At 42.4% G+C, this 72,089-nt stretch overlaps 1 long non-coding RNA gene across 1 annotated transcript; it reads right to left on the bottom strand.

Annotated features, from left to right (window-relative positions):
- Positions 1-23,062: 23,062 nt before the first annotated feature.
- Positions 23,063-48,944, bottom strand: LOC135230269 (uncharacterized). The gene is made up of 3 exons (XR_010320900.1): positions 48,158-48,944; positions 30,632-31,132; positions 23,063-23,874 (listed from the first exon to the last, which is right to left on the bottom strand). It is a non-coding gene; the product is annotated as an uncharacterized LOC135230269 (long non-coding RNA).
- Between the last annotated feature and the right edge of the window lie 23,145 nt (positions 48,945-72,089).

Raw genomic sequence — 72,089 nt, 5'->3', positions numbered from 1 at the left:
GGTCAGGTGCGCATATTTCACCAAGGTGCGCACGGTCAAGGGGGTGGCGGTCTCCCAGCAGACCAAAACCTCCTTTGCCCCCGTGGGCAAGATTCCCCAGGTCTTTGAAGCCGAGCTCTCTGAGGAGAGCACCATCGGCTCTGCCCCCAGTCTGGCCAACACTGAGTCCCTGGTCAGCAACCTGGAGCCCTGGCAGGAGGGGCCCCAGACCTGTACCCAGGAGCCCACTGACCAACGGGAGGAGCATGCTGAGAGACCCCGCGCAACCACCCCGGAGTGGCTGGTGACCCGTGAGCGCGGCTTCCGCTGCGTGGCCTACTGACGCGTGTTCGAGTCCCGGGAGGCCCTCGTGGCCCATGCGGAGCATGGTGTGAGCCAGGGCTTCAGCTGCCGGTCTTCTTTGAAGAGCTGCTGGAGAGGCGGCTGCCACGCTCAGTCCAGCGAAGGCCCAGACGCTGCCACCAGCTGGCCAGGCGTTGCCTGATGGCCGCCAAGAAGAGGGAGGTGAGGGAGAAGAAAGCGGTCTGCAGACGCCTGGAGGAGCAGCTGGAGAAGCAGAGAGAAGAACTGAAGAGGCTGAGGCACCAGCTGGACAAGCTGAAGAGGCAGGAGGCCAGGCTGCAGAAGGAGCAGGCGCACCACCGAGGCCAGAAGGGGAAGCGCCTGAAGACGTGCTAGAACCCCGGGACTAGGAGGAGCAGGGCCTTTGGGCTGGAAACGTGGGCCCTTCAGGAGAGACCTCCATTCAGGTTCGTTTAACCCAGCTCCCCTGGAAGATCATACCCTTCTTCCCCTGTGACCCCAACCCTCCCAACCCAAGCGCACAGAGAACTCCAGCCCTAAGGGGGATCTGGATGGAAGAAGCCCCAGATACCTGACCGCAGACACCAGGTCCCCTCAGAGGCTCCCCTGGCCCAGGAGAGGACAGGACAGGCCTCATCTGGATGGTGAGATCTTGGGACCCTAAGGATGAGCGCAACATAAATAGGGAAAGGGAAAGGGGATTTCAGTGGGACTTGGGAGGATTGGGGGGGGGACCCTGCTGAGGTGTGATGGTGAAGGGGGTGTCACTGAGTTCTTTGGAGGAGAAGGAATCAGAGAGATGGCAGGCTGTTGGGAAACATGCCTGCAGGTGAGCAGTGGACATAAAGCCCTAAACAAACAACTCTGGGTCCCTTCCCAGCAGTATAGAGGCAGAGAAAGAGGCAGGGCTTGGTAGGAGGAGAGGGGGGCAGGTGGAAGGAAAATGAACTCACCCAAGCCATGTCTTCTGGTCTCCTAGGGTGAATTTGGGTTTATGATTGGGATGCATCCTTTTTGCCACATTAGGGGAATGTAAGTGGGAGGTGGTGTAGAAAAATCCCCCTGGGTGTTAACCATTTCTGGATAAGAGTTGATCCAGGGCTTGCAGGATATTTCCTGTAGAGCATGTCCTAGGGTAAGGGGTAGAGCTTTGGAACTTTTTCTTCTCCTAAATCAAGCTGTACATTCCGGTTCTTGACATGTCAAACAAACTTGCTAATTTTTTTTTGTTTTCCTGTGGTCAAATCTGACCTGTCGCGAGGTCAAAGAACTGGAAGAAAAAGGCCCTCTGAGGTGAAAGAACCAAAAGAGAGGAAAGGCTTCAAACCCAGGGAGAACAGCGAGAACACAGGTGATCAGAGGTAATGGTGAGCAGGGGCAGATTCAGGCCCAGACTCAACAGTGGACAACAAAGCCCCAGTCTCAGTCACGACATCAAATCCCAAGTCTGGGGAATCTCTGGACATGACAGGGGTGTACCCATCTTTCCAGGAAATGAGACCACAAGTATCACAGGGAACCCCCAGGGGCAGAGGAATGGAGGGCAGGGCCTCTAGGATGGGCACCTCCATCCAGTCTGTCCTGTGTGTATTCCTCAGAGTGACAGAGACGGCTCCTGTGAGGCAGAGGGTCACAGGCAGAAAAGAACCAAGGTGTTCAGACCAGGTAAATTCTGCAGTCTCCTAAGGATCCAAACCGAAAAATCAGAGATTCTCAGAGGTATCAGGGTGGGAGGGGTTGGCATTCCCAGGCTGGGGAGAGGCTGGCTGGGGAGGTGCTGGTTTCTGAAATCTTTTCATCAACATCTTTCTTCTTAAAAGCTACCTTCCCAGTTGATGTCCTCTATGATCTATGCTCAGGCCTGAATGGGGCCTAGAATGCACAAAGGTGGGTTATCCAGTGGGGCTAGGCAGAGAGGAGGTGGAAGCAGCATATCCAGGAAAGAGAATCTTCTAGAGGCGCATGAGTTACCTAGTGAATTGCACATGGCGTCCAGCCTTCTACATTTAGCTGTAGACGTGTGCTTGCAAGATGTGTTTGAGGGGTAACTCTACTGACTTCCCAAAATTATTTTTGGTCATTTCCAGTTATAAAGACCAGAAGAACTCACTGGCTCCAAGAACAACAAGAAATCCACTGGATCTTATTATTACTTTCTGCGGTGTGCTCTCCTGCCAGTGATTCAAATCTTTTGTCTGTCATTCTGGAGAATTTTCACCTATTTTAAATATGTAACAAAACACGTTAAAATATACATGTATCTATGATGTTTATGAATTGCCAAAGCTCTGAAGTTGTTTTTTTATCACATTTGCAAGATCACAGATTTGTGTGGCAAAAAAATTTATGTCAGGGTCCCACCCTCATATGTAATTTGGTCCTGCTCCCCCAGGGTATCCAATGTTAATAGACACACGTGTATCCTTCCCTACGTTTCTCTGCAGGGACACATACACACAGTCACAGGTACACAAGTACATTTGCTGGGGTGTTTACTTTTATGGAAGCCCGGTCACACTCCACCCACATTGCTCTCGCCCCTTATTTCACTTGATATTCTACCTTGATTCTCTGTAAGTCATTAGATATGGCACTGACACTATATTTTTTGATCTTTTAACTTACATGAATAATTTAAATAGATGATCTCAATTCAGTACACTTTATCTATACTTCTACATGTTCTTGTCAGAAGCTATCAAGTCAGTTCTGACTCACAGTGGCCCTTTGCACCACAGAACAAAACACCACCTGGTCACGGGCAATCCTAATAATCGTTGCTCTATTTGAGCACACTGTTGCAGCCACTGTATCAATCTCATTGAGGGTCTTCCTCTTTTTCACTGGACCTCTGCTTTACCAAGCATGATGTCCTTTTCCAGGGACTGGTCCCTCCCTCTTGATAACATGGCCAAAGCCATCCTTGCTTCTAAGGAATATTCTGGCTTTCTCCCTTTAAGACAGATTTGTTCGGCCATACATAACACTACTAAAATGGAAACATTATCATCCATGCTTTTTAAGTCCACTCTTCCTGCGTGTTCTAGCTCTCCTCCCCCTGTTCTTTCCCGCAAGTGAATCCAAGATAATTCAGGTTAACAATGTGGTAAGTAGTCTCTCTTATCCTTGCTTAAACAAGCACATGGACTTATACACACTCATAAACATAAACAGGTATTCAAGCATATTCAAACAATTGATTTTGTTTAACCCAGATGTGCTCATTTTATATACACTTCTCTGCATGCACCTAGATTTTTTCAGTAATAAATAATACTTCACAGATATTTTTCCCACTCAACTACTACAACTCATTTATTGATGATGTAGCTTTACCATAAGTTATCTATCATTCAACTATCAATGTACAGTCAATGTTTGGTCAACATTAATATTAACTATCCGTTGTATACTACAGGATCTGTTTCTGTGGAATAGACTCCATAGAGTGAGATTTCCAGCTCAAAGTATGTTTTAAAAGTACAGAGCCATGGCCGTGTCTTTCCCCTATAGGCTGTCCTAAAGCACCTTTCCAGCCATGTCTCAGGGTATCTTCTCCCCACAGCCCAGCCAGCCACAGATGGTGTTGATTTTTAAATTGTGCCAGTTTCACTGGGACTTTGATATTTTCTTAACTACCAGTGTTTTTGAGCAACTTGGACTATGTTTATTGGGCATGTGGATTTGCTGTGAACGATCTGTTTGAATTCACTGCTCATTTTTCAAGTGCTTAACTTTTATCCTTCTGTGTAAAATGGAAATTGTTATTAAGTCTTATCATCTCCATTTCACATGATTTTCCAAATCTATCATTTGTGTATCACATTTTCTCAAGCTTTGTCCCCCAGAATGATCACTTGAGTCAGCACCGTTTATTAAATAAATATAATTTTCTCAAAATACCGCCTTTGTATCCATGGTTATTGTGACTTCTTAGCAGATTTTGTTTCATTGGTCGACTTGTCAGTTTCTATGCTATGTAATATCAATTTGTTCTGTTACCTGAGGAGGTAGACACCTGTCAGTATCCTGCTTTTTCATGTTTTTCTTCTCTATACCTTTTAAAGCAGCCATGGTGTTGCAGTGATTAAGTGCTCATCTGCTAATCCAAAGAAGGTTTGGCAGGTTGAACCCACCAGGGGGCACTGAGGGGAAAGACCTATTGTTCTCCTCCCATAATGATCACAGCCTAGAAAACCCTATGGGGCAGTGAAATGGGATCACTATGAGTCAGAAATGGACTCCAAGTCTCCTAACACCAGCAACATCCTCTGTTATCTACTGTACTATTTGTAGCATATGATTACTGTATACAATTCAAAAACAACTATCTTAATATTCTGACTGGAAATACATTCCACTTATATATTAGTTTTAGGGACCTCCATTTGATTGACAAGACTTCTCATTTGGAAATATGGCATATTTTTTGCATATATTCAGGTTTCATTTTATGTATTTTAGTACATTAGTTTTCGTCATAGAAGTCCTTTGCTGCTCTGGTCAAAACAATGTTTTCCTAAATATTTTACAGTTTTGAACACAGTTTGATCCAGTCAAGTAGTAGGGGAAAGAGAACGGTCTGCCCTTCTCACCCTTGCCAATTTGAGACCCTCGTGTCTATACTGGAGAGAAACCATTGATTTTGATGTATTTGTCTTTTATTCAGGTATGCAATTATATCATCATTATTTGAAAAATCTCTTATTATACTTATACTAGTTATTTAAATTTTCTAGTTTATTCCTTCACCTTAAAACTATGTTGATACCAAAATATTTGTCTAGTTCCAAATTTATCAGAATGAGTTGAATATTAATTTTCCATTTATCTCACACCTGCTAAGTTTGGGGAACTCTATTATGCCCCAATAGGTAACTACTACTCTGACCTGCTGACCACTATTGTAATCACACACAACTTGTTTCTGACAGTTAAGTACTTCCACCTGGCCTCTGTGGAGCTGGGATCCCATGATTTGCATTGCTACTAGGCAGCCCAGCTCCCACTAACAACCTGAGCCTATAGACGATTGTTGCTGTTAGTTGTCATCAAGTCATTTCTGACTCATGACCACCCCATGTGGGCATAGTAGAACTAACTGTTCAATAGTGTTTTTAAGGCTTTCATCCTTTAGTAGCAGATGGCCAGGACTGTCTTCCAAGGACCCTCTGAGTACGTTCAAACTGCCAAACTGCCAGACTTTCGGATAATAGTCAAGCACTTAACTGTTTGTGGTGTCCAGGGACTCCCTACAAAGTATACATATTGGTAAGCTCTGTGTTGCTAGTGCTCCCCTCATGTCCGCATTCCTTATTCTTCTGATGAAATGGGTATCCTTCAGGACTTCCAAGAAATGGTCTTATAGAAGACTAACTCAGACATGCCCACATATTGGAGGCTTTTAATCCTTCTTCCAACATCTGACACAGCAGGTCTGGCATTTCGATTTCAGAGAATGTGGGCCATTGCCTTTTCTAAGCTTCCAAAAGCAATCCCACAGCATATTAAACCCATTTCCAGAACCCTTGCTACGGCAATAAATCCTTGTCAACAAACACTCCTTGACCCAACTTTATATTAAACTCCCCTTGACTCAGCACCTTCAGCACCCACTCCTCAGCACACCCCCGTCCTGCTCACACAAGGCAGCCAGGTCTTGCAGCTCCTTCAGTGTACAGTCCCTCCCCCCCAACCACAACCAGCACTGCCCCCGGTGGCTATGCTGGTATCTGACAACTAAGTATCTGGACAAATGCATGGGTCACTATCTCAGGACTCCGCAAAGGAAAGTGTTGAAGGTGGATGGGGGCAGGGCGGAGCCAGAACATAAAGTATGAACATTCTAGAGGCTGAAATTAAATGACCCCAAATCTCACAGCTGCACACCCGTTGTGGACAGAAACAGCTCTGAGAGAAGCCCTCTCTCATATAAATGGGATAGAAGGTCCGCAAAGGAGAGAGACAGGCAGCTGGGTAGGTGGGCAGACACCTGAAACTCTGGCAGAGGAGAATCCTTCTCTCTGACCAGAGTATGGAAGAACCAAATATTGTAGAGAAAGCTCCATTACATTTTCTCTCTCTCTGCTGTTAACTGACACCTAGTCAATTCTACCTCAAAGGGTGAGACTTTTCAAAAGCTGATTGCCAGGCTTGTCTTCTGAGGTGCTTCTTGACACGTTCAAACTGCCAGCCTTTTGGCTGGTTGTCCAGTGCTTTGGCCCCATAGGCAGAACCAGTCACTGATGTGCACAACAGAATGAGGAAATTAAAGCCCCAGCATTCCCGCCAGTGGGCCAGGAAAGCACTCCTTCTGAACTCAGAGAGCAGAAGAGAAAGAGAGAGAGGAGGCTGTGCAAGAAAGAGATTCTGCAGACTTGCCATGAACTCCTGGTTCACCCCCCAGGTGCATATCCATTGCCCTGACCCAAAGAAGCATTATCAAATCCTTTAAGACCCGCACTATGGGTTAGAATGCCATCAAGGTTCCATACTGAGTGGCGCTCACATAGATTAGACTTTAATACAGCTGCAAAGCCTTCAAAAATTGAACTCACATTTGAACCATAGAATACAGAAGATGGGACAGAACTTGGAGCCTGAACATAACTGGGTCAATTGACTGCTAAAAACAAAAAAATTCTCCATAAAATTTAAGCAGGACTTGTACTCTCAAAATCATAAGAAACAGATTTTAAAATGCTATTCTAATCCAAGAAATAACAGGGACACTTTTTAAATAAATGGAAAGATAATAGGTGCTATTTGCAAATGAAAATTTTACATGTTAAAAGTACAATTGTAGAAATCAAAAATTCAGTTGATATTTTCACAATAGCAGAATGGTGATGACAGAGAAAAAAACTAAATACTTGAAATAAGATCAGTAGAAAATATCCATTCTGCAAACAGAGAGCAAAATATGGAAAAAAAATGGACAGTGCCTCAAGAACTAGACAAAAAGCTTATTTATTGGAACTCCAGAAGAAGTGGACAAAATGTGTGGTGAAGAAAATAGTATTTGAAAAAATACTGGCTGAACACTTTCCAAATGTGGTGAAAGACATAAACTTACAGATTCAAGAAGTTCAGCAAACCACAGCAAGTTAAAGAATTCCATGCCCCAATACTGTATTTGCACAAAAATATTCTGCGGGTTATAGGTTTTTTGCCAACCCAGTGGGCCTTACCCCACATCCCAAGTATATTTGTAAGTACATTACTCTAATTTTGTTTTTTTTTTTTTTTAAACAGCAGCGTGTAAAAAGAAAAAAACAGTATACTGTACTCACAGACACACCCGGGAGGGGAAAAACAGTTGACACATATATATATATATAGAACATGGGTTACTTGCATAAAAATACCATACATCATAATCAACTGCAGAATAACAAAGGTCAAGAAAATACTCAGGAAGGAGGTAGAGAGAAAACAACACATTTCACCTGAGAAAAATAATTTGAATGACTCTGTATTCACTATCAGAAGCCATGGAAGCCAAAAAAATAGATTGTGAAACATCATTTTTTCAACCCTGAAAGATGGAAATATTAACCCAGAATTCTATGTATCATGTATCTATGTATCATTACCTTCAGGAGTAAAGCACAAATAATGCCATTCTTAGGGGAAAGAAACCTGAGAGAATTCATCACCAGACTTCTAAGTGAAACACTAAAGGAAGTACTTCAGGTGGTAGACTTGGAATTTCAGTTGTATTTATGGAAAGCAGAAAACGTGGAAACTATGTGGTTAATATACTACGTCAACACTGTAGTTACTGCACAACATGGCGCTGGACAAGCCTCTTTGGAAAGTTTTTCCAGTCTCTTGGAAACGCTTGGAAATATGTCCTGGCAAATCATTATTAGAGAATGGAATTAATTTTGACAATACCTGAGAGATGTCTGCAGTCAAGTCTCGTGAATAAACTGGAAAATAAATTTACTGACTGAAACTAAGGTGTGGTAACAAAACATGAGCCTCAGTTCTCGTGTGGCCATGAGCTGGCTCTGAAGGCCAACCTTCCCCAGAGAGGCACTTCAAGCACATGGGGGGCAACGGCTTCCTGTTGTTATTGCTAGGTGCCATCGAGTGGGTTTCTGAGTCATTGTGGCCCAGTGTAAAAGGAGAACTGCCCCGATAGGGTTTCCTGGTTTGTAATCTTAACGGAAGCAGTTCGCCAGGTCTTTACTCCTTAGAGCCTTTTGGTGGGTTCAAAAAACTAACCTTCGGTTAACAGCCGAGTGCTCAAATTTGGCACCACCTGGGCTCCTTGGAGCAATGGCAGCACCACAGAATTTGGTAGAAACCTTCCCATAGGCCTTCTCTGAGAGGTAACCCCTTGCTTAAGGACCAAGTTTAGGTTTTATATATACTCATTCTACATAAAGTCTAGATAAGAACTACAGTGCTTCCTTGAGCGGACAATATGTATATGCCCTCCATAAACAAAATGTGTCAAGGGCAAAGTTTAATATTAAACCAAGGCATTTCCCGTCAGTCCTTACCTGAGAGGGTCTTCGTGAGAATATCCTGAGACTCTTGGAAAAGGACTTAGTAGACACTGCTTCTTTTTACCTCTTCGCTCCTGAACAGAAACCTCTGCTAAGAGGTCATGCGTAAAGCTCCAAACGCCTCTTCTTATCCTGAATGTAAGCCGTGTAATAAGACCAGGAACTAGGCATTCAGCTGGGTGAAGAAACCCAGGAGTACTTCCTGTCTTCAACACCTTCCAGTTCCAGCGAAATCCTGTTACAAGTCACTAGATCAGCCCAGGAGCTGGAAGACTGAAATTCCTGGTCCTCTGACAACTGGGAAGGGCAGGGTGGGGTTAGGCAGAGCCTCCTTGACCATCACTTGCCCCAAGAGGCTCTGGAGGCTGCTTCATGTTATAAGTCAAAGGCCCTTCCAGCCCAGGCACATAAGAGCAGGGGAAGACTTTGTCCATTGAAAGAAAAGATGGGTACAGGAGTGGCAGGTTTTAGGGCACTCAGCATTGGTCAGCTTTGCGACTTCAGGACATCCTGGCCCATGGTCGCCTTCACGACTGGGCCTTTATAGCCTCTTCACCTCTCCGTCCTTCCCAGTTCTCTCCCAGCACCATGAGCTGTGGCTTCTGCTAGTTTCAATGATTTCAGTATTTCACTAGCTCCTCACCCCACTCAGGGGAGGCAGTTTTGCAGACTGCAGGACACAAATCCACAGTGCTGTTTACGTGTCCTTCAGCAGAAACACTTCCGAGGGTACAAGTTGGCCTCAGAGATTCTGAGACCCAGGCAGAGAGAAGCCCAGGGAGAGGGTCACTGGCTTCAGGAAGTGTCAGCACTCTCAAGGGTCATGTCCCTGGGGTCGTGCCCAACTGCAGGAAAAACAAAGTGGGCTCTGAGGCTCCGTGTGCTGACCGTCCAGTACACAGGCCCTGGAAGCCTTGGAAGGATTCTGTCTTAGTCTAACCCAGCACTGGGGAAATCCTCACAGGGTAACAGCAGTGATATGCCTGGGGATCTTTATTCTAAAAGTCTCAAAGCAGTTGATACAGTCTTGTGAGGTGGGAGATGAGAAAGCTTGGGACCACCGAGAGAGGGTGGAAAAGAAGGAAGACTTTATCACTCCCCCTGTTCAAGTTTTTTTTTTTTTTTTAATTGCAACTGGGGCTCCAAACAGGTCTTTGTTGTTAAAGTTGTATTTCTCTGTGTTAATTTATGATCCTTAACTCAAATCTAGAGTTTCGAGCTCATTTTGATAATTCCTCTTTAGTCTGTAGAGACAGGAGTCTGCCTTCAGCCAGTGGTGAGAGTGGAAGAAATAAAGTCCCTAGTCCAGACTGGGGCAGGCTCTGCTGCTCCGCAAACTAGGGGTGCGGTCCCTGAAGAGCCCTTCTGAGGACAGCACAGGAGGAGCGTCCAGCCTGGAGAAAGGGCAGAGGGGGGTGGGGGATTGTTTGTGTGAGCAGTGTGGCCTCTGTGGCTTCGCCTTCTCCTCCTGGAAGTGCAACCTGGGGCCCTTCACGTGCGGAGCCAGAGTCCTAGGGTGACCACAACTCTCCCACCCTTTCTGGGTCACCCTCTGGACCCAAGTCCCCATACGCCTCCTCTGCCCTCCTATCCCAGCATAAGCACTGTGACTGGGCTCAGGGGTGTACCCTGGGACTTGACATCGGTAGCCTCAGGCTTCCCCTAGTTCTGGTGGGACCTGTGAGACTAGCGGGTCTGAGTTCAGGGCAAGGCTGGGTGGGCTGGGACTCTCGCGAAAGGCTCCTGCAGCCAGCTCCTTCCTGATGCACGTGAGATTGTGGTGGGGCAGCCTCCGACCTGGCACCTCCCCTAGGCGCCCCTCTCCACACAGCCCTGCCCAGTTCCCTCCCCCCCCCAACAGCCCAACCACCTCCTCCTGCCTCCTAGTTCTAGAGGAGTGCTCTTTTGATGCGCATTTGCAACTGGCACCCCATGGCCCTGCACAGAGTCAATCCAGCTAATGACCTCAACCTGAAGTGCACAACTTTGAAACTGCTAGATAGGTGGGAAATGAACAAAAAAAAAAAAAAGAGGAGAAACACTTAACAACAGTTACAAAAAAAGTTATATGGGACTGTATTCTCACATCATGGACTCAAAGATGCTGGGTTGTATTTTTGTTTGCAAAGAAGTCTTAGATAAGGGAATTGGTGCCAGGAAAAGATGTAGAGTCTGACTTTGGAAAAATGAGGGAAAATCTGGGATTGAGTAATTGACGTGGATGAGACTGAAAATCGTGATAACAACATAACATTTAAAGATGAAATCCTAGCAGCCTAGAACATGCAGTGGAAATTTTTCTAAGTAGCACCAGAAAAGACCTTTAATCACTACACAAAATGGGTCAGTAGTTCAAGATCTCCCTAAGAAAATAGGAGGCCGAGACCACTTTCATTCAGGTTGCAGCAAACAGGCAAGAAACAGAGCATTTTAATCTTGTGCAAAGTCAGAGAAGAAGAGAAAAAGATGAGATGCTCCTCTACTTCATCCTTAAGGCTAGTTTAATATTGACACCAAATTAGACAGGGATGGTAGAAGAAGAGTTACAGGGCAAGCACACCAAGTAACTGGGATGCAAAAACCTACATAAAATACTGGCAAAGGAAATCCAGCAAAGTATAAACCAGGTAATACGCCATCATCAAGGGGGTTTATCGTCAGCATGCAAGCTTGAGTGAACATTAAAGATTTAATAATTTAATTCACCATAAGCATAGATGGAAGAAGAAAAGACATGCTCACCTCAAGAGATGGGGACAAAGCAGTTGATAAAATCCAATCACACTGAGAGATAAGGACTCTGAGCAATCATGGACCAGAAAAGGAGTTCCTTAAGTTGGAAAGATACAACTGGCATGATAGTTCATGGTGAAATGTGGGACATTCTCTTTAAAATTAATTAGCATTAAAATAAGGATGCTTTCCCAATTTGAAGACTGGCGTCTGGCGTCTTAAACATTAGAAAGCAGCCATCTAAGGTGCATCCATTGGTCTCAACCCACCTGGATCAAAGGAGAATGAAGAACACCAAGGACACGAGGTGATTACGAGCCCAAGAGACAGAAAGGGCCACGTGAATCAGCTACTACATCATCCTGAGACCAGAAGAACTAGATGGTGCCCGACTACTACCAATGACTGCCCTGACAGGGAACACAACAGAGAAACCCTGAGGGAGCAGGAGAACAGTGGGATGCACACCCCAAATTCTCATAAATTCATACTTAATGGTCTTACTGAGACTGGAAGGGTCCCAGTGGTCATGGCCCCCAGACCTTCCGTTGCCCCAGGAAAGGAACCATTCCCGAAGCCAACTCTTCAGACATGGATTGGACTGGACAATGGGTTGGAGAGGGATGCTGGTGAGGAGTGAGCTTCTTGGATCAGGTGGACACTTGAGACTATGTTGGCATCTCCTGCCTGGAAGGGAGATGAGAGGGTGGAGGGGGTCTAGAAGCTGGCGAAAAGGACACGAAAAGAGAGAGTGCAGGGAGAGAGCAGGCTGCCTCATTAGGGGGAGAGTAATTGGGAGTGTGTAGCAAGGTGTATATGCGTTTTTGTGTGAGAGACTGACTTGATTTGAAAACTTTCACTTAAAGCACACAAAAAAATATTAAAAAAATAAGGATGCTTTCTATCATTATTTATATTAAATATTTAACACTGGAGGTCCAAGCTAGAACAAAATGACAACAAAAAGAAGGAAAAGCTGCAACTGCTATTATTCATAGATTACAGAAATGCCTCCACAGAAAAATTTACAAACCATTGAAATTAATGCCAGTCAATCGTAAATATAAACTAAAAAATAAACTGCATTTCTATGCATCAGCATCAAGCCGACTCTGTTGTAGCTCTTAGTGAAAGCAGAGGACACTGATAGGGAAATAGCAGGATTTGGGTGGGCTAGACAAGGAGGGGAGAACACTATTTTACACCAGGCTTCATGTATAACCATGGGTATTTGTTAGTCATCTAGTACTGCCATGAGAAAAAAATAACACAATTGGGTGGCTTTAAAGAACAGATATTTATTTTCTCACAGTTCGGGAGGCTAGAAGTAGGAATTCAGGGCATGGCTCGTGTCTACTTCAGCTTCTAGCAGCTTCCAGCCACCCTTTCCGTTCCTGGCCTTGTAGATTATCTTCCCCTTTGTCTGTCTCCCTCTTCCCCTGTTTGTGTCTGTGTCTATTCTGCTCTTTTTGTAACTCAGAAGGGATTAGGTTTAGGACCCACCCTACACTGGTATGGCCTCATTAAAATAATTTTAAAAATCCCCTATTTCCAAATCAGGTCACATTTATAGGTACAGTAGTTAGGATTTCAACGTACCTTTGGGGTTACACAATTCAGTCCATATAGTACCCTCACCAGATATTCTAGGCTGAGAGTACAAATATGAGCAGCTGAGAGTTCTATTTTTTGTCTCTATTAGTTGGCTATCACTTGTCTGAGTCCACCCATATAAACTTTGGAGCAACTTATTATGAAGGACCAGGCCAACCTTTATTAGCCATGTCCATTATGTGGAAAAACACACACATTCCCATCACTGAAGCCCTGAGAAATTCATCGATAAGGGTGGAACGGGGTTGGGACCAAGAATTGTTTCATGGCGTTGGTAACATGGCATAGCTGTCAGACATCTACGTAAAGATGTCAGGTAATAATACTGACAGCTAACACTTACTGGTGCCAGGACTCTTGTGAGGGCTTCTCCTTTCTTAAGATACTTGCTCTGCATGATACCCATGTGAGGAATGTATCATTATAAGGCACATTTTACAGATGAAGAACTCAGTACAGAGAGTTACGCTGACATTTGAATAGAAGTCATGAACCAGGAGGAGTTGAAATGGATGGAGGTGTAAACATCACATCCTCAGCTACAGACAGACAGCAACCGACTCCCTGAGGCATCCTAGAGAGAGGGTGTCAATAGAGAGAGAGGACTAAGCACTGAGCCTGGGGGCACTCTGACATCTAGAAGCCGGACAGATGAACGGCAGCCAACAAAGCTCTCTGAAGTCCAGTGTGGTTCCTGGAGCATGGTCTGTCCTTTCTCTGGACTGCATTTTACCAGTTCCCCTCCCACCCGCACTGGGTGTCCCCTTCACAATGGCAGGGACAATGGGTACTTTCACCATTGCGTCCACATGATGTAGACTATTCCTGGCACATGGAATCTTTATCTGAAATTCCACAGCAAATCTCTAGAGGCTCACGTTCTCATAGCTTCTGTCGCCTCTGCAGCCCTTGCTTCTGTCTGTCCATCTGCTGGGCTGCACCACACGGAACCAGTTATGAAATTCAAGCCCATCTTGCACTCGCCAAGGTCCTACTCACACAAAATTTGTATTAGCTTAAAAGAAAAGGTGTGTAGATAAGATACACAAGGGATTTAATTGCAGAAAACAAACCTTAAAATGAAATGGCTGGGAATGGTGGCCTCCCTTTATAAAAAGGCGTCTCTGTACGGACTACGGGAAAATGCAGTGAAGATATGGGTCATGGGAAAAGGAGCGTTTGTAGCAATCTGGTAATCACTCAGACCACCTGTAAAAATGTTTTCATCCTTTTTCTCATACCTTACACAAAACGAAATTCCAGATGGATAGAATATTTAAAATTAAAATATGCAACCATAAAAATTTTAGAAGTTTTTATTTTCTTTTTATTGATAAAAGAGAAAGACTTTTTAAAAATCCCAAAATATGAAGGCTAAAACTGTTAAGATCTATAGATCTTTGGCATATCAAAAAGTATATGAAGGGAGTAAAAATACAGGCAAAAAGCTGAAAAAAGGTTTGCAGGCTAAGGATTTGAATAGAGATTTCTCAAAAGCAGATACAGAAACTGTCAACAAGCACAGGAAAAGAAGCGTAACCTCATTAGTCATCAGGGAAATGCAAATCTAAACTAAAGTGCACTACTATTTCAAAAGCAGTAAGATGGCTAAACTCAACAGGATGGACAAGTGTCGGCGACGATGTGCAGAAGCTGGAATACCGCTGGTGGAAATGTAAAATGATCCAATTGTTTTGGAAAACGGTTTGGAAATTCTGCAGAAAGTTAAACATAGAATTACCACACAACACTGCAATTGCACTCCTAGGTCTGCACCCCGGAGAATCAAAAGCATATTCACATACAAACTCACACAGAGGATTCCTAGTAGTGTTATTCATAACAGCCAAAATGTGGAGAGAACCCAAATGTCATGACCTGATAGACAGGATGTGGTATATTCATAGACTGGAATATTACTCAGCCACAAAAAGGCACCAAGTACTGATACATGCCACAACATGGACGAACCTTGAGAACATTACGCTAAATGAAAGAAGCCAAACACAAATGACCGCAACGTGCATGATTCCATTTACATGAAATGTCCAGAACAAACCAACACAGACAGAAGTAGATTAGTCGTTGCTACGGCGTGGAGGAAAGGAGTAATGAGGATGACTGTTAATACGCCTTCATTAACAAGGGCCTTTATTTACTGGGCACTGAAAATATTCTGAAGCTAGACAGTGGTGACTGTTGTGCCAAGTCTGCCCATATACTAAAAGCCACGGTATTGTGCATATTTTCAAAGGCAGTGTTACGGCAGGTGAATTGTATCTCAATAGAAGTATTTGTGATTCCTAAAAGACTAACTTTTCAATTAACATATAGAACCTATAAATCAGTAGGGAAAAAACAATCCAATTTTAAAATGTCTCCCTCCAAAGCAAAGGGAAGGGGGTACATTCCATCCACACAGCTTATTTTTTTATCTCTTCATTATTCAACTTCTATTCTCATCTTATGTAACTCTAAATTATACAAATAATTGTCTCCATTTTCCTTATCCCTGTTTTCACTATTTAACTAAATAAAGACAGCAACACAGTGTTTTTTTATAAAAACCCACCCACATTCACTCAAATAATTTTTTAGCACTTCTTAGGCACCAGGTACCAGGATACTCTGACAAACACAACAGACAAGTTCCTGCCTGCATGGGCCTTCTATTTTTGTGAAGCAGGCAGATCATAAACCAGCCAACCAGCTCTTAATGTAACCTAACATTAAGGAGGGAAACGTAATTTTGGAGCTATCTCAAGCTGTTGTCTCTCTCACAAAGATTTCTCCGAATCTAGTGAAAAGTAAACACCTCGAAGGAACTCTGTGGGGCCAATAAATGTGAAAAAGCCATTACATTTCAGTTTTGTTTTGTTACTTTCACCTGGTACTTTGTCATCATTTTTTAATAACACGATTATGGAGCTGACATCAAACTCTCACCACTTGGCTGAAAGAAAAAACCAAACCCGTAGCCATCTAGTCAATTCTGACTCAGAGACCCTATACGACAGAGTAGAACTGCCCCATAGGGTTTCCAGGGAGCAGCTGGTGCTAGGACACAATTCCCTCTTATAAGAATCTGAAAGCTGTTCACTGTGGATGTGGGAGGGACTCAGTAACACTTGCAGAGATTTCCACGTGGGTGGGGTGCTCTAGTGTGAGCATCGGGGGAATGGACCCCATGTGCACTTTGCAGCCTTCTGCAGATTATGACACAACAAACATTCACTCTTCATCGTCCTACATCTTGGAAGAGAACAGAGGGAATTGTTAGGCAGGACCCTTCAAAAATGCAGGGCAAGAAATTTTATTGCAACATTAAATGGAAAATAAAGTCTTCCTACATTTTTCCTCTTTCCCTACCTCATTTCAAGGAGATAGCTGGACTCACAGTGTTGAAGTTCTGAAACTTCAAGACTCTGAAGAGTCTGTGGTAAAAGCCTCAGCTCACTGAGGTGATCACACTGAGTGAACTGGAGCCCAGGGGAAGAGTGACAGTCAGATAGTAGTGTCCTAGACATTGGGAGGAGTAGGAGCTCCTTCTTGATAGTGCCCTGGGGTAGGTTACAGCACCTCAAAGGCTGATGCAGGCACATAAGTAGACAAACCCTGTTATGCTGTTGACAGCCCCACCAAGGTTCTCATGCTCCAGCTGAGAATGGAAACAGCAGAACGAATGCTTCTAGAGAGATCACCCACATAGGCTGAGGCAATGGGTGTGTTGAAGGTCTTCTCCAAGCACTGGTCCTTCATTAGACCCTGGGAATTACTGCATATCTGGATGAGGGAGTACCCTATAAGTAAGTGAGGTTAAAAACTCCCCTCAATTTTGTAAGCAGGTAGTTCTGAACCTCAATTCATTTTAGTTTTTAAAAAATCATGCTTTTTTTCATACATGATTTTGTGCAGACTCGCACATAAAATTCGTATTACTAATTCATGCAGTAAGTCAACAAAGATTTCCTGTATAAACAGCTACATGTCAGACCCTAGGCCAGATGCTCTTGGTGATGAAATGACTTAGAGAAGTTGCCTCACTGCCTGGTAAGAGAAACGGCCAAGTCAACAGGTGTATCAGTCACGTATTGCTGTGTAACAAATGACTCCAAAAGGTAGTGTCTTAAAAAAACAACCATTTACTAAGCTCACAATTTTTCAGGTTGTCACTTTGGGGTTCTTCTGATCTGGGCCAGCCACAGTGGCTCACAGCAGGGCTTACTCATGTGTCTACAATTTGATTCCAGGTCACCTGCGAGCCAGTTTCATAAAATCAACTCAGTGAAACCGCTGGATCCTCTTTCCAATGGTCCCTCATCATTCAGCAGGCTGGCCTGGGGTCATTCCCACAGGTTCTCAGGGTTTAAGAGCAACAAAAGGGCAAGACTCAATGTAAAATCTTTTCAATTCTCTCCTTCTATCATCTCTGCTACTATTTCAATGGCTGAAGCAACCGTAAGGTCGGCCTTCAACAGGTAGAAGAAGACTCCTACTGCTAATGAAAGGTGTTCTGGAGTCTCATAGAAGGCATGGGCACAGAGAGGGGAAGAATGTGTAGTAAATGCAATTGTGTTTTATGCTGTGGTAAAGGGTTTCCTGGGTACAATGGAGTACAGAGCAAGAAGTGGACTCATCTACCAGGAGAAGATTCAGGGAAGACTACAACCAGGAAGTCATGCCTGAACCAAGTTGGGAATATGACTGAATAGTTAAGGGATGAAAAAAGGCCGAGCATCCAGGAAGCCCCAGGTATTTTCCACAGGCTTCAGTAAAAGGGGAAGGATGGCTTGATGAGAAAAGTCTGAGGAAACAGGGTAAAAGCACTGGGGGATTTGTTACATTTGTGAACAGGCACAGATTATCTTTTGTTCTATTGTTTCCCTACCATTCCTGCCTCTTCTGTCTTTTTCGGTCACACAAAACAAACCCCTACCATCCCCATGTTGGAATTTTTATTTTCCTTGGAGAAGTCTCCTCCTTCCTCATCACCACCCCAACCTTCTTAATTTCTTCCTCAAATGGTCTCCCCATTTGCTGGTTTCTCTTCTAAATGGCCTCCTAAACAAAAGCAGAGTCTGTCATGGGCTTTCCCCAAGTCAACTCCCAAACTTCCCATTCTGGCTGACCACAAAATTCCTGAGTCTTAGGGCTTTTTGGTAAGTCATAAACCTCATCTGTTCCAGTGGGGTCAGTTTTCTTCACCTCCACGCTTCACCAGGGAGAGTAGGCCAGCAGATGGGAAGGGAGAGAACATCTCCTAGTCAGAGAGCAGAGCCTGTGTGAAGACTCAGAGACTAAGGAGACCTAAGAGGGGCTCAGAGTGGACATTTTATAACCAGAGCTGGAGAGACATGATTCCAACAGAGTCAAATGAGAGGACTGGGAGAAAGCAGCTGCCCATGATACTGTTATCATTCCCTGTGCTCTCTTTACCCACCAAGGGATAGTAACCCCTTACACGGCACCGAAAAGTTTCAATTCATTTTTAGTATCTAATCTCCTTCTTCCCACATTGGCACTAGCACTTCTCAAGCGCCTACCTGACAGTTTCATGTTTTTCTGGTTGCCGTGTTTAGCTTCAAACTGGGCCCATGGAACTCAGCAGTGTCAGCAATGATGTCACACAGGATTACGGAAGCCTTGGTGCCTACTCAGATCTCAGCTGCTTTTTGAAATGGGTGCCAACCTCAGGTCTTGTGGGAGAGAAACTGTAGCTACTGAATCAAGGAAATTCAGGAGCAAGCCAGAGTCCCCAGGTTATTAAAGCTTCCTGCTGGGAGAAGGGATAAAGGTCCTTCAGACCATTATGTTTGGACATCTTCACCCAAGCAGGATGAAACAGTGATACACGAGGAAAAGGCCTTTCTCTAAGACTCCAGATAAAGGTGAGGAAAAGTTGTCCCCGATTGATGAGTGCTACAGAACAAAAGCTCTGACTTCCACCAGAAAAGAGAGCCATGGTAGGACAAGATGAAGGATTTGGGGTGAATGGATAAGGTCATAAGGAAGATTCTCCTGAGAAAGCACATTCTGTCATTTAGTGGATAATTAAACAAAGTTTATTTTGTCAATAAGAAATGTAGGAATAAATGAGGGATGAAATGAAAGAATTCAATTGTAAGTTTGAGAGCTTTCCAGAATAGCTGCAGAAAAGGCACTCTTTTGTTCTGGATCTGAACATGGTGGAAGGGAAGGAAGCCAGTGGGCAACTGGGGCAGAGAGTATAGGATGGTGGAAAGGGTGGGTTGCAAGAAGCGTACTTCATTATTATATTTTCTAATGAGATGGAATTAATATACCATGTGAAGAACTAAGGAAATTTCTCAGGAGGTTCTGGGAGTGGTAGGTTGAAGAGGCCAGAACCCACATCATTGAGGGCAGAAGAAGGGCTGTAGACTCCTTCCTAGATCCAGGAACTCCCCTTCCCCTCCTGTGTCTCCTGCCCACCTCCCTCAAGAGCCTAACAACCCCTAACCACAAACATGGCTACAGGATAGAATTTTTTATTTTCCTACTTTTCTCAACCTGAGCTTCATCTAGGATCAGTCATGTATCACTCTTTTCAGGCCAGTTTTGTTGCCCTCCCTACTACTATTACCTCTGCTGTCCTCCTCCACCCAGTGCTGCCCTCCACTGGCCCTGCTTCCTGCTGCTTCCTGCTTTTCTGACTGGCCTCTAATACCCTTTGAGAGATCCCCCACCCCATCTTCTGTCTGTCACTGGAGCTTACACTCCCCTCCCAAACTCCTTCTCTTTCTTCCTTAACTCGCCAATCCTTCCCTCAAACTCAGAAAAAAACTGACCCTTAAGCTGACATATACAAGCCCCGCTCGCCCACACAGGAGGCATGGTTGTGATTCAGCTACTAAGGTTTGTGCCATCAGACTCTCAAATACGGACATCTGTTTCTGCCTCACGCTGAAGGACATGGTAATGGGCTTCTGTTCAGAGAAAGGCAATCTTAATCTCCTGGTGTAGGCTAGTTAAGGGTACGAGGAGAAGTTTTAAATCACACATAAAAGTACAAATTACGCTGTCTCTTTAAGTATAATTCCTTCTGTGAAAATCCTTCCCTTAAAAGGAGTATGAAAACAAGTTACAAAGAGGAGACCGATTCTCCTGTTTCAATGTTTACACTCTAAATTTACTAAAAAAAATAACTTTCATAGAAAACAGTTTTTAGAGAAACCATGTATTATCATGAAGGTGCAGAGGATGAGGTAACTTCCATATTCCACAGGAGCAAATTCACTTCCATCCAACAAACGCAAAAAAAAAAAAAATTTTTTTTAATGTGGCGATCCTCTGTTTATATTATAAACTATCACAGGATAAACCTTCGGCTGCTAACTAAAAGGTCTGGCAGTTGGAATCCACCAGCTGCTCCTTGGAAACCCTAAGGGGAGTTCTACTCTGTCCTATAGGGTTGCTATGAATTGGAATCTACTAAAAGAAAACTGGGAGTTTTATTTTTAAATCAATGTATTATAATTTTTGGAAAAACGATAGACTTTTGCTATAAGGTAGTACCATCGCTGAAATTTTCTGGAGGAGACTTTATTGCCCAGAGTAAATTCCCTAAAGTATGGTCTGCGCCTGGGGAAGAAGAAAGAAACCATGGGGACTGTGGAAGTGGAGGATGGTGGTGATGGAAAGGCCTCCAGGGATCCCTAGACCAGAGACTTAGGTCACAGTTGAGACACCAGAGCCCAGAGGGCTCATGTAAATTAACTCTCCATTATTGCAAGTCTCAACCCAAGAGGAAAGTGTCACTCAGGGTAGAACATGAGAACAAAAAGCCCAAGTTCCAAGCCCAGGAGGATTCCCCAAGTATCAGCGAGGCCTTTTGCATCAGCTTCCACTAGGCAGAATTCCCACTCATCAAATTACTCCAGAGATCAATAGGTCAAGTATGGGTATTCTACCCAAGTGTGTAAGGTCAAGGGGTTAGCCATGGTCTGGCAGACCAGACCAAAACATCTCACACCCCTGTCGGCAAAAGGCCCCTGGTCTTGAGGCCGAGTTTTTGAAGAAAGTGAGTGCCATCAGGTCTGCCCTCAGTCTAACCAACACTGAGTCCCTGGTCAGCATCCTGGAGTCCTGGCAAGAAGAGCCAGGCACCTCCAGGAGCATCTGGAGGAGGAGACAGGGGCTGAAGAGGCTACCACACCTACTGGTGCTGCTACACATGTCGGAGACCTGGCTGCAGAGGGTGCAGGCATGGCCTCAAGGTCAAAGGAGAAAGCACCTGAAGACGTGCTAGGACACTTAGACTGAGAGGAGCAGGATGTCTGGACTGCAAAATATGCACCCTTCAGGGAAGAACTTCATTCAGGCTTCTTAAACCCACCTCACCTGGAAGATCCACTCTTTTAGCCTTGTGCCCCTTCCACGACCCCTCAAGTACATGGAGAGATCCAGCCCTAGAGCACCAGGGTGGAAGAAGCCCCAGGATAGCTGTCCAAAGACATGAGGTCCACTCCAAAGCTCCCCCCGCCAAGGAGAGAAGAGGACAAGACTCACCTGCAGATGAGGTCTCAGGGCCCTGAGAATGAGCACAATGTCTGTAAGGAAAGAGAAATGGGATTTCAGTGGGACATGGAAGTCTGAGAAAGAGCCTCTGCAAAGATAGCTCTAAGGGAGGTGTGATTGTGAAGGTGGGCTGGTCACTGAGTTCTTTGTAGTACAAGGTACCAGACAGAAGCCAGACTCTGGGGGGAACCTGCCTGCCGGTGAGCAGTGGGCTTAAAACCCTAAACCAATGAGAATCGAATCCCTTCCCAGCAGCTTCTGCACAGATCAGTGATGTTTGCTTGGTCTTTCTCTTTTCTGTGGTCTAACCTGATGTGTCCTGAGATCAGAGAGTTGGAATAGAAAAGCCTGACTGAAATGAAATGAGCAAAGAGAAGACAAGGCCTCCTAAATCTGGTGAAGACAGAACACAGATAACCAAAGGTGAGGATGGGAAGAAACAGATTGAGTTCCAAGTCCCATCCACAGTATCCCAGGGCCTGGGAATCCCTGGAAGTGCCAGAGGTGTGTACTCCCTGGGAGATGTGACCCCAAGTGTCGGAGGAAGCCCTACGGAGCAAGGAAGGGAGGGCAGGGACTCTAGGATGGGCACTTCCATACAGGCTGCCCATGTGAATTTCTCAGAGTGACCGTGACAGATCCTGAGAGGGACAGTTTGAGGCAAAGGAAAGTAAGTTTTCTGAAGAGGGGTGAATTCCACAGTCTCCTGATAATGAAACAGAAATCCCGTCCTGCTCAGAGGTACTGAGTAGGAGGGATTGTGAATTCCCATCCTGCACAGAGGCTGGCTGGGAAGTTCGACTGTCTAAAGACAATGTGGCCAAAGTCTTCTTTATCTTTCAAAGATGTATCTTCAACTTCCTGCAAATTCAATCCTGGAAAAAAGCCTAGAATATACAAGTGTGGGTTTTTCAGGAGAGCAACAAGGGGAGAAGGTGATAGTGGCATATCAGAGAAGGAGAACAACAGTCTAATAGTCCCTGTGTTACTTAATGAATCACACATGGTGTCCAGCATTATTCCTTATCTGTAGACATGTAAATGCAGTAGATGTTTTAGCAATAACTGAATTAATCCTCACAGAATTCTTTTTGGCCATTTCCAGGTACAGAGACCAGAAGAAGTCATTAGTTACAAGAGCAAGCAATAATTCGCTGGTCTGAATTTTGTTCAGTTTCTGTGTTTGCCCTTCATAGATTGATAAAAGTCTCTGAATCTGGCATTGAAGACAGTGTTTTCTCTGTTGTTATGGATTGAATAGTGTCCCCCAAAATGTGTGCCAACCTGGCCAGACCATGATTCCCAGTATTGTGTGGTTGTCCTGCATTTTGTGATCTGATTACTTATGTGTTGTAAATTCTAACCTCTGTGATGTAAATAAGGCGGGATTAGAGGCAGTTAGGTTAATGAGGGAGGACACAATCTACAGGATTAGGGTGAGTCTTGAGTCAGTCTCTTTTGAGATACAAAGAGAAGAGTGAGCGGAAATGAGAGGGACCTCATACCACCAAGGAAGAAGTGCCTGGAGTGGAGCACGTCTTTTTGACCCAGTGTCCACGCGCTGAGAATTTCCTAGGCCAGGGGAAGATAGATGACAAGGACCTTCCCCCAGAGCCACAAAGAGAGAGAGCTTTCTCCTAGACCTGGTGCCCTGACTTCAAACTTGTTGCTTCTTAAACTGTGAGAGAATAAGTTTCTGTTTGTTAAAGCCATCCACTTTTGGTATCTCTGCTATAGCCACACTAAAAAAAAAACTAGATAACTAAAAAACACATATATAAAATAGTCAAAAGAAAAAAAGTTTCAAATACACACACATACACGTATGATGTTATTAAACTTTAAAAGCTTTTACATTCTTATAACACATTTAACAATAGAGATTTGTATATAGAAGTTATAATAAGAGCCATCCCCACATAAGTATATTGTACCTGCTCCCCTGAAGTGTCCAGTGTCCAAAGATACATATGTACCCTTTTACACACTTCTTTTTGCCGGGACACATGTAAGTACATTCATTTGTTTGTTTTTATGGAAATTAGGTCACACTCTATCCATGTTTTTCTCTGAATCACTCTTCACTTGGTCAATATCATGAGTCAGAATCAGGGCAGGGGCTGACTGCAGAACAGATGATCAGTTGCTCATATTCACGTTCAAGTTGAAGCTGAAGAAAATTAAAACAAGTCCATGAGTCAAAGTATGCCCTTGAGTATATCAAACCTGAATTTAGAGACCATCTCAAGAAGAGATTTGATGCACTGCACACTAATGATCGAAGACCAGATTAGTTGTGGGATGATAGCAAGGACATCATATATGAAAAAAACAAAAAGTCATTAGAAAGACAGGAAAGAAAGCAAAGACCAAAGAGGATGTCACAAGAGACTCTGAATCTTGCTCTTGAATGTACAGTAGCTAAAGAGAATGGAAGGAAAAATAATGTAAAAGAGCTCAACAGAATACCTGAAAGGGAAGCTGGAGAAGACAAAGTATGATAATATAATGTGAACAGATCTGGAGTTAGAAAACCAAAAGGGAAGAAAACACCTGGCATTTCTCAAGCTGAAAGAACTGAAGGAAATATTCAAGCCTCTAGGCGCAATACTGAAGGATTCTATGGGCAAAATATCGAACAACACAGGAAACATCAAAAGTAGATGGAAGGAATACAAAGACTCAATACACCAAAAACAATTGGTCGACGTTCAACCATATCAGGAGGTAGCATAGGATCAAGAGCTGATGGTACTGAAGGAAGAACTCCAAGCTGCACTGAAGGCATTGGCAAAAAACATGGCTCCAGGAATTGATGGCGTACCAAATGAGATGTTTCAACACAGGGACGCAGTGCTGGAGGCACTCACTTGACTATTCCAATATATTTGGAAGACAGCTACCTGACCAAATGACTGAAAGAGATCTATATGTGTGCCCATTCCAAAGAGAGGTGGTCCAACGCAATGCGGAAATTATCGAGCAATGTCATTAACATTACATGCAAGAAAAATTTTGCTGAATTTAATTTAAAAACAGTTGCAGCAGTACACAGACAGGAAACTACCAAAAATTCAAGCTGGATTCAGAGGAAGACATGGAACATGGGATATCATTTCTGATGTCTGATGGATCTTGGCTGAAAGTAGAGACTATCACTAAGATGTTTACCTATTTTTGTTTACTATACAAGCACACTCAACTGTGTGGCTCATGACAAATTATGGATAGCTTACCAAAGAATGGGAATTCCAGAACACTTAACTGTAGTCATGCGGAATATCTATGTAGACCAAGAGGCAGTCATTTGAGTAGGGCAAGGGGATACCGTGTGGTTTAAAATCAGAAAGTTATGTGTCATGGTGGTATCCTTTCACCATACTTACTCAATCTGTATGCTGAGCAAATAATCTGAGAAGCTGGTCTGTAAGAAGAAGAACATGGCATCAGTTTTGGAGAAAGATTCACTAACAACCTATGATATGCAGCTGATACGACCTTGCTTGCTGAAAGTAAAGAGGACTTGAAGCAGTTGCTGATGAAGAGCAACCACTACAGCCTTCAGTATGGATTACACCTCAACATAAAGAAAACAAAAATTCTCACAACTGGACCAGTAAGCAACACCATGATAAACAGAGAAAATACTGAAGTCATCAAGCATTTCATTTAACTTGAATCCATAATCAATGCCCACAGAAGCAGCAGTCAAGAATTCAAACAATGTATTGCATTGGGCAAATCTATTGCAAAAGACCTCCTTAAAGTGTTGTGAAGGAAAGATGTCACTTTGAGGACTAAGGTGTGCCTGAGCAAAGCCATGATATTTTCTATCACCTCACATGCTTGAGCAAGTTAGACAATGAATACGGAAAACCAAAGAACTGATTCATTTAAAATATGGTGTTGGCAAAGAATACTGAATATACCATGGACTGCCAGAAGAATAAACAAATCCATCTGGGAAGAAGTACACCAAGAATGCACCTTAGAAGCAAGGATGGCGAGACTTCGTCTCACGTGCCTTGGACATATTTTCAGGAGGGACCTGTCCCAGGAAAGGCTCATCATGCTTGGAAAAGCTGAGGGTCAGAAAAAAAGAGGAAGGCGCTCAACAACATGAACTGACACAATGGCTGCAAGAATGGGCTCAAACATAGCAATGATTGTGAGGATGGTTCAGGATCAGGCAGTGTTTCATTCTGTTTTACACAGGATCGATGGCCTCTAACAGCCACAACTAACATATGTAAGCATATATGGGTGGGTGGGTGTGTGTGTGTGTGTGTACCCATTGCCGTCGAGTCGGTTCCAACTCATAGTGACCCTACAGGACAGAGCAGAACTGCCCCACAGAGTTCCCAAGGAGCGCCTGGTGGATTCGAAATGCTAACCTTTTGGTTAGCAGCTATAGCTATTAACCATTATGCGACTAGGGTTTCCATATAAAAAAAAAAATTTTTTTATATATATATATATATATATACACACACATACACACACGTATATATACACACACTCTTTTTTTTTTTATATATATGTGTGTATATATATATTCTGTTCACCAGTTTTGCATCTCTAGAGATCCCAGGCTAAGACATTTGGTACCTACACTGGTTCCAGAGGAACCAAATCTTAAGGATGAGTTTTCTGAATTGATTCTCAAGTCTGGCTAATCTTAAAGGCACTGATGACTGTCTCCAGTAGTAAATAGGCTATTGCTAATCCATGGTGGGAGGTGACAATAGAAATACGCAAAATACTACTACAACTGGATTAAATATTTGTGAGAGACAAGGCTCTGCCTGATTACATATTTGATACTTTTCTATAATTTTGTCAGAATAAGAATAATAAGGAAGCTGCTTGGTTGGTCCTGCTTTTGCTAGCCACACTGGTGAATGAAAGAAATGGACTCAAAGCTCAAGCACCACATACAAGATCTGAAAGCTGCCACTTGTGCCCAGAAAGAAAACCATATTTCTTATACTAACAAGGCTAATGCTGCCAAAAATAAACTCAGATTCTTATCATAAGAGTGACTGAATTAAAGCGCCAGTTGAATATCCAACCTCAAATGGTTTCTGAAGTTAAAGTAAGGGCACTGATTGGGAAGAAATGGGATCCTGAAACTTGGGATGAGGACATATGGGCAGATAGTCAGGAAGCGGGGGACAATGAACCTCCAATTTCTGTTGAATCGCTCTTCCTAACAGAACCAGACCTCTTACTCCCATCTAAAGAGATTCTCTAACTTTGCCGGCTAAGCCACCCTTCCCAGTAAAACAATTATCCCTTCCACCTCCATCTGATGAGATTACCCCAGCTGTGCCTGAAGTGTCTTGTTTGAGTTGTCTCCTGGGGTGGTGTCTGGGGCATTGCCTGGGGCATCACCTTAGGCAGATGCCTTATAAGACACGGCTGAACATCCCACTGCCACTGCCCATTTTTGCTTCTAGACCTATACCTAGACTTCAGTCCCAACAAGCCCCAAAAGGTGAGCTATGAAGTGTGACCCAGGATAAGCTATGCTAAACTCCAAAAGAACTGCTTGATTTTTCTAATATATACATACAGAAACCTGGTGAATATGTGTGGGAATGGCTATTTTGGGTGTGGGATAACGGTGCAAGCAACATAAAGGTGGATTAGTCTGAGTTTATTGATATAGGCCCAGGAAGCATAGATTCTTCATTCAGTGTTTCAGCTTGAGAGGTTAGAAAAGGATCTCATAGTTTATTTGGCTGGTTTACTGAAGCATGGATTAAGTGGTGGCCTAAAATAAATCAAGTGGAAATGGCAGATCTGCCATTGTATACTGTAAGAGAAGGTATCCAAAGGCTGAGGGAAATTGGAATGTTAGAATGGATTTATTAGGCTGGACCCACAGACCCACACACGGAGTGCCCAGAGGGCTCTCTTTTTACCATAGCAGTGAGGTACAAATTTGGGAAGCAAGCCCCAGCATTATTGAAGACTTCTGTGGTTGCTATTTTATGTAAGTAAGAGTCCACAGTGAGAACTGCCCTAACTGAATGAAGACACCTGACTACAATGCAGTTGACTGGACCCCATGGTGGTAGCATCCAAGTGGTGGCACTCAATCAACAAAGACAAGGTGGGTGTGGTTACCATAACAGACAGTAGAGTCAAAGCAGTAATCAGAACAGTCTGCTCGCATGGATTTATGGCATTGGCTACTTAGTCACAGTGTCCCTGGGAGTGAAAGAGCTGGGAAATGTACATCTCCTGGTACCTAGCGTCTTAGATATCTAGTGCTCCTGTAACAGAAATACCACAAATGGATGACTTTAACAAAGAAAATTATTCCCTCACAGTCTAGGAGGCTATAAGTCCAAATTCAGGGTGCCAACTCCAGGGGAAGGCTTTTTCTCTCTGTCACTCCTACGAGAAGGTCTTTGTCACCAATCTTCCCCTGGACAAGAAGGTTCTCAGCACAGGGATCCTAGGTCCAAAGGATGCAGTGCTCCTGACACTTCTTTCTTGGTGGTACTGAGGTCCCCCTGTCTCTCTGCTCTTTTCTCTTTTATATCTTAAAAGAGATTGACTTAAAACACAACTTAATCTTGTAGACTGAGCCCTGCCTCCTTAACATAACTGCTTCAAATCCTCGATCATTAACATCATAGAGGTATGATTTACAATACATTGGAAAATCACATCAGCTGACAAAATGGTGGATAATCGCACAATACTGAGAAGCATGGCCTAGTCAAGCTGATATATACATTTTGGGAAGACAGAATTTAATCCGTAACACCTAGTATGCAGCTATCGACCTGTTAATGCCTTTTTCTCCATACCTGTTTCGAAGTATCACCCGAAACAGTGTGCCTTCTCTCTGACCTAAGTATATAAGGACCAAATAATGTACAGGAATCTCTGTTACATTTTCTCCATCTTACCATTATTTGGCCTCATACGCAGACCCAGTCACTTAATTGTGCAGCAGAATGAAGAGATTAAAGCCCCAACATTCTTGCCAGTGGACCAGGAAGGTAGCTGCTCAGACATCAGAGAGCCTCAGAGAGACAGAGACCAGGCGGCTCAAGAGGGGGATACCATAAAGTTGTTTTTCATACCCCTCCCCACTCCCACAGTTGCATATGCTTTGCTCTGACCCTAAGAAGTAGATCAATCCTTTGAGAACTGCATTATGGGTTAGAACACCAACAAGGTCCCAGACTGAGTGACACTCCCATAGATTACATCCAAATATCACTGCAAAGTCTTCAAAATCTGAACTGACATCTGAGCCACAACACACAGAAGTTGGGAAAGAACCTGCAGCCTGAACATAACTGGGTCAAGTGATTCCTAAAACAAACAACATCGACATTTTCTGTAAGATTGAAGTAAGACACAGTCTTGGAATCACAGACAAAAACTTTAAAAAGCTACTTTAACCATGCTCAAAGAAGTAACAGGCACAACTTAGAAAAATAGAAAAATACATAGAAACCATTCACAAATGAAAATTTTAGACAGGAAAAACAGAAAAATAGAGATAAAAAATTCACTTGATCAGCTCTACAGCGGAATGCTGTTGACAGACAAAAGGATCAATGAGATGAAAACAGTTCAATTGAAAATATCCAATCTGAAAACAGAGAACAAATATTGAAAAAAATGAACAGAGCCTCAAAAAAATTCAAAAATATCTAACATTTATTTATTGGAATTCCATACGGTGTAGAAAAAATATGTGGTGTAGAAAAAAGTATCTGAAGAAATACTGGCTCAACACTTTCCCAGTTTGTTGAAAGACACAAACTTACAGATTCAAGAAGCTATGCAAACTCCAACAAGTTAAACTCACATAATTTTATGCCCAAATGCCTCATTGTCAATTGTGGAATAACAAGGACCAAGAAAATATCTTCAAAGAAGCTAGAGAGAAAACAACTCATCTCACACAGGAGAAACAATTGGAATGACTCTGTATTCATCATCAGAAGACATGGAGGCCAAAAGGCTGTGAAAACAACATTTTTTCAACACTGAAAGAAAAGAAACATTAACCCGGTGTTCTATAGGCTGTTATTTCCTTCATGAGTAAAGGAAAAATATTGACATTCTCAGGTGAAAGACGCTTAAGAGAATTCATCGCCACCAGACTTGCTCTAAATGAAACACTAAAGGAAGTTCTTCAGGTGGCAGGCTTGGAATTTCAGGAATTATGGAAAGCAACAAAGTGGAAAGTATCTTCGGAAGTTCGCCCTCCACCAAAGATTAGACAGGTCTATAAAACAAACAACAACACACGTGAAGAAAGTGTTTCTTAGTTCAATCATGTGTATGAGACCAAAAGTACAAAACCAGCCCAAAAGCACTGAAAAGAGGGCAGGACGGAACAGGAATCATGGCGGATGGAAACGGGGAACTGGAGCATAGGAGAGGACAATATTGACACATCATGAATATTGCAACCAATGTCACAAAACAATTGTGTATAAATGGTTGAACAAGAAAGTAATTTGCTCTGTAAAGTTTCAAATAAAGCACAATAAAAAATTTAAAAAAGTGGTAGGTATCTCGGTAAACATATTATGCCAACCCTGCTGTCACTGCACAACATGGCGCAGGACTCCCCTCTTTGCAAAGACTTTCTAGCCTATTGGAAAAACTTTGGAATATACTCTTGGTGGCACATTAGAGAGAATGGGGTTAATTTTGAAAATATGAGATGTCTGTACTCATGCCTGGTGGATAAACTGGATAATAATATTTTCAGAGCAAAATGAGATGTTCTAACAGAAAAATAGGCCTGAATTCCCACGTGGGCCATGAGCCTACTACTCTGAAGGCCTTTCCCAGAGAGGCATTTCAGGCACTTCTAGAGCAGCAGGAGCGCTGGGGAATGCAGGTGTCAACCTCCCCCAGGGCCTTCTCTGAGGGGTAAGTACCTGCTTTAGTACTGAGCTTAGTGGTTCATAAATTGTCATTCTGCATAAGGTCTTCAGGTTCAAGTCTGTAATCCAGCTGGGATTCTGTGTGTGCTGCATCTCTGCATCAAAAGAACATGCTTCTAGAAGCAGAATGCCAGGAGAGAGGCGGTTGGGCAGTTGGCGTTGGGGGGTGCTGCGCAGACAGGGGTGCCCGAGGGAGGCACAATATAGTCATTCTGCAGGAGGTCTAGTCCTTCTGCACAAGAATTAGAATGCTTCTCAATGCACAACAGTTTACATGCAGGACATAAACAAAGTTACTGAAGGACAAAGTTGAATAGTAAACCAAGCCACTCCCTGTCAATCCTTACCTGAGAGGGTCTTCATCAGGACTTCCGGGGATGGAGAAGGAAACAGCAAACGCTGATTTATTTTACCTCTTCCTTCCTCAAGAAACAGGAACTGGTGTTAAGATGTCAGGTGTCAAGCCCCAAACTCCTCTTCTGGTCTGTATTTAAGCTGTATAATAAAACTGGGAATCAGGCAATCAGCCATGAGCAGACAGACCCAGAGTATTCCCAGTGCCCCACATCTTTGAGCTCCAGTGAGATCCTGTTCTTAGTCCCTAGATTAGCAGAGGAGCTGAAAGACTGAAATTCCGTGTTTTCAGGCAACTTGGGCTTCAAGCAGGCACTTATTGCTAAAGTCGTATTTCTCTGTGTTAATTTATGATCCTTAACTCAAATCCGGAGTTTGGAGCTCATTTTGATAACTCCTCATTAGTCTGCCTAGACAAGAGTCTGCTCACAGTCAGTGATGACAATGGAGGAAACAAAGTCCCTAGCCCAGAGGAGGGACTGTTCCCCAAATTTAGGGAAATGCCCCTGGGGAGCATCAGCGAGGTGCACTGTGGCCTCTGTGGCTTTGCCTTCTGCTCCTGGAATTGCACCCTGGGGGCGTCCATATGCAGACGCAGAGTCCGTGGGTGACTACAACTCCTGCCCTTCTGGGTCATCGTCCGGACGCACGTTGCGATATGCTTCCTGCCCCCCTTCCCAGCATAAGTGCTGCGATCACACGTGGCAGAACCAGTTCCCAGGTCCAGACCCTAGGTCTTGCCCTCCTTGGCCTCAGGCTTCCCCTAGTCCTGGGGGAACCCGCAAGCCTGGCGGGTGCGAGGTTAGCACCTGGCTGGGCGGGCTTGGGCCTGTCTCAAAAGGCTCATGGTGCACGCAGGTTCCGCCTCCTTGGAGTCTGCGGGCTTGCGGTGGGCAGCCCGGCATCTCCTGCCTCCCTCGGGCGCCCTCTCTGGGCAGCAGCTCCCCTCCCCCCGCCCCGCCAACCACCGAACAGTCGCACTGCCTGCTTTCTGCTTCTAGAAGCGTGTTCTTTTGATGCACACATGCAGCACACACAGAATCCCAGCTGGATTACAGACTTGAACCTGAAACGCACAACTTTAAAACTACTAGACTGGGGTGGGGGGCGGTATTGGCAGTGAAAAAAGGAAAAAAAAAAAAAAAAGAAAGAGAACAATTACAAAAAAAGTATTAGAAGACTGTAACCTCACGTTATGGACTCAAGAAGGCTGCGGATACACAACCGCGTAGATAGCATACTGTTGTATCTTTCTTTGCAAATAAGTCTTAGATGAGGGAATTTGGTACCGGGAATAGTTGCAGAGCCTGACTTTGGGGAAATCTGGGATTGATTAATTGGCTTGCATGAGGCTACAAGCCCTGATAATCAATATTTAAAGATGAGATTCGAGCAATCTAGAACATGCATCAGAATTTTTTACAAGTAAATTAGCACCAGAAGAGGCCTTTAACCACTAAATAAAATGGGTCAGTAGTTCAAGATCTCCCTACAAAGAAAATGGCAGACCTAGATCGTTTCCAGTCAGGTTCCAGCAAACATGCAAGAAACAGTCATTTTAATCTTGTACGCAGTCAACAGAGATTAGAAAACCATGAGACACTCCCCTAACTTGATCCTTATGGCTAGTTTAAAAATGATAACAAATTAGAGAAGGAAGGTAGAAGAAGAGTTAGAGGACAAGCACACTCAGTAACTGAGATGCAAAACCCTACATAAGATGCCAGCAAAGGAAATCCAGCAAAGGGTAAACCACGTAACATGCCATGATCAAGGCGGTTTATTGTAGGCATACAAATTTGAGTGAACATTAAAGATTTAGTAATTTCATTCACCACATGCATAGGTGAAAGAAGAGAAGACATATGCTCACCTCAAGAGATGGGGGCAAAGCAGGTTGATAAAATCCAATCACACGGACAGATAAGGACTAGGTGCAAACATGGAACAGAAAAGGAGTTCCCGAACGTGGAAAACTACAACTAGCATGATAGTTCATGGTGACGGGTGGGACATTCTCTTTAAAATTAATAAAAAATAAAATAAGGATGCTTCTATCATTATTTTTATTAAACATTTAACACTGGAAGTGTAAGCTAGTACAAAAAAAGTATAACTGCTATTCATAGATTATAGGACTGTCTCCATTGAAAACCGTAGAAAATATTGGAATTAATAGTAATCATAAATAAAAAATAAATTGAAATTTCAATGCGTCAGCATCAAGCGGACTCTGTCATAGCTCTTAGGTGAAAGCAAAGGACACTGATAGGGAAAGAGGAGGTTCGGGTGGGCTAGACCAAGGAGGGAAGAAAATTATTCTGCACTGGGCTGAACTTATAAGCACGGGTATGTGTGTTAGTTACCTAGTCCCTCCATAACAAAAAATAACACAACTGGATGGCTTTTAAAGGACAGAAATTTATTTTCTCACAGTTTAGCAGGTAGTAGTTCGAATTCAGGGCATGGCTGTAGTGGGAGGTCCTTCCTTGTCTACCTCAGCTTCTAGTAGATGCCAGCAATCATTTGTGTTCCTGGCCTTCTAGAAGCATCTGTCTTCTTTGTCTGTCTTCCTTTTCACCTGTTTGTGTCTGTGTGTATTCTGCTCCTTTTATAACTAAGAAGAGTTACGCTTAGGACCCACCCTACATTGGTATGACCTCATTCACATAATAAAAGCAGGCCCCTTATTTCCAAACAAGGTCAGAATTACAGGTACAGGGGTTAGGATTTCCACATACATTTTGGAGGGACACAATTCAATCCCTAACAGTTGATTTACCAGATATTCTGGATTGAGAGTACTCACATGAACAGCTGAGAGTAGTTCCAATTCTTTGCTACATTCAGTGGCTGAAACTTGTCTCAATGGTCACCCATAGGAATGTTGGAGCAATTTATTGTGCAGGACCTGGCCTACCATTCCTAATCATGTCCATTGTGTGGAAAAACACACACTCCCATCACCGAAGTCTTGAGAAATTCATCGATAAGAACGGAATGGTGGTTGGAACCAAGAATTGTTTCATAGCCTAGATAACATGGTGCAGCTGTTAGATATCCACATGGAGATGTCCGGTAATAAAACTTCACCACACACGGAGATGTCAAGAATAATACCAACAGCTAATGTTCATTGAGTACCTACACTGGTGCCAGGCACTCCTGTGCTTTTCCTTTCATGTTTGCTTTTCATGATGGCCATATGAGGAATGTATCATTATAATACATAAAGAGGTCAATACAGAGAGTTAGGCTGACATTTGAATATATGAGTCTGGACCCAGGAGGAGTTTGAATGGATGGAGGTATAAACCTCACGTCCTCAGCTACAAATAGACAGCAGTAAACTCACTGAGGCATCCTAGAGGGAGGGTGTCAATAGAGAGAGGAGCAGGCACCAAGCCCAAGGGTACTCTGGTATCTAGAAGCCTGCCAGGTGAACAGCAGCCAACAAGCCTCTCTGAAGTCCAGTGTGGTTCCTGGAGGGTTGTCTGTCCTTTCTCTCAGCTGCATTTCCCCAGTGCTCCTCCCACCTGCACTGGGTTGTCCCCTTCATGAGGACAGGGACAGTGTGTACCTTTCACCACTGTATCTGCATAACATAGACTACTTCTGGCCCATGGAATATACTGACTGAATGAAAAATAAACAAAGGATAAGTACGTAAAATCCTTCGTAGTTGATACCTTGAAATACATTAAGGGGCTTCATGAGTAAGAGGGAGAAAAATTGATCAGGGCTGCTTCTGAGACCATCCCTTAGGCGTAATGAGCGTTAAACAACACTTAAACAAAGAGATTTAATGGCAGAGATGTATGTTAAAAAGAGGTAAGTATAGGTTGAAGATTACTAGAAACATGCACATTATTGCAACTATAGTCAAATCGCTAAAAACCATATACTACATGCACACAGAATATTACAAAGTAATTTAATGCCCTCATTAAAAAAAAACAAAAAAAAATTACCATGAAAAGACTAATGTTGAATGAAAATATCAGGATGTAATATCTGTGTTAATATACATAAATGTGTGTGCTAATACACACATAAAACCAGTTGCCACTGAGTCAGTTCTGATTCATGATGACACCAGTGTGCCAGAGTAGAACTGTACCCCATAGGGGTTCCAATGGCTGAGTTTTCGGAAGTAGGCTGCCAGACCTCTCTTTCACAGCAATTCTGGGTGGACCTGAACTCCAACTTTCTGTCAGCAGCTCAAGATATTAACCATTTGCATCAACCAGAGACTCTAATACACATATATGCCAATATAAGCAAGAAAATAGACATATCGGAACGTTAATAATTTATTCTATGCATTACGTATGTTTTCTTGTTTTTTTTTTTGCATACTTTCCCATTGCTTCCAAGTTTTTGAGGAATAGAATGTACTTCTGGAAAAATTCATGAGAGATTTTTAAGTAATGAAATAATTAACAGAAACAGAATGAGTAAATCTGTGGCAAGGCAGCCCATGAACCCAAGATTACAGTAACACTGGTATGAAAAGCAGAATTGTGGAGTCCTGAAGCTCAGTGGTTCCATGCATCCATCAGGAAAGAGGGAAGAGCAAATAAACAAGGAGAAAATACAGTGAGCCAGAGGAGTGGGAGCCCTCTGTTGTGGGCACAGTTTTCTCATGAAACTTTAGATGGACACAGTGGGTGGGATTATCCACTTCCATCATACAAACATTTTTATTACCCTTGATTTTAACAGAACTATGTTATAAAAACAAATAATAAAATAAAGTATAATAAAAGAATAAATCTCATCAGTGGACTACTATCATTTTCCCCAGCCACTGAGGAGGGCAGGAGACACACAAGGGAAAGAAGATGGACCAGTGTGAAAACTCATGCTAAGTGGGGAGGAGAGTGTTTCTGAGACAGGCCTTAGCTGCTACCACCTAGGGAATTAGGCAGCCATGCACAACCAACTGGAGGAAATGGTACATTATTTCTGAGACCTACTCCAGCTCATAACAAATTATGGATAACATGGGGAAGAATGAGATTTCCAGGACACTTAACTGTTTTTATGAGAAACCTGTACATAGAACAAGAGGCAGTCATCTAAACAGAACAAGGAATACAGCATGGTTTAAAGTCAAGAAAGGTGTGCATCACCGTTGTATCCTTTCACCATATGTATTCAACCTGTATGCTGAGCAAATAATCTGAGAAGCTGGTCTGAAGAAGAATAAGGCATCAGGATTGGAGCAAGACTCATTAATAACCTGAGATATGCAGATGATACAATCTTGCTTGCTGAAAGTGAAGAGGCCTTAAAGCATTTACTGCTGAAGATCAAAGACTACAGACTAACAGCCTAACAACTGGACCAATAAGCAACATCATGATAAACGGAGAAAATGTTCACGTCATTAAGGGCTTCATTTTTACTTGGATCCACAATAAACACCCACGGAAGCAGCAGTCAAGAAATCAAACGACACATTGCATTGGGCAAATCTGCTGCCAGAGGCCTCTTAAAGTGTTCAAAAGAACAGATGTCACCTTGAAAACTAATGTGCGCCTGACTCAAGCCATGGTGCTTTCAGTCGCCTCATATGCACACGAAAGGTGGGCAATGAATAAGGAAGACCACAGAAAAATTGAAGGCATTGAATTACGGTGTTTGCAAAGAATATTGAATATACCATGGACTGCCAAAAGAATGAACAAATCTGTCTTGAAAGAAGTACAGCCAGAATATTCCTTAGAAGCAAGAATGGCGAGGCTTCATCTCACATATTTTGGACATGTTGTCAGGAGAGATCAGTCCCTGGAGAAGCAGGTCATACTTGGTAACAAGTGGCCACAACAATTGGCTCAAACATAACGACGACTGTGAAGGTGACGATAGGTAGTTTAACATACATTTTGACCCATATGAATTAAAATTTAAACAATTATTTCATGCCTTTTTGTAGGGGTTTTAGAATATATACAATTAAAATAAATGTAAACAATTAATAGAAAAAATCTCTGAAAATAAAATTTATTTTTTTTAAATCACTGCTCCATACCCCAGATCTAAATGGCTTGATATAAAGCACTGGTCTTTGTGATTCACAAAAAGGAGGTGCCAATTCCTGGAGGGGGGATGGGAGGATAGAGAGAGTTGGAAGCTGGCAAAATTGTCACAAAAGGAGAGACTGGAAGGGCTGACTCATTAGGGGGAGAGCAAGTGGGAGTACGGAGTAAGGTGTATACAAACTTATATGTGACAGACTGACTTCATTTGTAAACGTTCACTTGAAGCTCAATAAAAGTTAATATAAAAAAAAAGCCCAGCCCTGACCAATGTTTGCTTAAAAACTTTGAAAGTTTGTTCCTCTCTAAAATAAAGCAGGGTCTAACTTTAAAAATAAATAAATAAATGTAAACAATTATTAGAAAAAATCTCTGAAAATAAAATTTAATTTTTTTAAATCACTGCTCCATACCCCAAATCTAAATGGCTTGATATACAGCACTGGTCTTTGTGATTCACAAAAAGCAGGTACCAATTCCTGAACAAGAACTGAAGTGACAGGAGAAACCCCCCATGCTGTTAGAGCCCTGAGTATGGGCCCTAATCCAATGATCTGTCTTCATTAATTCCTTTTTATTTCATCTCTGTGAAAGAGGGGAGGGAGAAGGTGAGAGAGGGTTACATGTGCCTATTCTGTTCTTTAGCATCCAGTTCACTGCCAGGAACAAGTATTCGTAAGAGTCTAAAAAACGTTAAAGTACAAATAACGAGGAAAACCTCCTAGTATATATATGTATTAGGTGGCACAAAGAGTTAAGTGCTCAGCTACTAACTGAAAGGTTGGCAGTTTAAATACACTCAGAGTTGCCTTGGAAGAAAGGCCTGGCAATCTACCTCCAAATAGTCACAGCTATTGAAAACCGTATGGAGGGCAGTCCTACTCTGAAAACTCACGGGGTCGTCATGAGTGAAAATCTACTCAATGGCAACTGGATTGGTAATCTATATATGGCATAAATGTTGGGAAAATTAGTTTCTGAACATATACACGGCATACAGAATACACTGCACATTAGTATTATGTGCCAAAACCCACTGTCATCAAGTCGATTCTAACTCACAGTGACCCCAAAGGACAGAGTAAAACTGCCCCATAGGGTTTTCACTGAAGCAGACTGCCACATCTGTCTCCTACAGAGAGGCTGGTGGGTTCGAACCACTGACCTTTCAGTTAGCAGCCAAGTTCTTTAACCACAGAGCCACTAGGGCTCACTGCTGTCATGTACAGTGATTACATAAGCAAATTCTGAAACAAACTGCCTGGGTTTAAATCCTAACTCAATTTATCAGCTGGGTGATCTGGGCACGTTACTTTACCTCTCACTGCCTCAGTTTCCCATTTCTAAAATGGGTCTTATTCAAAAGGTTGTTACGCAGGTTAAAGAAAACACACAAGGCACTTAGAAAAAGGCCTTACACACAGAATGAACACAATAATTGTTAGCTTTCATAATTATTAAGGGAATACAAACAAACAGCTAGGTTGAAGGAACTTCCATTGAGAAAGAGTTGAGTTCCAAAATTCATGTGTAAAGTCATTTACATCAACTGTTAAAGTTGTATGTTTAGATTCAAGTGATTACTGAGGTGTGTTACGATCTTGAACAGAGTTCTGGGGACTATACAGGCAGACTCTGCATGCCCTTCTCCTGCACATCCATTCCATCTCCCTTGGAGCCCAGACATCATGTTATCAATTAAACCCCTCCCACGCTGGTGGTGTACTGTTTAAGAGCTATGGCTGCTAACCAAAAGGTCATCAGTTCAAATCCACCAGGCGCTCCTTGGAAAGTCTATGGCACAGTTCTGCTCTGCCCTATTGGGCCGCTATGAGTTGGAATAGACTCAGTGGCAATGGGTTTTTAACGGGTATGAGGTAACTGTTCAGTGCTTAAAGACGTACCAAAAGCAACCACTAACACAAAAGTATAGTAAAAGGTTCTTATTTCAGAGTAGCAAAACCTTAGTTTCTAACACAGTGGTGAATTAGGGTGGACTGTGGATCAAGAGGAGCCCTGGTGGCACAGTGGTTAAGAGCTCAGCTGCTAACCAAAAGGTCAGCAGTTCGAATCCACCAACTAGTCCTTGGAAACTCTATGGAATAGTTCTATTCTATGCTATAGGGTCTCTATGAGTTCGAATCAACTAGGGTCTCTATGAGTTGGAATCAACTTGATGGTGACAAGTTTGGTTTGGTGGGTGTCATGGATTGAATTATGACCCTAAAAAATGTGTGTCTCAACTTGGTTAGGCCATGATTCCCACTATTGTGTAGTTGTCCTCCATTTTGTGATTGTAATTTTACTTTAAGAGGATTAGGGTGGGATTGATTGTAACACTACCCTCACTCAGGTCACCTTTCCCTGGGGTGTGGCCTGCACCACCTTTTATCTCTCCAGAGATAAAACAAAAGGGAAGCAAGCAGAGAGTTGGGGGCCTCAGACTATCAAGAAAGCAGCACCAGGAGCAGAGCATGTCCTCTGGACCCAAGGTCCCTGCACCTGAGAAGCTCCTTGACCATGGGAAGGCTAAGGACAAGGACCTTCTTCCAGAGCCAAAAGAGAGAGAAAGCTTTCCCCTAGAGCTGATGCCTTGAATTTGGGCTATTAGCCTACTTCAATGTGAGGTATTAAATTTCTCTTGGTTAAAGCCATCCACTCATGGTATTTCTGTTATGGCAGCACTAGATGATGAAGACAGTGGGTCAAGGTGGAAGGGGTGGATGAAGGACAAAAAAAGAAAAATGGACAACAGGAGAAATATAAGAATTCAGAGAACTGTGAAAATTTAATTCCTGAATATACTTTCTTTCTCCTCCCTATAACTGGAAGGACTTTTCTCATATACAGCGTATATAAGTAAATCCTGGCAATATTTAAAACACTTAGATTTTTGTAAAACTCATTCTCTGAAAATTCATGGTGGCCCCATTAATTTATGGCTTAAAAACAACTCAGAACTAAAAAGAAGCATAAATAAATAAATAAAGGCACTGCTGTCATTTGCGGGTGATGTTCTTTTCCTGCTATCCACAACCCACACACTCGGGAGTTAATTTTCCAGGGTCAGTGTTCATAGACCATCCTCTTTCTCTTACCACCACCCACCACCCTTAATTATTTAGAAAGGGCAGGGCCAGTCAGTGCTCCAAACATCAAGTTTTCTCTCCAAAATGCCAACTCGCACTTGGGGAGCAGGCTACATTCTCAGCTATCAGCACTTCCACTAGCCCCTGCAGATAAGGAATGTGTCTCCACTGAACTGTTCATTGTAATTAAAAAAAAAAAAAGTAAAAAACTGTTTCTTAAAAAAAAAAAAAAAAACCAGGCATTTCCCTATTACCCACCCACCCCACTCTCCCACACCCAGTGCTCTCCCACCACACACACACTCAAATATTTCCTACCAAGGGTGTGTCCCAAGCACGGGGTCTGGCTCTGCTCTTCTTTTACACCCCTTGGAGGCCTCTGGAGAAACCATACCTTTGGTTGGCAATTCCCTGAACCCTGCCTATTCAAGCTGGCACTTATTCAAAAAGGCAGGTGAGTCTTCAAGTCAGGTTTTTATAAGGAGTTTAAGAGGTGCCAGGTGATATGCCTACTCACCCTCAAATTTCTCAAAGGTAATAATTTCTTGAGATGTTTACAATGTCTCAACTATGGGTTAATTAAATCCCTTAGGATGGTGGGCATAGGAAAATCCTCCATCTCAATGCCCCCCATTTCGAAAAAAAAAGAGAGGAATCTCCAAAATTACAAATTTCAATTTCTACATACTTGATTGAACTAAGGAGTAAGTTCCTCACATGTGTTATTCTTGGTCTGAGTCCTGGTGGTGCAGTGGGTAAGAGCTAAGCTGCTAACCAAAAGGTCTGCTGTTTGAATTCACCAGCTGCTCCTTAGAAACCCTATGGGGTAGTTCTACTCAGTCCTATAGGGTTGATAAGAGTTAGAATTCACTGGATGACAATTGGTTTGTTTGCTTTTCAATCTTTGGCTGAAAGGTGGACTTTGTTATCAATTTATTAAATCAACTGGTAATTTGCTGGATATTTCTCATACAGGAACTTATGATGTCTTCAAATCCAGCTAATCAGGTTTAGGGAGAGAGAAACTTCTCTACCTTAGCTTCCCTGCCACTCCCACACCTTTTTCATTGATTTCCATGCCCTGTTTAAGTAACATCACTCATCACTTCTCACTGTCTAGGTTATCTGAGCCAATTCATGGCAGTCAATTCCACCTGAGCCCTAGGATACCCTCATTTACATACTCTGCCCTGTTCCTTCACCAATGGCTGACCTCACATCTCCACTGGAATGTCTACTAGGCATCTCAAACTTAATGTGGTTCAAATAAAATTCTTCGTCCAAGTGTCTTATCTACCTCCCAGTCTTCCTTATCTCAGCAAATGTTCTCACTATCCTCTGGGTTGTTCAGGACAAAAACCTAGAAATCATCCTTCATTTCTCTCCTTTATTCAAATCTTGCATCCAATCCATTGACATATTCTGGACTCTTGGCACTACCTTAACATAAATCCTGACTCTATCCACTTCTCACTACCTCCACCTTACATCCACCATCATCTCTTGGTTAAAACTGGACTCCATGCACCGATCTTCCCTCTTACAATCTACATAACAGCATCATTTCAGTGGCTTCTCATAGCAATTAGGAAAAATTCCCAAATCCTTCCCATGGTCTTTCATGATGCGGGGCTTGCTCACCATACTAACCTCATTTCCTAACAGTCTTCCCTCGGTTCACTCCACACTAGCCATGACTTATTTCCTGAGCTTCCTCAAATGTGCCAAAACACTTGGTTATTTAAGGGCCTCAGAAACAACTCTTTCCTTTATTGGCAATATCCCTCCCTTCAGAACTTCATACAGCTATTCTCTCCTTTGATATAGGTCAGTTATCTCCTCAAATATCCTGCTCCCATAAGCCTTTACTATTAATCTAAAACAGCTCACCCCACTCATTCCCTCACACGCAACTCTGTCTTATTTTCAAAATATTTAGCTCTCCTTGACATTTTTTGTTAATTATTACCTGTATTTTTTCTGGTTGAGAATATATGCAGCAAAACATACACCAACTCAACAGTTTCTACCTGTACAATTTAATAACACTGGCTACATTCTTGAAGTTGTGCAACCATTCTTACCCTCCTTTTCTGAGTTGTTCCTCTGTCATTAACATAAACCCACTGCTCCTTAAAGTTCCTATCTAATCTTTTCAGTAGCTGTTGTCAATCTGATGCCATGTAGACAGTTCTTAAAAGAGCATATGCTCAAGGTAGACCATTTTTATTGGTTAAGTAAGCTAATGTTCTGGAGCCCTCATGGCACAGTGGTTAAGTGATACGGTAGCCAAGCAAAAGAAGAGCAGTTTGAATCCACCACCTGCACCTTTGAAACTCTATGGGGCAGTGCTATTCTGTCTTACAGAGTCTCTGAGTTGGAATCAACAGCAACAGTTTGGTTTTTTCTTTTTCATACTTCGGTTTTAAGATGATTCAAGGGAATGCTTTTGGTGTAATGTTTAAAGATTATCTCACGGCAATAGTTTCAGGAGTTCATTCACCCTCAGTGGCTCCAAAAAGTCTAGGGTTCATTTGAAATTCTGTTCTGCATTTTCCCCCTTTTGATCAGGGCTTTTCTATGGACTCTTTGATCAAAATGTTCAGCGACAGCAGCTGGGAACCTTCTGGTTCTTCTGGTCTCATGGCATGCTAGATGTTCTTTTAAAAAACATGAGTGGATGCTGAAGGTTATCAAATACTTATTTTATTACACCTACTAATATAATCACATTTATTTTTCCTGTACATATGGCAAATTATACTGATTCATTTTTGAATGTTAAACTAACCTTGAATTCTTGGGATAGACCCAACTTGGTCATAATATATTCTTCTTTAGAGTATTGCTGCATTTGTTTTGCCTATTTATTTTTATATTTTGCATCTATGTTCATCAGTGACATTGGCCTGTAATTTTCCCATCTTCTGCTGCTCTTGTCAGGTTTTGGTATCAATATTCATTCTACAAGCTTTATAAAATGAGTTTGGGTATATATTTCCTTTTATATTGAAGAATTTGTGAAATATTTCTTGAATATTTGGCAGAATTTGCAGGAAAAGCCATCTGATATGAAGTTTTCTTTTTGAGAATAGTTTGAGCTCTAATTCAATTGTATTAACAGTTGTGGAATTACTTTTGCTTCCTGTTTCTTCCTGAATCGTTGTTATTAACTTACATGGTATGATACGTTTGCCTACTTTACCTAAATTTGCAAATTTATTGGCTAATACGGTTCATAACATTCTCACATTATCTTTATGTTCTGCAAGATCTGTAGTCATTTTCTTTCTAATTCCTGATATTCGTTTTTTATATCTTCATTCTTTTTCACTTGATCAATCTTGCCTAAAGTTTGTCAATTTTACTAGCATTTTCTAAGAATCAACTTTAGTCTTTGTTGATCATCTGTTGCATGTATTCAATCATTAATAGAAACAAAAATTCCTATGAATGTTTGTTTCTGGTTTTTTCCCAACATTTTGAATGGATGTTTAACTCACTTATTTTTCAAGATTTGTTCTTTCCAATTATATTTTTAAGGCTATAAGTTTCCTATATTATATTGTCTGTACTGCACAAATTTTTGTATGCACTATCTCCATAATTGTTTACTTCAAAATGTATTCTAATTTTCATTATGATGTCTTTTTTGACTCATAGTATTTTAAAATATCCAAGCACATGGAGATTTTGTATTTTCATTTTCTAAGATGGTTTTTTTTTTTTAATTATGGTGTACTTACATAGTATCCTCTATATTATTACAGACTCTTGAAATTTGTTGAGACTTGCTTTATAACACAGTATACAGTTAATTTTTATACACACTATGTTATGTATGTGCATGAGATGAATGTATATTCTTTCATGGTTAGATAATACACACAAATACACATATAGCAATTTGGTATTTTTTTACATGTTAAATCTTCTGTATCCTTGATAATTTATGGACTTCTATGTTTCTGAGGGGTGTGTTAAAAATCTATTATGATGCATGATGTCAAAAGGAGCCCCAGTAGTGCAGTGGTTAAGCACTCAGCTGTTAAACGGTTTGATTTGATCCACCAACTACTCCACAGGAGAAAGATATGACCGTTCCCTTCCATAAAGATTACAGCCTTAGAAACCCTTTGGAGAAGTTCTACTCCATCCTATATTCACTATGAGTCAGAATTGACTCAACAGCACACAAGAAAAAATGTATGATGTGATGGAAACTCAGAAGTACGAAGCTAAAAAGAATTGGTCCTACCTCCAGGGTCAAAGGATGAAGGACAGAGAAAACAGCAGAGACATCCAAAAGCTTGGAAAAAGGGCTGAGAGGACAATGGTTGGTGGTTTAAGGGCTTTGAAGGGCTACCATATATACTGAGGAATCTGAAGTGCAATGTTCTTGCCTAAGGATGAAGACATGCTCATAAAGATCCTGACAAAGCTTTAGGCTTGCATCTCTGGCTGATCTTTGGGCTCCATGGGGGCAGGAAGTGAAGGCTAGGGCAGAGTTTTAGGCACTCTTGCTTAGCATTGAAAGAACGTGCCAGTTCAGAGCCAATCTGCAAAGACTGGGATAATGTTACTTTTTCTTTTTGGCTACAAGCATTTAAAGAAAGCACTGTCAGGTCATGAACTGACTGCTGAGATAACAGAACAGAACTTCAGTGTCCACACATGAGAAGACATACAATCTTTGCAGAAATAGTTTGGAAACATCACTAAGCAAATGGATGACTGGCCCTCAACAATTAAAAAAAAAAAAAAAAAGCAAACCCTAATGACAGGAGGGAATCTTATTTCCAGAGTCACATTATAATATCTAAGATATCCAGTTTGCAACACACTATTCTAAGTCATAAAAAGAAAAAAGAAAAGGATGGTTCATTTGTTAAGAAGAAAGAAAGAAGAGAAATGAACAGAAAGCATCCCTAAGGAAACACAGATATTGGGATTACTAGACAAAGATTTTAAACCAACTGTCTTAAATTTCCTCAAAGAGCTAAACAAACCATAGACACACACACAAAAAAAGGAAACCAAGAGAAGAATGTATGAACAAGTAGAAAACATTAATAAAGAAATATTATACAAAAGAACCAAATAGAAATTATAGAGCTGAAAAGTTGAATAGCTGAAATAAAAATTTCATTAGAGGAGCTCAACAGCAGATTTGAGCAAGAAAGCAGGAAAATGTAAGCTTGAAAAAGCACAACTGAAATTGTTCTAACTGAGGAGCATAAAGGAAAAAGAATGAAGAAAATGAATAGAGCCTAAGGGACCTGCGGGACAACATCAAGCATACCAATATACTCATTAAGGGAGTCCCAGAAAGGAAAGAAAGATGAAAGGACAGAAAGAATATTTAAAAACGTAATGACTGGAAGTTTCCCAAATGTCATCTAGATATCCAAGAAGCTCAATAAACTCAAAGGACAGTAAATACATAGATATCCACAGACAGACATAATCAAAATGTCAAAAGACGAAGACAGAAACTTGAAAGCAGCAACAGATAAGTGACCCCTAATGTACAAGAGAGTCTCAACAAGTTTAACTGTTGATTTTTCATCAGAAACCATTGAGACAAGAAAATAGTCGGATGATGTATTTAAGGTACTGGAAAAAAAATACAGAAACAAAACTATGAACCAAGATGTCAGTATCTAGCAAAACTATCTTTCAAAAATGAAGGTGAAATTAAGACATGCCCAGATACACAAAACCTGAGGGAGTATGTTAGCAGCAGAACTGCCTTATGAGAAATGCTACAGGGAATCATCCTGGCTGGCACGGAAGGACACTAGACAGTAACTTGAAGCCATAAAAAGAAACGAAGACTCCGTAAAGGTAACTACTTAGATAAAACAAAGTCAGTAATATTTTTATATCACGACTCTTTTTTTCATATATGATTTAAAGCACAAATGCATAAAAATACTTACACATCTCTCTTAATGGACACACAATGTATAAAGATGCAATTTTTGTAACAGCAACGTAAGTAGGGGAGGTAACTGAGCTGAATAAAAGCAGAATGTTGTATACTGTTGAAGCTAAATTTGTATTCATTAAAAGAAGATTGTTATAAACATAAGATATTAATTGTAATCCTCATGGTCACCACTAAGAAGTTAAAAAATATAAGGAAAGGAAATAAGGAGAGGATCAAAATTGTACACTTGAAAAAAATCAGTCAAACACAAAAGTGGACGGTAGTGAAGAAAATGAGAAACAAAATACATATATGACCTACTACAAAGTAGAAGACATAAGTCCTTCCTTATCATTAATTGCTTTAAATTTAAATAGATTAAATTCACAATTGGGATCATTAAAGTTGTGTGTCAACTTTGTTGGACCATGATTCTCAGTGCTTTGGCAGTTATGATGTAGTTTAGCAGTCGAATAACGATGCAATCATTTCCATGATGAGATGTGATATAATGTGATTACCTCCATGATGGGATCTGCTGTGAGTAGCCAATCAGATCTAAGGGAGTTTCCTCGGAGGTGTGGACTGCATCCAATATAGGTGGACTTTCTGGCAAGGCTCTTGAGCTTTTGCTCACTCTGAATCCTGCAGCTGGCTCCTCTTCATCTGATCTCAAGTTTTTGGGACTTGAACTCTCAGCTTACCTTCCAATTTGGGGATTCACCAGCCTCCGCAGTCTGTGAGCCGCAGCCTGCCAGCTTACCTGCCGATCTTGAGATCTGTCAGCCTTTGCAGCCTGTGAGCCACAGACCTGTTGTATGACCTGCAGATCTTCAGTTCTGCAGTCCCTGCATCTATGTGAGTCAGGAGAAGCCACAAGCCTGACCCATGGACTTGAGACTTACCAGCCTCTACAGCCTCGTGAGCCATTTTCTTGATATAAAGCTATTTATATATAAATATATATATATACACCTCACTGGTTTTGTTTCTCTAGAGAACCCAGCCTAAGATACCAATTAAAAGACAAACATTGGCAGAATGCATAAAAAAATCATTCGATTGCTATTAAGCTGATGTGACTCATGGTGACCCCTCCCCTCATGTGTGTCAGAGTAGTACTGACACACAAGTGTGTCAGTTCAATGGCTAATTTTTCAAAAGTAGATCACCAAGCCTTTCTTCCAAAGTGCCTCTGGGTGGACTCAAACCTCCAACATTTTGGTTAGCAGCTGAATGCATTAACCGTTTGTACCTCCCAAGGACTACAACATGTATCTATGTTTATTTCTGTATTACTTCTCTTTATACTATATACATACATACACACATACACACACATACATACACACACACATAGACATCCATGAGTGGTTCATACAGATGCTTTGGACTTCAACTAGCAGGGCTCTATTAATTATTGATAGAAAAGTACTGATACCAGTTATAAATGCGTATTTGTCCATTTCCCCTTTCAGATTTATTAGTTTTTGTATTTTGGAGCGCTGTTGTTAGACACGTACACATTTAGGAGTGTTGTATCTTTTTGGAGAATTGAACCTTTATTATGTTATGTCCCTACTTATTCCCAATAATACTCCTTTTTCTGAAGTATAATTTGTCTGATATTAATACAGCCACTGCAGTAGAACTGGATAATTTTCAACCATTTCAATAGGTAGCATAAGATCAAGAACTGATGGTATAAAAGGAAGGAATCGAAGCTGCATTGAAGGCATTGGTGAAAAAACTACCCTCTCTCCACCATCTTCACTAACTCTGACACCAACTGTCCCTCACACAGCACTCCCTACTTCTCTGCCGGGTTCAATAACTCATTGCAATGGCCACACAGAACTCATAGTCCATATTCACGATTATGGGGTTTATTAGGGAAGTAACAGTTATAGCTCAGGCTCAACGACACTCAGAATACAGTTTTTCTATCAGGACAGCCTCTTCCCTCCTGTGCTCATAGGCGTGCCTCTGCCTGGCCTTGGGCCGGCCTCTCTCCAAAGGCACTCAGCTTTCCTTCTCCCTGGGCCAGCATCTCCTATAGCCAGGTCCCTGTTGCTCGGTCTCTCCTGCCATGGCATCTTACCATCTTCAGGGTTACAGCTTCCTCTCTCTATCTCAGTCTCCTGCTTCTAGGAGCTTCTCAGTGCAGGGATCTCAGGTCCATAATATATGCTCGGCTCTTGGCTGTTCTTCCTTGATGGGAGTTGAATCCTCCTCTTTGCTCTGGAACTGGTTCTCTTTGAAGGCAAAATAAACAATCCCCTTGGTGAGCCACAATTACCCTATCACACAGTCCTGCCCAAGCACCAGGGTGGATGTTATAAGATCATGGCTAGAAAGGCCACACAAAGTAAACAATCACATCACAGTACCTTGGACTCATTTTTCAAGTGAAGTACCAAAAATCCCATACAAACAGATTGGTAAAGAATATAATCAACAGCAAGAACATTTTCATACTTATGTTTTCTGTATTTGGAAGAAATCTATAGCACTATTCTTATTTTGCCAATTCAAAGGGATCACAGACATTAGTGGTAGATGTTGCAGTACCAGAAAACTCTCTGGTAAAACAGTCTGTGAGCAGTCTTACAAACATGGATATTCCACCAGAGTCAAAAGAATGACGTTACATATCATCAAAGAGAACATTTCAAGATCTAGCCTGAAGTACAATGTTGTCACTGATAGGCTAAAATCCATACACTTACAAGGAAGACTAGTTTATATGACTATTCAAATTTATGCACCAACCACTAATGCCAAAGATAAAGAAATTGAAGATTTTAAACAACTTCTGCAGCCTGAAATTGATCAAAGATGCAATCAAGATGCATTGATAATTACTGGTCATTAGAATGTTAAAGTTGGAAACACAGAAGGAAAAGTAGTTGGAAAATACAGCATCGCTGAAATAAATGACGCCAGAAATCTCATGAAAGAATTTTGCAAGACCAGTGACTCATCCACTGCAAATATTTTTTTTCACCAACATAAACGGCAGCTATACACGTGGACTTTACCAGATGGAATACACAGGAATCAAACTGACTACATCTGTGGAAAGAGAAGATGGGAAAACTCATATCATCAGTCAGAACAAGGCCAGGGATCGATTGTGAAACAGACTGTCAATTGCTCATATGGGAGTTCAAGTTGAAACGGAAGAAAATTAGAATAAGTCAAAAGGGGCCAAAATATGACCTTGAGTATATCTCACCTGTATTTAGAGACCACCTCAAGAACACATTTTACGTGTTGAACACTAACGACTGAAGACCAGACGAGTTGTGGAATGACATCAAGGACATCACACATGAGGAAAGCAAGAGATCCTTTAAAAGACAGGAAAGAAAGAAAAGACCAAAACGGATGTCGGAAGAGACTCTGAACGTTGCTCTTGAATGTTGAGTAGCTAAAGTGAAAGGAAGAAATGATGAAGTTTTGAGTATTGAGACGCCACCAGTGATCCCTCTTACAAAAAAGACCAGAAAAAACAAGTGAAGCGATTATATTTATGACAAGCTAGGAGCCCTGAACATCAAAGGTAAAGTTAGAAAATGGACTCAGCGGCAGGGGGAGGGAGAGACTATTCAGAAGTGGAGAGGAGTTACTGGACCTGAACAGCCAGGAACCCTCAGGCACCGTTCCCTGGAGCGACTGCAGCGGGGCTGGCAGTAGTGTTCCAGAGGCGTTTAGCTCAGGGAAGGACAGCAAGTTGCACAGACTACTCACACCTCCAGAACAAGAGAAGAACGGCACTCTCAGCAAAAGCTAATTACTTGTGTTTATTTTACCACGCCCCCAGCCCCCAAGCTGGCTTCAGTGGCTGTCAACTTCCCTGGGCCTGAGATAGGCCCTGGTACCACTCTGAGCCATTTTTCCATCCTTGAAGAAGGTATAAGTTCACAACTGGGGGAAAGATAATCTGCCAGCTCAATTAAGCTGGGGAGCTCAGGACAGAAGCAGCTCTTGTTCAGGCACAAACAGTCCATGGGCTTTGAATACCTTTCACCCCAGCATGGACCTGTGTGGGCCCATTTCAGGAGAATAGGCCCTTGTCGCCAGACTGCAACTGTTTCAGCTGAACGGTGGAAAGATGGGTGTTTGATGTTTGACACTGCTTTGCCTATTAAACGGCGTCTTCACCTACCCACATCAGGGGCCTAAGGACTGGTGGCTCCACCCACAATACCTAGCCTCCTGTGACAGGGCTCCAAGGGTAAGTAGTACCTCCCAGAACTTACAACCAAAAGCATTGGGTACCCATCGCCCTTCTGCAGAACCCACCCGTGTGCTCTACAGAACAGGGATGCACTTTCCTCACAGACACTCAGAGGACAGCTGTCAGACCCCTGCCTTGATCAGAGCCTGACCCCCTACTGCAGCCAGATACTTCTGCCTACACCAATAACCCCTGCCCCTCTAAGACGGTAGGACAGAGCCTGTACCACACACTTTATGACCAACTACCTGGGCACCTGAGTTGAATGCATACAAGAAAAGTAAATGAACTCCTAGGCTCATATACCTGGTAACAGTGCTAGCCATCTGGTGATAGTACATTAGAGCTTCAAAGGTGAAAATAATCAACCTAGCGCACTCAAGCAGCTTATTTGGGAATACCAAAACTAAACAAAGCAAGAAGCTAGGATACAAAAAGCAAGCATAAAATAAACTAATACAATAACTTATAGATTGCTCAGAGACAACAGTCAATATCAAATCACATAAAGAGGCAGACACGGGGGCAGGACCAAGATGGCTGACTAGGTAGAAGATTCCGCTTATACTTCTTGAAACAAAGACTCGAAAAAACAAGTGAACTGATTACATAAAGGACAATCTACAAACCCTGACCATCAAACACAGAACTAAGGAGTTTACCTGAGTGACGGGGGAGCGAAAGCCACGCTGCAGCAGGGACCGCTTCCAGAGCCAGTGTCCCACGCCGCAGCCTTGAGCCCTCGCGGTTTCCTGGTGTCAGAGTGGTGGGGCTGATTGTGGTTTACTGAGACAGGGAAGAACAGATATAGGCCTAACCCTCAGGACCAACCTCAGAGGGGACCCAGGCAGCACACGCAGGCTCCACACAGACGCGGCTGACAGGGAAACGAAAAACTATAGGGAAGCAGCGACTGGTTTTGGAGCCTGGAGTGCAGCGTCCCAGAAAGGAAACCTTGGTGCTGGGCTTTGGACTAAGTGTGGGGGAGCTGATTGTGGCTTCCTGAGATGGTGTGAGCATGGATGCAGCCCTAACCCTCTGGGACAGTCTCAGCAGGGATCCAGCCAGCACACACGAGCGACACAATGCTCTGGAATCTCAGAAAAAACAGTTCTCACCAAACAACATAAGTAACTTTGTATATTTTGCCAGGCTACTCTCTTCTATATATCTGATTCCACCCCTCATTGCCCCAGCCAGCTTCATTAACATTGGAATCCTCTGTGCCAGAGAGTGAAGTGCACTGCTGAATTTTTTTTCTTCTTTCTTTTCTAACCCATTCTCCTGGCCTGAGAAAAGCAGCATTTAACAATCAAAGAAAAAATCCTTCCCTGACTTCCCTAAACTGAAATAACAGTACAGAATCAGCTCCATCCAGGCATTAACAGACCCATAGTCTTTGGCTTTCACCCTACAGGTAACTAGGTGGCTATTACAATGTAAAGGCAATTCTGATAGAGATCTGACCATAATTGTTTTAGCTCAGCAGTGGAAAGGCAAGTTTTGGAGGTCAGATACCTCTCTACCTATTAAACAGAGCCCTCGCTGATCCACACCAGCGAACTGAGGGCTGAGACTCCACCCACATCACCTAGCCACCTGCTAGAGGGGTCTGAGAATAGTGACGCCTACCCAAGCATTGGGTGCCTAAGATACAGCTGCAAAGCCCACCCACCAGAGTGCTCTAGAGAATAGAGCCACACCTACCTCACTGACACTTGAAGGAAGGCTGTCAGCATCCTGCCCTCCTCGAAATGTGACCCCCTGCCACTAATAGAAACTGGTGCATACAACCATCACCACTACTCCTCTAAGATAATAGGTGAGAGCCTACACCACACACTAGGTGACCAGCTATCAGGACACCTGAGCTGATTGTATTCAAGAATAGTGAATGGACTCATACACTTATATACCTGGTAACAGCTCAGGCAAGCTGGTAACAGAACGTAAGTGATTCAAAAGCTACATCAATCACGATACCACAATCTAGTAGCCCATCTGGGTGTATTGTAACAAAACAAAATAAGAAGATAAGACTCAGTGAGCAAATATAAAATATTACAATATCTTATAAATGGCTCAGAGACAGCAGTCGACATCAAATCACATGAAGAAGCAGACCATGATTCCTTCTACAAACCCCCAAATCAAAGAATCAAAATCATTCCCAGATGTAGATACATTCCTAGAATTGCCAAATGTAGAATATAAAAAAATTATATACAGAATGCTTCAAGACATCAGGAATGACCTCGCAAATGAAATAAGGCAATCTACAGAAAACACCAAGGAATATGCGGATAAAGCAGTTGAAGATATCCAAAAGATTATTCAACAACATAGTGAAAAAATTAATAAGCTGTAAGAATCCATAGAGAGACAGCATTCAGAAATCCAAAAGATTAACAATAAAGTCACAGATTCAGACAACTCAATAGGAAGTCACAGGAGCAGAATCAAGGAAATGGAATGCAGAGTGGGGGAGCTGGAGGATAAGGCAATTGACACAAATATAGTTGAAGAAAAATCAAATAGAATTTAAAACTATGAAGAAACCCTAAGAATCATGGGGGACTCTATCAAGAATAATTTGCGTGTGATTCGAGTTCCAGAACAGGGAGGGATAACAGAAAATACAGAGAGAACAGTGGAAGATCTGATGGCAGAAAAATTCCCTGGCATTGTAAAAGATGAAAAGATATCTACCCAAGATGCTCATCGAACCTCATACAAAATAGATCCCAAAAGAAAATCACCAAGACATATCATCAAACCTGCCAAAACCTAAGATAAAGAGAAATTTCAAAAGCACCCAAGGATAAACGAAAAGTTACCTACAAAGGAGAATCAATAAGTTTGCACTACTCGGCAGAAATCATGCAGGCAAGAAGACAATGGGATAACATATATAGAGCACTGAAAGAGGAAAAACTGTCAGCGAACAATCATATATCCAGCAAAATTCTAAAACATGAAGGTGAAATTAAGATATTTACAGATAAACACAAGCTTAGAGAATTTGCAAAAACCAAACCAAAACTGCAAGAATTACTGAAGGAAATTCTTTGGTCAGAAAATCAATAATATCAGATACCAACACAACACAAGGTCACAGAACAAAACATCCTGATATCAACCCAGATAGGGAAATCACAAAAACAAAATAAGATTAATTAAAAAATTGCTCAAAACAGGGAATCATTGATGTGATTATGTAAAAGATTACGATAGTGAAAAAAGAGGGACTAAATACAGGAGGCTTAGAAATTACATATGGAGAGGAAACCAAGGCGATACAGGGCGAAACAACTTAGGTTTTTACTTACTCAAACCAGGGTAAATATTAAGATAACCACAACAAGGTCTAACAATTCCATACTTCAAAATAAAAACCAAGATAAACATAACGACTCACCAAAATAAATTCAACTACTATAAAAAGGAGGAACACACATTCTACAAAGAAAAACTCAGCACAAAAAAGTAAATGGAAAATGAAATTGTCAAAAACAGGCATCAAAATGACAGCACTAAACTCATACTTGTCTATAATTACACTTAATGTAAATGGACTAAATTCACCAATAAAGAGACAGAAAGTTGCAGACTGGATAAAAAAACATGATCAGTCTGTATGCTTCCTAAAAGAGACACGCTTTAGAGTTAAGAGACACAAATAAACCAAAACTGAAAGGATGGATAAAAATATATCAAGCAAACAACAATCAAAAAAGAGCAGGAGAGGCAATATTAATTTCCAACAAAATAGAGTTTCAATTTAAATCCACCACAAAGGATAAAGAAGGACACTACATAAAGATTAAAGGGACAATTTACCAGGTACATATAACTGTATTAAATATTTATGCACCCAATGATAGGGCCGCAACATTCATAAAACAAATGTTAACAGAATTAAAAAGTGAGATAGACACCTCCACAATTATATCAGGAGACTTCAACACAACACTCTCGGTGAAGGATAGGAAATGCAGTAAGAAGCTCAATAGAGACACGGAAGATCTAATTCCTACAATTAAACAACTTCACTTCATAGACTTATACAGAACACTCCACACAACAGCTGCAAACTATAATTTCTTTTCTAGTGCACATGAAACATTCTCTAGAATAGATCACATATTAGGTCATAAAACAAGCCTTTGCAGAACCCAAAACATTGAAATATTACAAAACATCTTCTCTGAATGAAAGACCATAAAAGTAAAAATCAATAACAGAAAAACCAGGGAAAAGAAATCAAATGCTTGGAAACTGCACAATACCCTGCTCAAAAAAGACTGGGTTATGGAAGACCTTAAGGAGGGAATAAAGAAATTCACAGAATTCAACAAGACTGAAAACACTTCCTATGAAAACCTTTGGGACATGGTGAAAGCAGTGCTCAGAGGTCAATTTATATCAATAAAGGCACACATATTAAAGAAGAGCCAAAATGAAAGAACTCTCCCTACAACTTGAACAAACAGAAAGAGAGCAACAAAAGGAACTGTCAGGCACCAAAAGAAAGCAAAAAATAAAAACTACAGCAAAATTAAATGAATTAGAGAATAGAAAAACAATTGAAAGAGTTAACAAGGCCAAAAACTGCTTCTTTGAAAAAATTAACAAAATTGATAAACCATTGGCCAGACTGACTAAAGAAATACAGGAAAAGAAACCAATAATCTGAATAAGAAATGGGATGGGCCATATCACAACAGATCCAACTGAAATTAAAACAATCATATCAGATTACTACAAAAAATTGTATTCTAACAAATTTGAAAACCTAGAAAAAATGGATGAATTTCTAGAAACACACTACCTACCTAAACTAACACAAACTGAAGTAGAACAACTAAATAGACCCATAACAAAAAAAGAGATTGAAAAGGTAATCAAAACACTCCCAACAAAAAAAAAGCCCTGGCCCTGATGGCTTCACTGCAAAGTTCTACCAAACTTTCAGGGAAGACTTACCACTACTACTGAAGGTATTTCAAAGCATAGAAAAGGACGGAATACTACCTAACTCCTTCTATGAAGCCAGCATAACCCTGATACCAAAACCAGCTAAAGACAACACAAAAAAAGAAAATTACAGACCTATATCCCTCATGAACATAGATGCAAAAATCCTCAACAAAATTCGAGCCAGTAGAATTCAACAACATATCAAAAAAATAATCCACCATAACCAAGTAGGATTTATACCAGGTATGCAAGGTTGGTTCAATATTAGAAAAATAATTAATGTAATCCACCACATAAAAAAAGGACAAGAACCACATAATTTTATCAATTGATACAGAAAAGGCATTTGACAAAGTCCAACACCCACTCATGATAAAAACTCTCAGCAAAATAGGAATAGAAGGAAAATTCCTCAACATAATAACGGGTATTGATACAAAGCCAATACCCAGCATCATCCTAAATGGAGAGAGCCTGAAAGCATTTCCCTTGAGAACGGGAAACAGACAAGGATCCCCTTTATCACTGCTCTTATTCAGCATTGTGCTAGAGGTCCTAGCCAGAGCAACTGGGCTAGACAAAGAAATAAAGGGCATCCAGATTGGTAAGGAAGAAATAAAATTATCTCTATTTCCAAAGACATTATCTTATACACAGAAAACCCTGAGGAATCCTCAAGAAAACTAATAGAAGGGTTCAGCAAAGTTTCAGATTACAATACAAACACACAAAATCAGTTGGATTCCTCTATATCAACAAAAAGAACATTGAAGAGGAAATCATCAAATGAATACCATTCACAGCAGCCCCCAAGAAGATAAAATACTTAGGAATAAACCTTACCAAAAATGTAAAAGAGCTATACCAAGAAAACTACAAGGTACTACTGCAAAAAAAACAAAAGGGACCTACGTAATTGGAAAAACATATCTTGCTCGTGGATAGGAAGACAACATTGTAAAATTGTCCATTCTATCAAAAGCCATCTATAGATACAATGCACTTCCGATCCAAATTCCAATGACACTTTTTAAACAGATGGAGAAACAAATCACCAACTTCATATGGAAGGGAAAGAAGTCGCGGATAAGTAAAGCATTACTAAAAAAGAACAAAGTGGGAGGACTCACTCTGCCTGATATTAGAACAAATTATACTGTCACAGTAGTCAAAACAGCCTGGTACTGGTACAGCAACAGACACACAGACCAATGGAACAATACTGAGAATCCAGATATAAATCCATCCACATATGAGCAGCTGATATTTGCCAAAGGCCCAGTGTCAGTTAATTGGGGAGAAGATAGTCTTTTTAACAAAAGGTGCTGGCGTAACTGTATAGCCACCTCCAAAAAATGAAACAGGACCCCTACCACACACCATGCACAAAAACTAACTCCAAATGGATCAAAGACCTAAACATAAAATCTAAAACGATAAAGATCATGGAAGAAAAAATAGGGACATCAGGAGACCTAATACATGGCATAAACAGAATACAAAACATTACCAAAAATGATGAAGAGAAACCAGATAACTGGGAGCTCCTAAAAATCAAACACCTATGCTCATCTAAAGACTTCACCAAAAGAGTAAAAAGACCACCTACAGACTGGGAAAAAGTTTTCAGCTAAGACATCTCCACCCGGTGCCTGATCTCTAAAACCTACATGACTCTGCTAAAACTCAACCACAAAAAGACAAACACCCCAATTAAAAAATGGGCAAAGGATATGAACAGACACTTCACTAAAGAAGACATTCAGGCAGCTAACAGATACATAAGGAAATGCTCTCGATCATTAGCCATTAGAGAAATGCAAATCAAAACTACAATGAGATTCCATCTCACTCCAACAAGGCTGGCATTAATCCAAAACACACAAAATAATAAATGTTGGAGAGGCTGTGGAGAGACTGGAACACTTATACTCTGCTGGTGGGAATGTAAAATGGTATACAATCACCTTGGAAATCAATTTGGTGCTTCCTTAAAAAGCTAGAAATAGAACTACCATACAACCCAGCAATCCCACTCCTCAGAATATATCCTAGAGAAATAAGAGCCTTTACACAAATAGATATATGCACATCTATGTTTACTGCAGCACTGTTTACAATAGCAAAAAGATGGAACCAACCAAGGTGCCCATCAATGGATGAATGGATAAATAAATTATGGTATATTCACACAATGGAACACTGCACATCAACAAAGAACAGTGACGAATCTGTGAAACACTTCATAACATGGAGAAACCTGGAAGGCATTATGCTGAGTGAAATTAGTAGCAAAAGGTCAAATATTGTATAAGACCACTATTATAAGATCTTGAGAAATAGTTTAAACTGAGAAGAACATATTCCTTTGTTGTTATGAGGAGGGGAGGGAGGGAGGGTAGGAGAGGGGTATTTACTAAAGAGATAGACAAGAACTACTTTCGGTGAATGGAAGAACAACACTCAACACAGTGGAGGTCAGCACAACTGGACTAAACCAAAGCAAAGAAGTTTCCTGAATAAACTGAATGCTTCGAAGGTCAGCAAAGCAGGGGCAGGGGTTTGGGGACCATGGTTTTAGGGGACATCTAAGTCAACTGGCATAATAAAATCTATTAAGAAAACATTCTGCATCCCACTTTGAAGAGTGGCATCTGGGATCTTAAATGCTAGCAAGCAGCCATCTCAGATGCATCAATGATTCTCAACCCACCTGGATCAAGGGAGAATGGAGAACACCAAGAACATAAGATAATAACGAGCCCAAGAGACAGAAAGGACTACATGAACTAGAGACTACATCATCCTGAGATCAGAAGAACTAGACAGTGCCGGGCCACAACCAATGACTGCCCTGACGGGGAACATAACAGAGATCCCTTGAGGGAGCAGAACAGTGGGATGCAGACCCCAAATTCTCATAAAAAGACCAGACTTAATGGTCTGACTGAGACTGGAAGGACCCCAGTGATCATGGCCCCCACACCTTCCGTTTAACCACTACGGGAACCATCCCCAAAGCCAGTTCATCAGACATGGGTTGGACTAGACAATGGGTTGGAGAGGGATGCTGGTGAGGCGTGAGCTACTTGGTTTGGGTGGACACTTGAGACAATGTTGGCATCTCCTGCCTGGAAGGGAGATGGGTGGGTAGAGGGGCTTAGAAACTGGCAAAATGGTCACGGAAAGAAAGAGTGGAAGGAGGGAGTGGGCTGTCCCATTGGGGGAAAGTAATTGGGAATATGTAACAAGTTGTGTATAAGTTTTTATGTGAGAGACTGGCTTGATTTGTAAACTTTCACTTAAAATACAATAAAAATTATTAAAATAAAAAAAAAAGAAGCTGACCCATGATTGCTTCAACAAGCTCTCAGAACTAAGACTCAAGGAATCTTCTCGATGAAGGTGTAATCCTGGAATTACCGGATACAGAATACAAAAGATTAATATACAGAACTCTCAAAGATATCAGGAAGGAAATGAGGCAAAATACAGAACAAGCCAAGGAACACAAAGATAAAGCAGCTGAAGAAATTAAAAAGGTTACTCAAGCACATAATTAAAAATTTAATAAGCTGCAAGAAACCATAGAGAGATTACAATCAGAAATTCAGAAGATTAACAATAAAATTACAGAGTTAGAAAACTCGATAGAAAGTAAGAAGAGCACAACTGAAGAACTGGAAGGCAGAATTACTGAGATAGAAGATAAAACTCTTGGGACCAATATATTTGAAAAGAAACCAGATAAAAGAATTTTAAATGAAGAAATCCAAAGAATCATGTGGGACTTTATCAAGAGAAATAACTATGAGTGATTGCAGTACCAGAACAGGGAGGGCTAACAGAAAATACACAGGGAACTGTTGAAGATTTGTTGGCAGAAAACTTCCCTGATATCATGAAAGATGCTCATCAAATTCCACATAAGGTGATCTCAAAAGAAAGTGACCGAGACATATAATAATCAAAATTGCCAAAATCAAACATAAAGAGAATTTTAAGAGAGGCTAGGGATAAAGGAAGTCACCAACAAAGGAGAGTAAATAATAATAAACTTGGACTACTCAGCAGAAATCATGGAGGCAAGAAGGCAATGGGATGACTTATACAAAATATTGAAGGAAAAAAATTGCCAACCAGGAATCAAACCATAACCCTGGCCCTCTGGCCTTAGCCCTCTAACTCTAGCCCCTAAGCCCTAAGCCCCAAAGCCCCTAAGGCCCTAAGCCCTTAGGTCCTAACCCCCAAGGCCCTAAACTCTAACCCTAACCCAAACTCTAACCCCTATACCCTAAACCCTAAATCCTAACACCTAACCCCTAACCACCCTAACCTTAACAACCCTAACCCTAACCCTAACACTCGAACCCTAACCCTCTAAAGCTAACCTGAAACTCTAACCCTCTAACCCTAGCCCTCTAATCCTAGCCCTAAACCTAACCCCAACCCCCAAACCCAACGCCAAACCCTAAACCTCAAATCCCTAGCCCTAAACCTAAGAATGAGTCTAAGCCTAACCCTAAACTGTAAACCCTAACACTTAAAACCCTAACACACAAAACCCTAACACCCTTAGCCCTAACACATTCAACCCTAACACCCTAAATGCCAAAACCCTAAACACTAACACCCTTAACCCCAACCCCTAAACCCTAAACTTAAACGCTAAACCATCTAACCCTCTAACCCTAATACCCTAACACTAAACCCTAAACCCTAACCCCAGCCCCCAGCCCTAACCCTCACTCTAAGCCTTAAACCCTAAACCTTAAGTCCTAAACCCTAGGCTCTAAGCCCTAAGCCCTAAACCCTAAGTCCTAAAACCCTAAACTCTAAGCCTTAAGCCCTAAACATAACCCTCTAACCCTAAACCCTAAAACCTTACCCCAGACCCATCCCACACCCCTAAACCTGAACCCCTAAACCCTAGCCCTAACCCCTAACCCTAAACCTCTAAACCATACCCCTAATCTTCTAACCCTAAACCTCCAACCCTAACCCTCTAACCCTAACTCTCTAACCCTAACCACAACACCAACCCCAACCTCTGAACCCTGAAACCCTAACCCCCTAACCCTAAGCCTCTGAACCCTAAGCCTAAACCCTCTAACCCTAAACCCTAACCTTCACCCCCTCACACCCTCACCTTCTCACTCCCTCACTCTATAATCTTCTCAACCTCTAACCCCCTCACCCTCTAACCCCTCACCCTCTAACTCCCTCAATCTCTAACCCCCAAACCTCTAACACCCACCCTCTTACCCCAAACCACATATCCCAAACAAACCCAACACCAACGCCAACCCTAAACCTAAATCCTGACCCCTAAAACCTAACCCAAACCCTAATGACTAAACCCCAAAACCCTAAACCCCCGAAACTGTAAACCCCAAACTGCAACCCCTAACACCTAACCTGTAAATCCAAACTCTAACCTCAAACCCTAAACCTAACCCTAACACCTAACCCCAACCGAAAAACCCTAACCCAAACCCTAACAACCCTAACCCTAACATCCCTAACCCCAAAACCCTAACCCCAACCCCTAACCCCAAACCCTAACAACCAGAACTCTAACAACCCTAACCCTAACATCCCGAACCTCAAACCCTAACCCTTTTTGTTAGCAGCCGTAGCACTTAACCACTAGCCACCAGGGTTTCCATGAGCAGTCACAGGAATAGACATATGCACACCCGTGTTCACTGTGACATTATTCACAGTAGCAAAAAGATGGAAACAACCTAAGTGCTCGTCCACAGAGGAATGGATAAACAAACTACGGTACATACACACAGTGGAACACTACACGACAATAAAGACCAATGATGAATCTCCGAAACACCTCACACCATGGATGAATCTGGAGCGCATCATGCTGACTAAGTCAATCACAAAACGACATATACACTAAGAGACCACTATCATAAAAACTCATGAAAACATTTACACACAGAAACAATCCTTGATGTTCACCAGGCAGACGGAGAGTGGGTAGAGAAAAGCTAACTAAACAATAACCAAAAAAAACAAATCCACCGCCGTCGAGTCGATTCCAGCTCATAGAGACCCTATAGGACAGATTAGAACTGCCCCATAGAGTTTCCAAGGAGCGCTTGGTGGATTCGAACTGCAGACCTTTGGTTAGCACTGGTGGGTCTTAACCACTATGCCATCAGGGTTTCCAACCAAATGACAGATATGTGGTAACTCTGGTGAAGGAGGAGACGGTACACAAGACTGGGAATCAACCTCAGCCTCACTCTAACCCTAACCATAACCCTAAACCACTTGTGCCCTAGCCTAGTAACCCCAGCCCTAACCCCAACCCCCAGCCACCTAAAACCTATACCCCTAAACCTAACTCCCAAACCTCTAACCCCCCAACCTGAACCCCTAACACCAAACCCTAACCCCTAACCCTCTAACCCTTCTGCATCTCTGGGCCTCTCGACTCTCCGTCTATTTCCTCCCTCCAAATCCTACTAACACTCAGTGGAATTTTGAAGTTTCAGCTGTGCTTTGCTTCTTGTTGTCTCCACCGGTCCCATCAAGGCACTGCATCATTTATTTGCTCTGCTTCACTATTGAGTTCCAAAACCATGGCTTAGAATCACCTGACACTGAACCTCAGCGATTCGGCGCAAGGCCGCGAGAGGGCGTGCGCACCGCCGGTTCTGTTCTGCCCACCAGACCCTCCGAGCATGGGAACCTCCTGGACCTAAGACGGGACGAACTGGGTACCACTCCAGTGGCGGCAGCAGAAGCTTTTCTTCCCAAGGGACCCAACGCCCCAGGGCGCTCTCTCAATACTCCCATTAATGCTATGATTATCCTAACCCACTCCTTCTGCGAGACCTAGTGGGTCCTCGACCAGGCCCAGCCTTCACGACCCGCACCCCCCTGCCGTGGTCATGTACAGGAACCTGCAGGGCCGCGCCCTCCCCGCCCAAGCTCTGCCCCTCCACACCCTGATGCCCTGCAGGCCTCTACTAGGTCCCCGCCCAGGGAAGAGTTGTCGCCCCGCACGGGGGGGGGGGCACGAGGAAACATTCGGAAACCACCCCCCAAGCACGAAGCCGACTGCCCGTATTGACACCGTGTGAGCAGGGCTGCCCCGCCGACTGGAGCCTGCAGGGCATCACTCACGTTTGTCAGCTTCTCACCGTCCTCTAGGCTCAGGGTCCCAGAGCAGCCAATCCCCCCCGGGGGGGGGGCGGTCCGTCCGCAGGGGCTGGAAGATCGGGTTGGTGCCCATGGCCGGAGCGCTTAAAACCCTTACAAACCCTCATAAACCGTCAGCTCCAGACCTTCAAATGTCAGCCCGAGAGACACCTAATCTCCAACCTAAAAAAAAAACCACACCTGTTGCCATCCAGTCAATTCTGACTCATAGCGACCCTATAGGACAGAGTAGAACTGCCCCACAGAGTTTCCAAGGAGCGCCTGGTGGATTCAAACTGCCAACCGTTTGGCTAGCAGCCTTAGCACTTAACCACTACGCCACCAGGGTAACCCACTGAACCCACTGCCACCAGGGTAGAGGCTCCAAATCCCACCAGTTTGAGGAACCCTCAAATCCCCTCAGCACCAGAGATCGCGTCCACAGCTACCGCTACACAGCACCGCACAAACGTTTAAGTTAACAAACAACATGGGCGCTCAGGACCCCTTCCTGCTACCCCCACCCCCGCCACCCAGAGGGGGAGCGGGACCTGGCATCCACACTGTTAACACACACTGAATCACTGCTGCTTCCACAAGGAGTAGGGTCCCCGCGCTGCTCCACAGATTCCCAGGACCCCTTCCTTTCCAGGTGGGGCCGGGGCCGCGCCGACGCCCCAGCCCTGAGAGTAGACCAGCTGGGCGCGGGCGCGGGCGCGGGGTGCCTCACCCTCCCAGGCACAGCGCCCAAAACAGTAAGGGGCAGCGGGGCCTTGGGCGGGGGATCGCTCTCTCCCCGCCCCTGGCACCCTACGGAGTCTGGTGGGGGTGGGACGACGAACGGGGGCGAGTGCCCCGTCCTCAGTCTGGAGTCTTACCCCCCCGGGCGAACTCTGGGCCTTGGTTTCCCCCCCTGGCAGAGGGAGCAGGTGGGGGGCGGGGGGGCAGGAGCCCATCACCCAGCTTGGCCCGCAAACCCGCCCCGGGCAGAGGAGGGACCTTGGCACAGCCCTGGACACGGCCTTTCTCCCCAAGCCCTTCAAGCCCCCAGGCCCGAGGGCACTCCGCAGCTGGATCCCGCGGCTGGACCCCCCCCCCCGCAAATCCATGGGGATGCAAATTTCGCAGACCAGCTGCGTCTCCCGGGCCAGAGGCTCCCTCTCGCAGCCCTTACAGTGGCTGCGTCCGCCCGGCCCCGCACCGCGTCCGCCCCTGGGGATCACTGGGACGGGGTACGCCGGAGGGGGCGATGCCAGCTGCTAACCCAACGTCCGGACTCCCCAACCTCTGGAGCCCACGGGATGCTGGGACTGGGAACCGCCCTCCTGGCGCCTTCACTCCACACCTTCGAGGGGCCGGGCTTGTTCAGTGTGGTAGCGGGTCCCTCCACCCACCTGCCGGAGTTTCCTACCTTTCAGAAACCACGGCACGGAAAGCAGCACGAACACCGTCCGCTCTAAGGCGCGCCATCCGGCCCGGACCCCTCACCACCCGTCCGGGCGCTTCCGGGAGTAACTGGCTGGACGGCGTGGAACATGGCTGCCGGCCCCGCCCAGCGGCCCGGGTGTGGGGCGGGCGTGGGGGGGTTGGGCCTCCAGAGGGGAGGGTGGGGTCTAGAAGCAAGGACAACGCCAAGGTGTGCGGGGTGAGGAGACGGGAGACGTCAGGAGAGGGCCCTCTCGCGTGCAGAGTTAAGTATTGGAGGTGCAACGGTTAAGTGCTTGGCTAACTGAAAGGTGGGCCGTTGGAACCCACCAGCTCAGGGGTTGAAAAGATCTGGAGATGGGCTCCCGTAAAGATTCTAACCAAACAAAATCCGAACCAGTTGCTATTGAATCAATTCCGACTCATAGTGACCCTATAGGGCAGAGTAGAACTGCCCCATAGGGTTTCTAAGACTATAAGTCTTTACAGAAGCAGACTGCCATGTCTTTCTGCAAATAACCAACTGGCGGATTCGAACTGTCCACCCTTTGGTTAGCAGCCGAGCTCTTAACCATGGTGCCACCAGGGCTGCGCCATAAAGACTGCAACCTAGGAAACCTTGTGAGGCAGTTCTAAGTTGTCATACAGGGTTGATATGAGTCAGAATCTCTTGATGGCACACAACCATGATTGTACTAAGAAAAATTCCTCCAAGCATCTGCCTACATGACCCCTGAAGCACACATGCATGCACGCTATCAAAGCAGTGCGGCCAAAGACAGGAAATTGGGATAGAGACATTATAGACTGCACACTGAAAAGTGATTTCTGAGGGGCATGCAGCTCAAGCGGAGGAGGTAGCATACAACTAAATGCCCTTCTCCTTCTATTGTTCAATGGTCTTCAGAAAGAATGTGTCCCAGGAATTAACTGTAGCCCAGGAGAACTTGAAGACAGCAAATACAGAGGACCGGTCAGGATGCTTCTGCAGTGGTCAGGGTGAGGAGTGATGGTGGTTGTGCAGGTGGGAACAGTGGGCAGGCTTGAGGTGTACTTTGGAGCTTGAGCTGCCAAGAATTGCTGGTCAATCAGACGTATGGGATGAGGGGAATGGAGAATCAAAGGTGACTTCTAGAATTCAGGCTACCATGAGCGCATGGTCACCAGAGCCATTCTCTACCATGTGGAAAACCACGGAGGAACAAGCTTGAGAAAATGACCAAAAGATTTTTTTCTGTACATGTTAGATTTGGATGTCTGAGGTCATCCAAGTGTGGAGAACAGTTCCCAGCTGTGGATACCACTCTGAGGTAGAGTAGTTTTCTGGGTTCTAAGAATTTGAAGATCATCAGCCTATAGCTGATTTGAAAGCCACTGGTGGTGCAGTGGTTATGCATTTGGCTGCTACCAAAAGGTCTGCAGTTTGAATCTACCAGTCGCTCCTTGGAAACCCTGTGGGGAAGCTCTACTCTGTCCTATAGGGTCCCTATGAGTGAGAATCCACTCAATAGCGACTTTTTTTTTTTGTTTTGTTTTAATACTAAGCTCAGAAAAGTTGTGTGTCAGGGTTGTATTTTTTCACAATACTTATTCAAGCAGTTCGAATCTACCAGCCACTCCTTGGAAACCCTATGGGTCAATTCTACTCTGTCCTTTAGGGTCGCTATGAGATAGAATTGACCCAACAGCAATGGACTTAGAACTTGGACTTAGAGGAGCCCTTCCTTTGTCAAAGCTGAAAGTTTTACTTCATACTTTTTAAAAACTGCCATGTCTCATGTTACGTGGCTACCCTTACAGGAGCATTTTTGGTGCTAACTTGACTTGTCCTTGGTGAAGGGCTCTGTATTCATTTTCTAGGGCTGCCATAGTAAATTACCAAAAACTCAGTGTCTTTAAAAAAACATATAATCCATACAGTCCAAGAAGCTGGATCATATGAAGAAGAAGGGGCACGAGGATTGGAGGAAGACTCATTAACAGCCTAGACATGCAGATGACACAACCTTGCTTACTGAAAGTGAAGAGGACTTGAAGCACTTACTGATGAGGATCAAAGACTTCAGCCTTCAGTATGGATTACACTTCAACATAAAGAAAACAAAAATCCTCACAACTGGAACAATAAAAAAATCACAATAAAGAGAGAAAATACTGAAGTCGCCAAGGATTTCATTTTACTTGGATCCACAATCAACACCCATGGAAGCACACTTCGAGAAATCAAATGACATATTTTATTGGGCAAATCTGCTACAAAAGACCTCAAAGTGTTAAAAATCGAAGATGTCACTTTGAGGACTAAGGTGTGCCTGAACCAAGCCATGATATTTTCAGTCGCCTCATGTGCAGCTAAAGCTGGACAATGAATAAGGGAGACAAAAGAACTGAAACTTGAATTATGTTGTTGGTGAAGAATAATGAATATACCAAGGACTGCTAGAAGAATGAACACACCTGTCTTGGAAGAAGTACAGCCAGAATGCTCCTTAGAAAAGTGGGTGGCAAGACTTGGTCTCACGTACTCTGGACATATTATCAGGAGGAATCAGTCCCTGGAAAAAGACATCGTGCTTGGTAAAGTAGAGGGTCAGTGAAAAAGACAAAGATCCTCAATGAGACAGATTGAGACAGTGGCTGCACCAGTGGGCTCAGACACAGCAATGAGAAAGGCCCAGGGCTGGGCACTGTTCCGTTCTGTTGTACACAGTGTCTCTATGAGTTGGAACTGACCCAACAGCACCTAACAACAACATCATAAACTCACTAGATCTCCTGGGGATAGAATGTCATATTCACTGTGGAGTAGATAGTTTGTCTGTTTGTTTACCATATTTACTAATACTATGACTTACATTTGATAACTTCCACAATCTGTTGGATCGCTTTTCTTTGGAATGGACACAAACATGCATCTCTTGCAGTCTGTTGGCCAGGTACCTAGCTTCCAAATTTCTTTGCATAGTGGAGTGGGCATGTACAGGGCTGCATCTGTTAGTTGAAACAACTCAGTGGGTATTCTGTCAGCTCCTGGAGCCTTGTTTTTCGCCAGTGCCTTCAGTGTAGCTTGGACTTCTTGCTTCACTACTACCAGTTCTTCATCATATGCCACCTCATGAAGCGACTGAGAGTCGACCATTTCTTTTGGTACTGTGACTCTGTGTATTCTTTGCATCTTTTGTGTGTGTGTGCTTTAAGTGAAACTTTACAAATCAAGTCAATCTCTCATACAAAAATTTGTATACAGCTTGCTATGTGCTCCTAGTTCCTCTCCCACTAATGAGACAGCACACTCCTTCTCTCAGCCCTGTATTCCCCGTGTCCATTCAGCCACTTTCTGTCCCTCTCTTCCTTCTCATCTCCCCTCCAAACGGGAGCTGCCCACATAGTCTTATGTGTCCACTTGAGACCAGAAGGTCACTCCTCACCACTATCATATTCTATCCTATAATCCAGTCCAATCCCTGTCTGAAGAGTTGGCTTTGGGAATGGTTCCAGTCTTGGGCCAACAGAAGGTCTGGGGACCGTGACCTCCAGGGTTCCTCTAGTCTCAGTCAGATCATTAAGTCTGATTTTTTTATGAGACTTTGAGGTCTGCATCTCACTGTTCTCGTGCTCCGTCAGGGATGCTCTGTTTCATTCCCTGTCGGGGCAGTCTTCGGTTGTAGACGGGCACCATCTAGTTCTTCTGGTCTCAGGCTGATGTAGTCTTGGATTTACGTGGCCATTTCTGTCTTTTGGACTCATAATTACCTTGTATCTTTGGTGTTCTTCATTCTCCTTTGCTCCAGGTAGGTTGAGACCAATTGATGCATCTTAGACGGCCGCTTGATAGTGTTTTTAAGACTGCAGATGCCACTCACCAAAGTGGGATGCAGAATGTTTTCTTAATAGATTTTATTATGCCAATTGACCTAGATGTCCCCTGAAAACATGGTCCCCCAACTGCTGCCCCTGCTACTCTGGCCTTTGGAGCATTTGGTTTATTCAGGAAACTGCTTTTGGTTTAGTCCAGTTATGCTGACCTCTCCTTTATTGTATGTTGTCTTTCCCTTCACCTGAAATAGTTCTTGTCTACTATCTAATTTGCAAATATCCTTCTCCCTCCCTTTCTCCCCACCCTCATAACCATCAAAGAATATTTTCTTCTCTGTTTAAACTATTTCTTGAGTTCTTATAATAGTGGTCTCATACAATATTCGTCCTTTTGCAACTGACTAATTTCACTCAGCATAATGCCCTCCAGATTCCTCCAAGCTATGAAATATTTCACGGATTCATCATTGTTCTTGATCTGTGTGAAGTATTCCATCGTGTGAATGTACCACAATTTATTTATCCATTCATCTGTTGATGGGCACCTTGGTTACTTCCATCTTTCTGCTATTGTAAACAGTGCTGCAATGAACATGGTTGTGCATATATCTGTTCATATAAAGGCTCTTATTTCTCTAAGATATATTCCAAGGAGTGGGGTTGCCATATCCTATGGTAGTTCTATTTCTAGCTTTTTAAGGAAGTGCCAGATTGATTTTCAAAGTGGCTGTACCATTTTAAATTCCCACCAGCGGTGAGTAAGTGTTCCAGTCTCTCTACAACCTCTCCAACATTTATTATTTTGTGATTTGGCATTAATGGCAGCCTTGCTGGAGTGAGATGGTATCTCATTGTAGTTTTGATTTACATTTCTCTAACGGCTAATGATTGTGAGCATTTCCTCATGTATCTGTTACCTGCCTGAATGTCTTCTTCGTTGAAGTGCCTGTTCCTATCCTTTGCCCGTTTTTTAAATGGATTATTTGTCTTTTTGTTATTGAGTTTTTGCAATATCATGTAGATTTTAGAGTTCAGATGCTGATCGGAAATGTTATAGCTACAAACTGTTTCCCAGTCTGTAGGTAATCAGTTTACTCTCCTGGTGAAGACTTTGGATGAGCATAAGTGTTTGATTTTTAGGAGTTATCTAATTTCTCTTTGGGTACTTGTACATTGTTAGTAATGTTTTTGTTACAATCGCACCCTAATCCTCTTTAACATAAAATTACAACCACAAAATGGAGGACAACTACAGAACGCTGGGAATCATGGCCTAACCAACTTGATACACACATTTCGGGGGGGACATAATACAATCCATGACATCCACCTTTTAGTATATTTTGGGGACTGGCTCTTTTAGTCAGAAACAGGTTGAATAAAAGTGCTTCCTTACCAGCAGTTTCCCAGCAGTGTTGGTGACAGATCCCCAGTTGGATACACACAATCACACTGAGTGCATTTGCGGTGCCTCAGCAAGTCCCACTTGCCTTCATAACACCGATCTCTAGAACAAAACACAGCTCTGTAAGCAAGTCAGTTAAAAATAAAGGCATTGGATATTGAACATCACTAAAGACATAAGTGCATATTGGTTCTGTGTTGGCTGCCAGAATCTAATTCTCTTAATTAATTCATATTTTTTGGAGATATTTTTCTTGCTCCATATACCCAGAGCTCTGTGTACATGTAATGAACATTCTACACGTAGTTTTCTCACAAATATTACCCAATATCATTCATTTTTTTGACCATTCACTCAATGTTCAAGAATAGATTGAAGTATAGGAAATATTCTTACGGTTATTTAACTCTAAGGATGAAGAAATTGCATAGTGGGTCTTGGCTCACTCTAGAAATTCTCTACCTGATGCAGTTCCACACAGCAACACGGACCTTCATCTCAGCATAGGAAGAAAGACAGCTTTGTCTCAATATTTGCCACTGCTCTTCACCTTCTACTAAGGTAAAAATTCTTCAGCCTGCCAAGAGCATTGTTCAAGAATTGGCTCCAAATCTCTCCTTGAAAAGTACAGTGAAAAATCTTATAAAAATGTTAAGTTTTATTATTAGGCAAACCACTATTTCATCAAATCATCGTCTCTATATAAATTTGTCACCACTATGTTTTTTTTTTATGTGGCTTAAGACAACAATCAGGTGTGTAATAATGTGTATATCATTACATTTCAAATTATAAAGTGATGTTCCAACGGTTTAAAGAGTTGGAGGGACTATTGTGGCTAGAGAATACTGAATCAAAAAATATTTTGACATGAAAGTTTCAACAACAAATATGTTCCATAACTATAGGTGTACTTGTAGGTAAATGTTTAATGTAATAATTCGGATGGTTAAAAAAGACAAAAACAAATAAAAACACATTAAACAGCAGAATAAGTCAATAGATACCTATTGTCATGACAGATACAAACAGAAAACAAAGAATAAAAAATAAGTGCAGCAGAGGTTACCAGCGTTATGTAAAAGAGAGGAGCATCTTGACACCGAAATAAAATAGCTAGATGCTTCAAAATGTGCATCCAGCAGCTTTTCCCTTTAGCAGGTGTTGCAATTTCTGACTTATTGGAATTAAACTAGTTGTCCATGTCATTCAAGTATTATTTTAATGCAATAAATCATTTTACAAGTCCCATGCTGTAGAAAAAATGCTTAAATCATTACATAAACATAGCTTTGCTCACAACTCTTCCCATTCTGAATGCATTACTTTTCCCTTTACCACTTCCTAAATAGCTGTGAAAATCTTCACAGTGCTGTAAACCCAAGTTCTAGTCCCACCACCATTTTATGTGATACTGATCACTGTGTGTCCCTGTGAAGTCTTTTTTTTTTTTTTAACATCCTATATATATATATATTTTTTTTTATAGCACTATGGTCACTATTGTCGACTCAACATGTTTACTGCCTTATTGCGCTCTTTACCTGTTGTTGAAGCTTTGTTATTTACTTTTAAATGTCTTTCTTATTTCTCTACCTTAACACTTAAAACAGTGTTTCATTTTATTTGCTGTTGTTTTTTTCTTTTATTATATTCTTGTCCACTCAGAGTTCAGGCATGATTAAAAAGTAATTACATTTTTGTGGAGACAGAATGGGATTTAGAATCAAGTTTCAGTTACCTGGGTTTTACTTCCTTCATTGACTAGCTGTATATCGGCAATACTTACTGACTATGAAACTTAATTTCAACATTTGTAAAACAGGTTACAATCTATCTATGCTTTTTTTAGATATATACATTTCTTTTTAATTTCAAAATATAAATTCACCAAAAATGATGTTAACATTTAGATTTTTCTTGTGTTAAAAAAAACTAAACCAAACCTGTTGTCATCAAGTTGATTCCAACTCATACCGACTCTATAGGACAGAGGAGAGCTGCCCCATAAGGGCTTCCAAGGAGTGGCTGGTGGATTTGAACTGTAGGCCTTTTGGTTAGCAGCCAGGTTGGAATCCGCTACATCACCAGGATTCCTTTCTTGTAATAAGTCAGATAAATTGATAAGCTTATATTCCAGCTATGTATTTAGTGCATGAAATATGTCAAAGAGAATTATGTAATGTTTAAAATTTTAAATGTAAATTGATCAAAAATTATAATAAATTCCAAATAAGTAAGATCAAATGATTAGCTCCAGTTCTCAGTAGGGGTTTAAATGCCTTTGAGACCAGTCGGTGCTCCTGTTTTCACCCATTCTCAATGGCACAAACTCAGCATCAGTCTCTGAATAGTGATTATGATACTAACACAGTAGACAGTCAGGAGTGGTTGGGCTACTATTTTCACATGTTTTGCTGGCTAATAGATTTAAATTATCTTTACTGTCTAATATTTCTTATCTTTTACTTTTGGAGAACGAAGTCAATTGTTCATGTTGTATTATGTATGGTACAGCCCAGAGTGTTTGTAGTGTTCAATACTTTAAATTTCTCACCACTTTCATCATTACTTTTTTGTATAGGAAACTCAGGAATCAAATAGGTATTTTATACTGTCCAGCAATGCTTACATTGTAAGTATAAAGTGGGAGCCATTATAACGTTAAGGGAAATATCATTGATACAATGTTGGCTTTTTAATTACGCAGATTTGTATTTGTAATCCCACTCTGCCCTTAACTGGCTGATGACTTTAAGTATGCTTCTTTACTTTCCGTAGCCTTGATTTACTCACCCACAAAATGGGATGATGACCCTCATCTGGAAAGAATATACATATATATATATATATACATACGTATGACACTTACTTCTGACAATGGATGAAACAAAGCCAATACTAACAAATATTGCTATTTCTTCTACCTGCCTTCTTTACTCACTCCAAGCTTCTAGACAGTTTGCTCAGATACGTTTCCTTCCTTCCCGTCTTCTT

Source organism: Loxodonta africana, unplaced genomic scaffold (assembly GCF_030014295.1).
Source record: "Loxodonta africana isolate mLoxAfr1 unplaced genomic scaffold, mLoxAfr1.hap2 scaffold_98, whole genome shotgun sequence".
Lineage (NCBI taxonomy): Eukaryota > Metazoa > Chordata > Mammalia > Proboscidea > Elephantidae > Loxodonta > Loxodonta africana.
The sequence above is the reverse complement of the archived record's forward strand: the minus strand, read 5'-3'. Positions and strand labels throughout refer to the sequence as shown.